Genomic DNA, 72,089 nt, shown 5'->3' with positions numbered 1-72,089 from the left:
CGCATCCTGGAAACAAATTGTTTCAACTCCTACCCTCAAAATGTCTCTACAGAGCACTGCGTCCTGGTTTATACGGAGGACGTAACCAGCGAATTTCACCTGGATTTTCTCTACCAGTCCATTCAATTCAGAGCTGGTATTCATCAGGTTGGGACTGATTCACCTGCAACAGTAGTAGTAGTAGTTGTTGTTGTTATTGCTAGGTTGGTCTCTTAGGTTGTGTAATTGTTTTCTTTTTATAAGGGTTTTAAATTGTTTTTAAACATTAGATTTGTACATGATGTATTGTTGTTGTGAGCCGCTCTGAGTCCTCGGAGAGGGACGGCATACAAATCTAAATAATAATAATTATTATTTTATTATTATTATTATTATTATTATTATTATTATTATTATTATTATTATTTAGATTTCTTTGCCGCCCTTCTCTGTTGACTCAGGGCGGCTCACAGGGTACAAAAGCAGCACAACAACAAATCTAATTAATTAAAAGTTACTGCTAAAATCCCATATATAATAAAAACAGTCAACCAATTCATTCACAACCACACATTACATCTCGTAAACAGAGGAAGAGGGCTTGATCTAATTGCCATAGGCCTGGCGACATAAATGAGTTTTGAGGCTCTTGCAAAAGGCGGGGAGGGTGGGGGCAGTGCGAATCTCAGGAGGGAGCTGATTCCAGAGGGCTGGGGCCACCAAAGAGAAGGCTCTTCCCCTGGGCCCCGCCAGACATTGTCTAGCCAACAGGACCCAGAGAAGGCCAACTCTGTGGGACCTAACCGGTCGCTGGGAGGTTCAATTCACGGGTGGTTGAAATCACGGGTGCGATTGCCTACCCATCCCGGCTCTTTGACATCTTATGTAGGGTTATTTTTGAGACTGGGCACATGTGTAGAAAGAGCATGCCTGCAAAAAGCACATGTGTGGAAGGCAGGCATGCACACGAACTTGGTGAGTGCATATACGGCAAACCAGCAGTGCCGAAAATGGGAAACCCACCCTGATTCAATAAAATACAATAATTTATTACAGATTTATTTTCAAAGGAGAAAACACTTTCAGAGAAATTCCCATGGATGAAATACATGTATTTCTTATGACAAGGTGTTCAAGGAGTGGCTTTTCCTCTGTGGTAGAAGCATTTCTCCCTCAAATCCATTCCTCCCTTAGATGACTATTAAATCAGACTTCTCCATGGGTTGTTTTTTTCCAGTAACCACACTACTATTGCTGTACTCTCCTAAAAAACTGAGGAAAATTGAAAACAATACACTGTTCTAACAGTGAGGACAATTACCAATAGCACTTAAACTTATATACCGCTTCACGGTGCTTTACAGCCCTCTCTAAGCGGTTTACGGAGTCAGCCCCCAACAATCTGGGTCCTCATTTTACCGACCTTGGATGGATGGAAGGTTGAGCCAACTTTGAACTGGGGGTAAGATTCCAGGCAGTTGGTGATCAACCGAAGCAGCTCATTGAGCAAGGGAACAGTTTGCCTTCAGACCTTGTGAGTGCTTCATCTAAAGTGAGCAGATTTTAAGATTGGGAAAGGGGGACACCATTGGTTCCTCCTTGTTTCTTTCTCTCTCCCTCCTTCTCTCCCTCTCAGTCTCTCTCTCTCTCTCTCTCTCTTCCTTCCTCTCCAGGTAGTGGTTGGCTAACCTTTTTTTCTTTGGTGACGAAAGTGTGCAGGTGCTATTGCGCAGACGTGAGTACCCATACCCATAATTCAATGCCCCCCTGCACCATGCCCCTGTGCTTGTTCACATGACCCCCTATGCTACCACCACCACCCACACACACATGTGTGTACAGCCTCCCCCCCCCCCCATTTTCTAACTTCCACTGGACCCGGTAGGCCTGTTTTTCACCCTACCCAAGTTCTAGAGGCTTCCCTGGAGCCTTGGGAGTCTGAAAATGGCTTCCCCCACCCTCTGCAAGCCTCCCAGAGGCTGAACACCCCCCCCCCCAGACCCACCATGTGAGCCAAAAATCAGCTGCAGATGAGCTGGGTCAATGACTCATGTGCTGGTAGATATGGCTCCATGTGCCACCTGTGACACATGTGCCATAGATCAGGGGTTTGCTCTAGAAGATCAATGGACTGTTTCTCTCCTTTCTGCAGAGATTTAGAGAAATTGTCTCCAGTTTTCTGTCCCACCTTCCAGGTCTTTTGAGCCAAGGTTGGGTACAATTTGATGCTGAGAGTCAGATACTATGGGAGAAAACATAATTGTAAGTAAAATGGGTTTTCTAAATCACAATAGCCTATGACCTTTACTATTACTATTACTATTACTATTTATTTATTTATTTACTCACTCACTCATTTATTTATTTATTTATTTATTTATTTATTTATTTATTTATTTATTTATTTGATTGGATTTGTAGGCTGCCCAACTCCTTATGGACTCTGGGGGTCTAACAGCAATATAAAAACTTTAATTTAAAAAAAATATTTTTAATATTTAATTTTCTTAGCTCTTAAGAGCCCCAATTTCTCCTCCAATTCATTGTTTTGTCTTTTAAGTTTTTAGTTAACATTTTAGTTTTGTGTTTGTTTACTTTAAATCCTGCTACTTTACCAAACTGATTTATGTCTTGTAATAGTGTAAAGCACAAAAGGTTTAATTCACAATTTCAACTCTTTCTTGCAGGTACTACGAAATCTCTGAATGCTTAAATGTCATGTAAGGCAATGATTCATGTTTGGCTTTCTTATTTTTGCAGAGCCTCAAGGTTAGAAGAATTGTCTACCACCTGTTTTGCTTCTTCAATTTCATGGTTTTCCTGACGGTCATTTTAACTCCCTTTTGGCTCAGGAATAATTTTAATGATGACGTTATCTTTATGGGGCTGTGGCACAAATGCGATAATTCTGGTTGTCACCGAACGACTTTGCCAAATGGTAAACACACCACTACTTTTATCAAGTTCACTAATCTGTCTGATAGAGGTGCAATGTAGAGGAAGAAATTAGTGCTTTCATTGTTTCTATATCATTTTGGCTCATGAAATCTCAAGATGTCTTGTCATGCAATATCTCTTCCTTTTCAGTCTTTCCAGAAATACTACAATCTGCCCAGTGGCTTGCACTATTCGCCTTAATCACCTCTTTAATTTCCCTGATTTTATCACTGGGGAACTTCACCCAGTCGCGTCAAATGGCACTCTGTATAAAGCTGATTTCTACCATGACTCATTTCTGTGCAGGTATTTGGGGGGTTGGGGAAATGCAATTAAAACAACTCGAATGATTATCCGTCCGGGTCTCGGGTAGAAGATAGGGATGGAGGGCAAGAGGCAGAAAAGTAAGCAGGGAGATAAAATCGTATTTAATTGTTCCCAACAATAGGCTACCACACTGGAGAGATTCCTGTATTCTAGACAGAACATAATAGAGCAGTGCATGTAGACCCGGTGATTCAGGCCTTTTAGTTGGTAGTGGAAGTCAGAAAGTTTCAAGTTTCAAGTTTCAAGTTTATTGGATTTATATGCCTGGAATTAAAGGGAAACCAAATACAGTGATACCTCGTATTACGAACTTAATTGGTTCTGGGACGAGGTTTGTACGGTGAAAAGTTTGTAAGACAAAACAATGTTTCCCATAGGAATCAATGGAAAAGCGATTAATGCGTGCAAGCCCAAAACTCACCCCTTTTGCCAGCCGAAGCGCCCGTTTTTGCACTGATGGGATTCCCCTGAGGCTCCCCTCCATGGGAATCCCCACCTCTATAATTAAATGCAAAAATTGCCTCCCCTGTCCCCCTGGAGGCCCTCTGGAGGGCAGAAACAGCCCATTTCTCAATTTCTGGTGGGCCCGGTTGGCCTGCTTTTCACCCACCCCAGGCTCCAGAGGCATCCCTGGAGCCTGAGGAGGCAACAACGTTCTCACCCCATCCCCCCCGGAGGCCCTCTGGAAGCCGAAAATGCCCTCCAGGGCCTCTGGTGCGAGCTGAAAATGAGCTAGCTGGAGTTGAGCTAGGACATGTGTGCTGGAGTTGAGCTAGGGCAATGGCTTGCATGCCGGCAGATAATTAATAATAATGATAATTTATTAGATTTGTATGCAGCCCCTTTCCAAAGACTCGGAGCAGAGGGCTCACAACAAACAATATAACAGTGTACAAATCCAGTTTTTAAAAACCGTTATAATAAAAAGCAATCATACAACCCATACATAAATCATAATAGCTGAGGGGTATATCAATTTCTCCATGCCTGGAGACATAGGTGGTTTTCAGGAGCTTACGAAAGGCAAGGAGGGTGAGGGCAATCCTAATCTCCAGGGGGAGTTGATTCCAGAGGGCCTGGGCCGCCACAGAGAAGGCTCTTCCCCTGGGTCCAGCCAGACGGCATTGCTTAGTCGACGGGACCAAGAGAAGGCCAACTCTGTGGGACCTAATTGGTCGCTGGGATTCGTGCGGCAGAAGGCGGTCCCAGAGGGAATCTGGTCCGATATGGCTCTGCGTGCCACCTGTGGCACCCGTGCCATAGGTTCACCATCACTGCTATAGATTGTCTGATCCCAACCAAGCAGAAGTAAAAGCTAAAATGGTGGGGTAGGAACATATGTGGACCAAACCTCTCTTTTTTTTTCTTTAGGCATCTTTCTGCTACTTTCTCTGATGATTTTCTGCCTTGGGATTACCCATAAGATAAATATAGAGGAAATCCATCCATCACCATCCTTTAATTTTTATATAGGTTGTTTTGCCTCCGCCCTGGACTTCTTGTTAGGTATTTATTGATTGATAACTTTATTTCTGTTTTGCTCTGCTTCCAATGATTAAAGGCAGGATCTAACAATATCGCGATGGTCAAAGTGAAATTGGACCATCACAAATCAAGAGAGAAAGGACCTCATGATAAAACCCCAACTAAAACGCTGTGGAATAAGATGTTCTAGAATGATGTACCAAAAATAAGTTAGATGGAAGATCCTTCCCTTTCACAGGACCTAAAGCAAGGGTGTCAACAGGGGTGGGCTGCTGCCTGGATGGGGGGAGAAATGGAGTTCCACCCCAGAGCACCCAATTTGCACTGAAAGTTGAAAGAAAATGCAGGGCCTCCTGTATAAGCCAGGCCCACAGAGTGGTAGTAAAAATTTGTCATGCTCAAGGCTTTGGGTCCGATTTGGCCCACGGGTCTGACCCTGGAAACAGCTAAATTGCCTGAGCTCTGTTTTCCCTGGATGGTGGGGAATGGAAGGATTTATATTACTTGTAGACAGCTGGCAATTTGCATTCTTTTTAGAGAGTCGTTGAGTAAAGTGACCATATTTTCCCATTGGTAAATAGGGACACCATTAACGGGCGTGTGTGTGTGTGTGTCTTGATTAAAAATTTGGTCTGTAAAAAAAAATTCTTTTTTTCTCTATCTCTCTTCCTCCTTCCCTTTCTTTCTCTTTCTATCTCTCTCTCCTTCCCTCTTTCTTTCTCTTCCTTCTTTCCTATCTTTCTTTCTCTCTCTCTCTGTCCCCCACTAGCCTTGATTAAAAATTTGGTCTATAAAATAATTATCTTCCTTTCTCTCTCTCTTCCTCCCTCCCTCCTTTTTTCTTTTTCTCTCTCTCTCCCTCCCTCTTTCTTTCTCTTCCTTCCTTCCTCTTTTTCTTTCTCTCTTTCTCTCTGTCCCCCACCGGCCTGGGTGAGCGTGAGCACTCTCCCGAGCTGCCATTTTACTAGCAGAGGGCTGCAGGAGGCCCAAAACAGAGCCCAGGCTGGTCATGTGTGGCCTCCCTGAGCTCTATTTTTGCTGGCACATGGCTGTAGGAGGTTGTTGTGGCCAAAAAACAGAGCCTGGGAGGGCCGGCAGAGCCTGGTAGCGCAACCTGAGCACCAGGGCTGGCGGCCCATCACTGGATCAGGGCTAGAATCAAGATTCTTTTAACCTACCCACCTTCCAATCCACAACCAAAATGCTTTTCAGAAGCCTAACAGTTGGGTAATTAAGAATGAGAAATCCTTGCTGATTGATTGCCAAATCATTTTTTTTTAAAAAAAATTGATTGTTAGATGCACAGATATTCTGCACAGGTTTTCATTCTCCACCCCTCTCTTCCATCCGTCCCCCACTCTTTTCCAGGTATAGTTTGTTTCATGCACCCTGTTGACTTGTTCGAAAGCAGCAAGGAGGAGAACGCTCCGAGACTTGTATTTAATACCGTTTGATCATTTCCTGAGGATCCAATTGACCAATTCACACAATCTTCTTTATGAATTTCGATTAAGTCCTGGAGCTTGGGTGGATATTGGCATTCTAACTGGTGATACATTATTTGGATTTTTCCCCCCCCCTTGTAATTGTTATATTTTTTTTCTCAGTAAGGGTTAGACATAATTTTAAATAACTGTTGGATGTAATAAGAAATTTTTGCTCTTTTTTGTTGTTTTAAAAGGTTATTTATTATAAGAAGGTTAAGAAATATACATGAAAATTGATATTGAGGATATATGGAGAAAATTGAAGCTCTATAGCCGAATTAATTAGATGTGATTAAGTTTAGGAATAGTCTTAAAAGTGTATTAGCTAATAGCTTTTTAAATATCATATAAGAAATCTGAGTAATTATTTTTGTCCAGATGTCAAATGTAAAGGAGATAGCACTGGATGGATTAAGTATACCGAAAATTTTAAAACTATTTATTGTAATACAAATTCAATATTGATGTTATTTTACTCTGTATATCTAATTGGTTGATGGCATTTTACTTTGTATATCTGATTGCAGTGAAAAATAAAAAAATTCTTTGCCATAAAAAAAGTTTTTTATTTTTCTCCACCTTCACATGCAAATTTTAGAAATTTAACATGTATATACATTTCAATATTACATACACATAATTCCAAATTATTCTTTGTTTCTTTAAGCCAATATCTTGATTAATTGATTCACCCCCTTTTGACCAACACCAGTCTGCCCCTCTAGCTATTCTTTCTTGTACACTCTCTCCTTTTTCAAACCCTTTTCTCCTCCAACCTGCTTTTCCTTCATTCCTCTTTGTCCTCTCTTTCTTTCTTTCTCTCTCTCTTACCGCTTCCTTCCTCAACTTCACTCCCCTTCTCTTCCTCCCTTTCTACTTCCTCTCCCACCTTCTAATACATTTCCTAGAGTATTTTCCAACCTAAAAAATACCTTAACAGACTGATGCTGTACTTTCAATTATAAAATCTAGAACTATTACTTTGGACTTAAGAAAGAAAGAAAGAAAGAAAGAAAGAAAGAAAGAAAGAAAGAAAGAAAGAAAGGAAAATACAATTTTATTGTAGGTATATATCCTCTAACTTCCACCCCTAAAAAGGCTAACTTTGTCATCTGGCTTCTCCCTCCAATTAATACTAAATTTCTATCAAAATTCCACATTTGGAATGTTGTGTCCAGTTCTGGAGACCTCACCTACAAAAAGAGATTGATAAAATTGAACGGGTCCAAAGACGGGCTACAAAAATGGTGTCTTAAGCATAAAACTTATCAGGAAAGACTTCATGAACTCAATCTGTATAGTCTGGAGGACAGAAGGGAAAGGAGGGACATGATTGAAGCATTTAAATATGTTGAAGGGTTAAATAAGGTTCAGGAGGGAAGTGTTTTTAATAGGAAAGTGAACACAAGAACAAGGGGACACAATCTGAGGTTAGTTGGGGGAAAGATCAGAAGCAACATGAGAAATACTATTTGACTGAAAGAGTAATAGGTAGTGTTGTATCCTGAAATGGCTACCTTGTAACGCTGTAAATAGTTTGTTCCTCTTTTCCAGCGCTGTCTGAGCCCAAGCAGGAAGTCGCTCCTGATTGGCTCAGACGCGGCCGGCTCTCGCTTTGGCGGGAACCGCAAAAGTATAAAAGAAGCGGCTTCTCCCTGCAGAGCCAGTCGGTACTCGCTGAATCGTCACTTTACCTTGCTGAGCTGTCACTTATTCTCTGAGCTGAATAAAAGTACCGATTGCTCAAACCCTGTCTCTGGGTCTACTTCACTGGCGACGAACGAACGGAAGAACTTCGCGTGCAACATGGACAAAATCCAGATCGGCCAGGCTCCAGAACTTTTCGATGCCGAGAAAATGACTTGGGACGAGTACATGGCCACCTTCGAGATATTCCTCGAGGCGGCGGGAATGCAGGACGCCGGAGCCGATCGCAGACGGGCTATTTTTCTAAACTACTGCGGCGCAGAGATCCGTAGACTTGCCCAAACTCTCACCGAACCAGAACAAGCAAGAGCCACTGCGTGGGACGTCCTTCAACAGAAACTAGCGAGCCATTTTAAACCAACCAGACCAGCCGTGGTTTACCGGCATCAATTTCACATGATGGCTCAGAGAGAAACCGAGTCAATAAGCCAATTCACAACGCGGCTTCGAACGGTACTCGCTCAATGCAAGTTTCAAGATCCGGAAGCTCGCCTCACCGACGCCTTGATTTTCGGCATGAAGAACCACACAGTGAGAAGTAAACTCCTCACCGAAGATGAGCCGACTCTACAAACCGTAATCAAATTAGCGCAAACCGCGGAAGCAGCCGACGCAGCGGCAAGAGAATTAAAAGAGCACGGAAGGCGAGAAACCATTGCCAAAATCGACGCCGAGTCTCCCAGCGCCATGGGAACAGACGTCCGCGGCCAGCTAACTAGCAACGGGGACGACTGCCTCCTCCTGCAAGACCAACCGAGACACCCTAGAGCTACTCATCCAGCCCCCTGCGCGGGCTGCCGGGGAAATCACCAGCGCCATCGATGCCCGTTCCGCGACACCACTTGCCGCCGTTGCAACCGGAGAGGCCACATCGCCATCGCGTGCAGGGCAACGGCACCAGAAGAAACTTTTGCCACACAACAATACCAGCGACCCCAAAACCACCCCCCCCAATCGCGAGAAAGGAGACCGTTCCGCAACTCGGGTCAAAGGAATTACCCCACCGCTAACCGAGACTACAATAGAGGTAACTCTCAATATTCCGTGAATAACACGGCAACCAAAAAGGGGGCTAAAATTGTTATCTCGTTGTTGCTAAATAACCAGCCTTGCTCAATGGAGCTAGATACGGGTTCGAGATATACCATCATGCCCTGGGAAAAATTTAAGCTATATATGCCTAATGTGTCTGAGGCTGACCTAATTCAAACCTCTTTGGTGATCAGAGACTTCCAAGGGGGGGTAATCTCGGTCCTGGGAACTGCAAATGTACCTATTGTATTTAAGAATGTCAAATGTACCCTTCCCATGCTTATTGTGACGGGGGCCAAACACTCCCTGCTAGGGCTAGCATGGATGGAACCGTTGGGGATTGAAATTTCGGGTGTGTGTAATGTAAACTGTGATATTATGCCTAACTTTGTGAAAGAGTTCCCTGAAGTGTTCAGCCCCACCTTAGGATTGTATAAGGGAACCCCCATATCTTTCTCTATTGACCCCAAGGTCCCACCAGTTAGACTGAAACCTCGCAGGGTTCCCCTCCCGCTTCTCCCCAAGCTAGACTTACAGCTGGACAAACTCATTAGTCAAGGTATCTTGGTCCCTGTGGAACAGGGGCCATGGGAAACTCCCATAGTAACACCCCTGAAGCCAGATGGCTCCTTAAGAGTTTGCGCTGATTACAAATCAACCCTGAATAAGGCACTCCAACACCACCCCTACCCCATTCCGGTTGTGCAACAACTCTTACACTCCCTGGGGGAGGGGAAAAGGTTCGCAAAGATCGACCTGGCGCAGGCTTACCAGCAACTTCCGGTCGATGAACAAACAGCAAACGCTCAAACAATTGTAACGCACAGGGGGGCTTTCAAATGCACGAGGTTACAGTTTGGGGTGAGCATAGCCCCAGGGATATTCCAGAGCATCATGGAACGCCTATTGTCAGGGGTAAATGGGGCCATCCCATATTTTGATGACATCTTAATTGCAGGGGAAAACCAGGAACAAGTGAACAAAAGAATAAGGGAAGTACTTAAGAGGCTACAGGACAAAGGGTTACGAATCAAGCCTGATAAATGTGTCTGGGGAACTAACAGTATTGAATTCCTAGGATATAAAATAGATAAGGAAGGTATCCACCCCACAACTGAGAAGCTGAGAGCAATTAGAGAAGCCCCAGAGCCACGAGATAAGAGTGAGTTGCAAGCATTTTTGGGCCTCCTTAATTTTTATTCCGTTTTTTTAAAGCAGAAGGCAACAGTAGCAGAGCCTCTCCATCGTTTACTCCAGAAGGAAGCCCGCTGGACATGGGGGAAAATTGAACGTGAAGCCTTTGCTCAAATAAAAAATTTACTAACTTCTAAAAGTGTAGTAGTCCAATATAGTGCCTCACTACCCATTAGGCTCACGTGCGACGCTTCGCCGTACGGCATAGGAGGAGTCCTAGCTCACGTTCTACCTAATCAGACAGAGGCCCCAATAGCATTTTTTTCAAGAACCATGACCAGCACGGAGAGAAATTATAGCCAGTTAGACAAGGAGGCTCTGGCATTAGTGGCAGGGGTAAAGAAGTTTCACAATTACATTTTTGGAAGAAATTTTGAGCTAGTCACTGACCACAAACCCCTACTAGGCCTGCTAGCCCCCAACAAGCCCACTCCACCTTTTATGTCTCCAAGACTAATCAGATGGGCCCTTTTCCTCTCTGGGTATCAGTATGAGCTCACCCACAAGGGGGGGAAGGAAATCAATCATGCAGACGGCCTCAGCAGATGCCCCATAGCAGACCTGGTAGAAGACCCTGTTCCAACCACAGACGTGCTAATGATAGAACTCGAGGAAAACCCACTAACCACAGCAAAAGAGGTAGCTGCACACACGCAGCAAGACCAAATCCTGAAACAAGTAGTGAACTGTGTTCTAAAGGGATGGCAAAATGATATTGTTAAACCTGAATTGTGTGATTTTAAGAACAAAAGGCTTGAATTGTCATATGTAAAAGGTTGTTTGCTGTGGGGGGATAGAGTGATCATCCCCAAACGCCTAAGGGAAAAGGTACTCAGAATGTTACACGTGGGCCATCCTGGGATTGTCAGGATGAAGAGCCTAGCAAGGGGGCATTTATGGTGGCCAGGGCTTGATGCTGATATTGAAAGTTGGGTTTCAAAGTGTGACCCGTGCCAAGAGTCTAGGCCCAATCCCCCCAAAACAACTCCGGCTGAGTGGGAACAGCCTGCTGGCCCTTGGTCTAGGATCCACATTGATTTTGCTGGCCCAGTGGGGTCTCAGTATTTCCTAATAGTGGTTGATGCTTTCTCCAAATGGTTGGAAATAATAGCAATGAACAACATAACCACAAGTGCCACTATCAAGGTATTGAGCAGACTGTTTGCATCCCATGGTTGCCCTGATCTATTGGTGTCTGACAATGGACCACAACTAACAGCCAGGCAATTCGAATTATTCCTAGATGGCCTGGGGGGTCAGACATGCCCTCATCTCGCCTTACTCGCCCTGGGCTAACGGGTTGGCAGAACGTTACGTAAGGGTGGCAAAAGAGGCATTGCACAGGTCAGGCCCTGGAGATGTGCAACAGAACTTGGACCAATTCTTATTAACCCAGCACATTACCCCTAACTCGCACACACATGTAAGCCCTGCAGAGTTATTGATGGGGAGAAAGTTGAGGTCACCACTAGACAGGTTAAACCCAAGGTTCTGTTTGAATAATAACCAAATGTGCATAAAACCAGAAAGAGAAATGTATTTGGGTCAAAATGTATATGTAAAATGCTTTGATGGAAATGTAAACTGGATGAAGGGAATTATCGTTAAGCAAAAGGCACCCAAGACTTATATTGTTAAACTGGAGGATGGTCGTTTCTGGAAACGACACATAGACCACATTCGGAAACGAACTGAAAACCAATTACAACAACCCGCTGACTCGGACTCTCCCCCCTCAACAGACTTTTATACATTGCCCAAACTAAGAAACACGCAGAGAGACTTATCGGGCCAGGGGGAACCATCCAGCGACGCCGAGCCATCCTCGTCCTCCGAGGCCTTCGTTGGGCCCGCCAGGCCTAGTCCGCCGCACCGGGAGAACAGCGGCGAGCCATCCTCCACAGTCAGTGGCGAAGGAGAAAATGGACTGCGCAGGTCAGCGCGAGAGTCTCGAAGGCCTCACCGATTGGACGACTTCGTCACGTGGCTTTCTTGATGGATGGGTCCAACTATGAGGGGAGGGGTGTTGTATCCTGAAATGGCTACCTTGTAACGCTGTAAATAGTTTGTTCCTCTTTTCCAGCGCTGTCTGAGCCCAAGCAGGAAGTCGCTCCTGATTGGCTCAGACGCGGCCGGCTCTCGCTTTGGCGGGAACCGCAAAAGTATAAAAGAAGCGGCTTCTCCCTGCAGAGCCAGTCGGTACTCGCTGAATCGTCACTTTACCTTGCTGAGCTGTCACTTATTCTCTGAGCTGAATAAAAGTACCGATTGCTCAAACCCTGTCTCTGGGTCTACTTCAGGTAGTTGGAACAAACTTTCAGCAGACGTGGTTGGTAAATCCACAGTAACTGAATGGAAACATGCCGGGGATAAACATATATCCATCCTAAGATAAAATACAGAAAATAGTATAAGGGCAGACTAGATGGACCATGAGGTCTTTTTCTGCCATCAGTCTTCTATGTTTCTATTTTTTTTTAATAACTTTCTTTTTCTTTCTTTATTATTTATTATTTATTATTTATTATTTATTATTTATTATTTATTATTTATTATTTATTATTTATTATTTATTATTTATTATTTATTATTTATTATTTATTATTTATTATTTATTATTTATTATTTATTATTTATTATTTATTATTTATTATTTATTATTTATTATTTATTATTTATTATTTATTATTTATTATTTATTATTTATTATTTATTATTTATTATTTATTATTTATTATTTATTATTTATTATTTATTATTTATTATTTATTACTTATTTTTACAAAGGTGTAAAAATCCTGAGCTGCGCCTTTCCAAAATGAGCTGAAAACTGCATTGGTGTGTTTATAATGTAGTGCGGTGAGCTATCTGACTTTAAACCTTGATTTATAGCCTTAGTAGAGCTACTACTGTGGATTAATACCTTTTACTTTGGCTTTCTTCTCTTCTTCTGGCCATGTGACTGGGGGTGGCTTAAAGGTCACGTGACTGGCTTAAAGGTGACCAACTTGACTTCACTCACATCAAGGGTTTGGGCTAAGGTTAGGGTGCCTGGCCTCTTTTTGCCTGAAAGAGATACAATTTCCCTCTCTATTTATTATTACTGAACATCCAAAATATACTATTTAATTCTAGGTATATATGCCGTATGTGTACATATATACTACACACAGGCACACAAAAGTATATACTGCTCAAAATAAATAAATAAAGGGAACACTTAAGCAACACAATATAACTCCAAGTAAATCAAATTTCTGTGAAATCAAACTGTCCACTTGGGAAGCAAGACTGTTCAACAATCAATTTCACATGCTGTTGTGCACATTCAACTTTGTACAGAATAAAGTATTTAATGAGAATATTTCATTCATTCTGATCTAGGATGTGCTCTTTGAGTGTTCCCTTTATTTTTTGAGCAGTGTACATTATCTACTATATAAACTGTATGCGTATGTACACACACACACACAAGCACACACAGCTCTTCTAAAATTATTCATTTACTGCTTAAAATTATTCATTTACTGCTATCGGGAAAACATGCCCAGAGCCCAGAAAGGGGGGAAAGAAAAAAAATCAATTTTTTTCTACCGGTTCTGCGTACTTGACCAATATATATATGAAGTTGAAGTCTTCAAAGAAATACACAGCAGCAGCAGGAGTTCTTGCAAAAATATATTTACTTCTTCATAGCAAATCTTTACTTCTTATTTACACTACTATCTGTATTCTCTCATACTATACATAATAAAATAGAATAGAATAGAATTTTATTGGCCAAGTGTGATTGGACACACAAGGAATTTGTCTTGGTGCATATGCTCTCAGCGTACATAAAAGAAAAAGATACATAAGCCACTACTACTATTACAACGATCTCAATTACAGCAACTCACAGAACCAACAGATCAACAACACAGCAGCAAGGCAACAGGAACAGGGAGCAATACAAAGGCTTCTTACAATTTATATATTTATCAACCAATAGGGTTGCAGCATACTAATTTACTCAGAATGATTCTGCATTCTCTCCATAGTCCTTCCTTCTGCATTGGAACATTACCTCAGGTTTACTCCTGACATTTCAAACCCAACTCTGAAATCTTCCTTGATTTTTGCTCTCATTCAAGCCAGGAAACCATAGCAGTGGTCGGATTCAAGGTTCTTTTACTACCAGTTTTGTGGCTGTGGCTTGGTGGGTGTGGCAGGATATTGTAAAATCTCCATTCCCTCCCTACTCCAGGGGAAGGTTACTGCAAAATCCCCATTTCCACCAGATCAGCTGGGACTAGGGAGGCAGAGAATAGATGGGGACAGGGATAGTCGGAGGTGCTATTTACCGGTTGTCCAAACTACACAAAATTTCCGCTACATGTTCTCCAGAACTGGTCAGAACCTGCTGAAACCCACCTCTGTACCCTGGACTCACCACTTCCTGCCTTCTTCTGCCTGGCAGTCATTAAAGCAAAGCTCAGGGCTTCCTGCTTGCAATGCGCAAGGCGTATTGCCGCTTACAAATGTGATTGTGCATCCTTTCATGTGCAACTGCCGTCTTCTCAGCAACATGTTCTTTCATCGGGATCGTTAATAACAAGACGTGAGTACAATAGCGCTGCCTGCCGCTTCCTGGGTCTGCCTACAAATTGGTGGCTCAGATAGGGAGATTGCTACTAGAGGCCTTCAACAATTTCCTCGTGTGTCTGGTTATATTTACTCAACCTGAGCTACCCTAAGCCAAACAAACATACTAAAAGAGCTCTCAGCAGGTTTGATTTCAACATGGCCAAGACAGGGATGGATACAGGCTAAAGAAGCACCCTGCGAGGGGGAGGGGATATAAATAAATAAAACATTGATTGGCAAAGCAAATACTTCCTAGCTTCACTGCAGGTAGGATTAACATTGGAAAGGAGTCTAAGAACTGGGCATGGCTAGTTTAATAAAAAGAAGGACCAGAGGAGACATGATAGCAGTGTTCCAATATCTCAGGTGTTGCCACAAAGAAGAAGGAGTCAAGCTATTCTCCGAAGCACCTGAGGGTAGAACAAGAAACAACGGTTGGAAGCTGAATAAGGAGAGAAGCAACTTAGAACTAAGGAGACATTTCTTGACAGTTAGAACCATTAATCAGTGGAACAGCTTGCCTCCAGAAGTTGTGAATGCCCCAACACTGGAAGTTTTTAAGAAGATGTTGGATAACTACTGGTCTGAAGTAGTGTAGGGTTTCCTGCCTAAGCAGGGGGTTGGACTAGAAGACCTCCAAGGTCCCTTCCAACTCTGTTGTTTTCATTATTATCATTGTTATCATCATTATTATCATTATTATCTATTATCCTTATTATCCTTATTATCCTTATTATCATCGTTATCAACATTATCAACATTATCAACATTATCAACATTATCATTATCATTATCATTATCATTATCATTATTATTATCATTATGACACCCATTGCATCTTCCCTGGGCTCTTCTTCCATTCAGGGTCTTGAGCCAACATTAAAATGATGTTGGAAGCTAAAAGAAGATTTCAAACTTTCAAGACAAAAAGGAGGGAATGGAGAAACAAGTCAGAAGGTAGGACATCATCTGAATAAAGATCTGTATAGGTTGATGTTCGTCTATCGTGTTCGAAGAAGACCTTGACATCTAGCCCCTTCCTCTTACTCTGGAGGTGAGCAGTGTGGTCCTAAAGAGGGCTGCTCAGTCACTCGCGTAGACGTCAAATTCAGCTGTTGCTTTGGTCAGCAAGAAGACGACCATTGGACAGGCAGGTCCGCATCTACAGCTCCCAGTGTATCCACACCTGCTGCTTCATCGCTCACCCACCGCCACAGGATTTTTCACAGGAATTGTGGGGATGTCAAGACTTATGTGTGAATTGGATTAAAGTCAGCCTCACTCTCTCTTCCTAGATTCCATCTTGCTCCAATAGCAGGACAAGGGTCGAGACAGTTAGAAATGGGCTGGGTGCAGTGGTTGACCAGGGCGTCTTTCATGTCCTGCTTTGCTCTTAGTGTACATCGCTTGCAGAGACCGCCTTCATGACCGTTGTCCTAATCTAGTAGATTTCATCTGCTCAGTCCACCGGAATCTATAATACATTTGTTTGTTTGTTTGTTTGTTTGTTTGTTTGTTTGTCTGTCTGTCTGTCTGTCTGTCTGTCTGTCTGTCTGACTGACTGATTGATTGATTGATTTTTATGCCGCCCTTCTCCTTAGACTCAGGGTGGCTTACAACATGTTAACAATAGAACTTTTTAACAGAGCCAGCCTTTTGCCCCCACAATCCGGGTTCTCATTTGACCCACCTTGGAAGGATGAAAAGCTGAGTCAACCTTGAACCAGTGATGAGATTTGAACCGCTGACCTACAGATCTACAGTCAGCTTCAGTGGTCTGCAGTACAGCACTCTACCTGCTGTGCCACCCCTGCTCTTTATTTATTTATTAGAGTTGAAAGGGACCTTGCAGGTCATCAAGTCCAACCCCCTGCTTAAGCAGGAAATCCTACAGTACCCCAGCCAAATGACAGTCCAATCTCCTCTTGAAAATGTCCAAAGTTGGGAAGTTCACAACTTCCACTGGCAGGCTGTTCCACTGGTTGATCGCTCTGACCATCAGGAAATAAGTTCTTCCTTATTTCTAGGTTGAATCTCTCCTTGGTCAGCTTCAAACTGTTGTTCCTCATCTGGTCCTGTGGTGCTCTGGAAAACAGCGTGACCCCCCTCTTCTCTGTGGCAACCCCTCAAGTACCTGTAGACGGCTATCATGTCCCCCCTGCCCCTTTCTTTCTCTAGGCTATCCATGCCCAGTTCCCGCAATCTCTCTTCATAAATCTTGGTTTCTAGTCCCCTAATCATTTTGGTTGCTCTTTTCTGCACCTTCTCCAGAGTGTATGCTCAGGATAGACAAGTCCTTATCTCACCGAAGGTCAATGACCCAACGGCTACTCTCAGCCTGTCGAAGCTGATGCCCGGGGTGTGGCTGCTGCACATGCTATAGCAACTGGGAGCCACGGGTGAGAGCTGAGTGACAGGTGAGAGCTGAGTAAAAGTTGGGGAGCTGCCCTAAAGGTTGTCCTAAAATGAGCTGCCATAAAAGGACACAACATGCCCCTACACCAGAGGTGCTACCCCTCCCTGAACACCCCATTACACCCCTCTGCAGTGATTGGCTCCTAGGGGTACAGTCAGTTATGCAGAACCAGTAGAAAAATTTGGTCAGGTACGCAGAACCGATTTTTAAAAAACTTGATTTTTTCCCCCCTTCTGGGCTCTGGGTATGTTTTTCCTATTACAGTAAATGAGGTTGAATGTGTATAATTTTAGAAGAGCTGTGTGTGTGTGTATACATACACATACAGTTTATATAATAAATGATTTTTTTTGTGTGCCTGTGTGTAATATGTATGTAGACATATGGCATATATACATAGAATTACATAGTGTATTTTGGATGTTCAGTAATAATGAATAGATAGGGAAATTGTATCTCTTTGAGGCGAGGAGAGGCCAGGCTCTCTAACCCTAACCCAAACCCTTGACATAAGTAACGTCAAGTTGGCCACCTTTAAGCCAGTCACATGACCTTTAAGCCACCCCCCCAGTCACATGATCATCAAGCCACTCCTACCAGGTGACATGGCCAGCAAGCCACACCCACAAAATAAGCCACACCCACAGTATGGTAGTAAAAAAATTTGCAGCCCTTCCCTGCCCCTCTGTAAAGGTAATCCTCAGCTTATGACCACAGTTAGCTCAACATTCCTGCTGGTAAGTGAGACAATTGCTCACTGAATTTTATAACCTTTCTTGCCACAGTTGTTAAGTGAATCACTGCAGTTGTTAAGTTAAGAACACGGTTGTTAAATCAATCTGGCTTCCCCATTGACTTTGCTTGTCAGAAGGTCCCAAAAGGGCATCACATGACCTCAGGACACTGCAACCGTCATAAATATGAATCCACTGCCAAGCATCTGAATTTTGAGAGTCACGTGACTATCAGAAGGCTGCAATGGATATAAGTGTAAAAAATTGTCATAAATCTTCTTTTCCACTGTTGTATTAACTTCAAATGGTCGCTAAAGAAACTGTTGTAAGTTGAGGACTAGCGGTAATGGAAAAGAAAATGCATGGGGAAATTCTGAAAGAATAATTTGAGAACATTGAACAGGACTGAGGAAGTTCAGCACTAATCCTCCTTTTCCAAAAAAATAAGCCAAGTTTTTAAAAAGGGCAATATGGATAGTAAATTGTATCAATTCAATTCAATTCAATTTATTAGATTTGTATGCCGCCCTTCTCCGAAGACTCGGGGCGGCTCACAACAACAATAAAAACAATATTCTAGCAAAAACAAATCTAATATTAAAAAGCACATAAAAACCATATCATATTTAAAAAGCAAACAACACATACATATCCAAACATAAATATAAAAAAGCCTGGGGGAAAGGTGTCTCGACTCCCCCATGCCTGGCGGTATAGATGGGTCTTGAGTAATTTACGAAAGACAAGAGGGTGGGAGCAGTTCTAATATCCGGGGGGAGTTGATTCCAGAGGGCCGGGGCCGCCACAGAGAAGGCTCTTCACCTGGGGCCTGCCAAACGACATTGTTTAGTCGACGGGACCCGGAGAAGGCCAACTCTGTGGGACCTTATTGGTCGCTGGGATTCGTGCAGTAGCAGGCGGTTCCGGAGGTACTCTGGTCCAATGCCATGTAGGGCTTTAAAGGTCATAACCAACACTTTGAATTGTGACCAGAAACTGATCGGCAGCCAATCAAAACTGAAGAGACATCCATTAGGCACAAAACACATGCTCCACACGTGAAGATTCAATTAAAATGATTTGTTGCTAAAATAATTCCTATGCACAGGAATCTTCTCAACTTGGCACTTGCTTAGAGTTTCATAGAGTCAGCAGCACTTGAAGGGGGTTGAATTTAGTTCTCTTGTGGCTACATAGGAATTCTAGGTTGCTCCTTCTTTTCACTCCGCCCTCGGTTCTGCCATCCCTTCTCCTAATGATCCTCAGTGGCACAGTGGTTAGAGCCTAGTAGTGAAGCCTAGTAGCCTAGTAAGTCTGCTGACTGCCAGCTGCCTGCAATTTGGCAGTTCAAATCCCACCAGGCTCAAGGTTGATTCAGCCTTCCATTCTTCCAAGGGGGGTAAAATGAGGACCTGGATTGTTGGGGGCAATAGGCTGATTCTGTAAACTGCTTAGAGAGGCCTCTGAAGTACTATAAAGTGGTGCATAAGTCTAAGTGCTCTGGTTATTGCTACATCAAAGGAAATTGGATGGCAGAGACACAGAGAAAACGAAGACGAATGTAGTGAGCGAAAGGTGCAATTCAAGACCTTAAAAAAGGCAAAGCGAAATAGCTAAAAAGATCTCTTCCTCAGATCTTTCTGCAGATCAAAGAGAGATGACATTGTGTTTCAGCCTGAGCCCGAAGATGCCAGCTTGATTTAGAAGTGATCTACTGCACTGTAATATTACAAAAGCAGCCAGCCCAGTTTAATACTATTTGAACTGATAAATAACAAGCAAATTTCATTTTAGAATGCATTTTATCCCAACTTCATTTTAAATCGCATTTTACTTCCATTTCATTTTCAATTGTATTTTATCAAATACCATTTTAAATTGCTTTTATCAAATTTCAGTAATAATTTGTTTTTGGAACTTTGCACTTTGATATGGCCCAGGGGCTAAATCAATCAAGCAACTGAGGCTGGATTTTATATGCGTATATATTTAATATGACATGTTTGAATGAATCAGGTTGAACAGTTTTTAAATTGTTCAGGTTTTAATCTTGGTTACTTGGTTTTTTTAAAATGTTGTACTTTGTATTGTTTTTACTATGTAAGCAACCCCAAGTCCCTCTGGAGAAGGGTGGCCTAAAAATAGATAGATAGATAGATAGATAGATAGATAGATAGATAGATAGATAGATAGATAGGTAGGTAGGTAGGTAGGTAGGTAGGTAGGTAGGTAGGCAGGCAGGCAGGCAGGCAGGCAGGCAGGCAGGCAGGCAGGCAGGCAGGCAGGCAGGCAAATAGGTAGTTTAGTAGGTAGGTAGGTAGGTAGGTAGGTAGGTAGAATGCCATTGAGCCCTAGGTTTTGATTGAAAGAGAAATGAAACCTCTTAATAAAACAATAGTAAGGATCAACCAGGGATTGCCAGAAATCAAGGTACATTTGAGTCACAAGTATGCAAGAAACGAAGAAGGAATGCTTCCTGAACCACAAATGGAGTACAGTGGTACCTCTACCTAAGAATGCTTCTACTTACAAACTATTCTAGATAAAAATCAGGTGTTCAATATTTTTTTGCCTCTTCTCAAGAACTATTTTCCACTTACAAACCTGAGCCTCCAAAACTGTAACTGGAAAAGGCAGGGAGAAGCCTCCGTGGGGCCTCTCTAGGAATCTCCTGGGAGGAAACAAGGCTGGAAAAGGTAGAGAGAAGCCTCTGTGGGGCCCCTCTAGGAATCTCCTGGGAGGAAACAGGGCCTCCACCCTCCCTGTGGTTTCCCCAATTGCATGCATTATTTGCTTTTACATTGATTCCTATGGGGAAAATTGCTTCTTCTTACAAACTTTTCTAATTAAGAACCTGGTCACGGAACGAATTAAGTTCATAAGTGTTCTGTCTGGGTCCCCCCAGCTGTTACCAATTCAGGGATGGAAATACCTTGCTAATTGGCCGCTTCTTTGGGCTGCCCGTCTCTGCCTCATATCTATGATAGCCTAGGCGTCTTCATCTAATGAATCCAGGCTACTCGCTGGGGAGAGCCCCCCCCCCGGCGGTCTCAGGCTGCTCTCCCTCCTCCTCTTCCTCTTCTGCCTGGTCCTCCCCTTCCTGTTCATCGTCCTCCCCCTCTGAGCATGGATCCGGCAGAGTTCCAGCCGTTCCCTGAGGAGCCTCAGGCTGAATCACAACAATAAGTAGAGGAACCACTGTATATCAAACAAGAATCAATAAGTTGCTTGTAGGTTCTTGAAGCTCTCGCGTGCTTTGCTGTGATTCAATGCAATGGGGAAATGTTTCATTCAGGTGAGTAGGGAAACAGCATGTTGAAAGATGCAAGAAGCAGAGAAAGGAGGTGCATATAATACCCTGGTTCACCTGCACAAAAACACACACACCCCATAAAAATGATTCACCCACAAACCACAGAAGGCTAAATGGTATTATTCTTAATTATTATCAATGTCAGGAAAAATCATTATAAATTTGGCAAAAAGAAAGAGGGAATGAAAATCTGTTTATTAAAGGGGAGGGAGAGTTAGGCAGTTTCAGCTTGATTTTCATTCCAAGAGTGCCATCTAGTGGTTAGTGTGAAACAGGGGATATTGGTTGAGGAAGAAAGGGATTTGCAAAGCTTTTGATAAAAATAACCTGGAAGCATGGGGTTGCTTGGAAAGATGGTTTAATGGTGGACAGCAGGACCACGTTGTGTGAGATCCTGGGGAAAGGGGGAATCCAGGGGTTGGCAGCAGGCAGGATGGGGTGGAACACAGTTCCACCGACAGAAATGAACCTGTGTGCCCAGCTTTAGCTGACCATTCACCCCTCCTAAAAAGTCGGAGGACCCCATGTTCAGAAGAAAACTTTATTGAGGAGCAAAACCAACAGGAAGACAGCTACACAAGAAGGTGACAGTTTGTTTACATGGAACCTTAAATAGGCCTCGCTGGCTGAGGGAACAACCAATCAACGATATAAACGTTTCCCGCTGAAATTGTAACTCAACTGGGTGGTAACAACCAATAAGGGCTTCTATAATTAAACCCACCAATACAAACTATCTCCAGGCAAAACCTACAGGGCTGGTTGCTGTGCAGGGACATAACACCCCCCATCCTCCTACTCAGAAAACGGCAGGGAGACCAGCACCAACAGGTGTTGCAGGGGGCCCATTTCCTCCCCCCTCTTTTCTCAACAGCTGATTGGCACCCATTCATCTAGCTACCCAGCCTGAGGCAGGGGGCGACCTAGGAAGGGGAGCGAGGGAAATGCCAAGCAAATTGTCACCCCAGAGAGCGACACCGGTGAGGTTTTAAGTCGAGGACTTAACAGTTCACTTGAACGATGATGATCGTCCAAGCCACTCCCACCTCGTCACATGGCTGGCAAGCCACTCCTACCCAGTCACATGACCATCAAGCCACAGCCACCAAATAAGCCACAGGGTGGCAGTACAAATTTTGGCTGCCCATTACTGGGGGAATCACATGCTTCAAAGATGTTGAAGAAGAGAAAAAGGGCTAAGATCAGTACGGTCGACATCATCATACTGGTAGCAAAAATGGAGCTGCGTGCGAAGCTCGGTGTCTCCACCAGGTGCATGCTCGCACCTGAGCAAGATTTTCCTTCTGTGTATGCGCAGAAAGCAAAATCTCATGAGGGAACATGCACACGCGAGAGATTTCGGCAATTATTTGTGCATGCATTGAAGGGGGGGGAAGCCAAAATCTTTCGCATACATATGTCCCCTTGTGAGATTTTGTTTCCTGTGTACGCGCAGAAGCAAAATCTTGCTCAGATATGGGCGTGAGCACCAGAGACACAGAGCTGCATGCACAGCACACCAATAGTGGCAGGAGTGGCATTCCTCGCCTGGCTGAGATGCTGAGAGTGCCCAAGTTCAGTGATGGCAAACCTGTTTTCCCCTCAGGTGCCAGAAGTGCATGCACACACACTATCGTGCCTGCACAAGTGCGCACACCCATAATCCAATACCTGGAGAGGGCAAAAATTGCCTCCCCTGTGCTCCCAGCAGCCCTCTGGAGGTCAAAAACAGCCCGTTTCCCGACTTGTGGTAGGCCTGTTTTTCACCTCCCCAGGCTCCAAAGGCTTTCCTGGAGCCGGGGAGGGCAAAATGGCCTCCCCCATCCCCCTGGAAGCCCCCTGGAAGCCGAAAATGCCCTCCCAGAGCCTCCATGTGAGCCGAAAATCAGCTGGCCTGTGTGCACATACATGCTGAAGCTGAGTTAAGGGAACGGCTCGCGTGCCGGCAGATATGGCTCCGCATGCCACCTGTGGCACCCATGGCACGGTTTCACCACCACTGCCCTAGTTTATACCCTCTGTTGCCCCCCCCCCTTGAGAGTTTCCTGTTCCTGCATAAGAAATGTATCCCATTGGCTTCCAGATTCTTAGCAGGCAGGGGGCAATCTTCCCAGGTGCCATGTGGTGAGATGGGTAGAGGTTTAATCCTATCATGTCCTAAGAGTGAAGGTGGAGTGGGGGCAGGGAGCTGCTTTGTATTTAAATAAGGTGCCCAGACGTCCCGCTTTTGGTGGGACAGTCCCACTTTTTACCAATTTGTCCCGTGTCCCGCAGCGTTTTTAAAAAGTCCTGATTTTTTTGAAAGACATACATTGATTGCGTGAAAGACATAAGTTGGATTTGATTTTTAATAGGAAAGTGTACACAAGAACAAGGGGACACAATCTGAAGTTAGTTGGGGGAAAGATCAAAAGCAACATGAGAAAATATTATTTTACTGAAAGAGTAGTAGATCCTTGGAACAAACTTCCAGCAGACGTGGTAGATAAATCCACAGTAACTGAATTTAAACATGCCTGGGATAAACATATATCCATCCTAAGATAAAATACAGAAAATAGTATAAGGGCAGACTAGATCAGTGTTTTTCAACCAGTGTGCCGGGGCACACTAGTGTGCCGCCAGACATGGTCAGGTGTGCCGTGAAGCTCAGCAAGAGAGAGAGAGAAAGAAAGCAAGCGAGAGAGAGAGAGAGAAAGAAAGAAAGAGAGAGAGAAAGAAAGGCAGGGAAGGAGGGAGAGATAGAAAGAGCAAAAAAGAGAGGAAGGAAGGGAGAAAGAAAGAGGGATGGAGAGAGGAAGGAAGAGAGAGAAAGAGGGAGATAAATAGAGCGAAAGAGAGGAAGAGAGAGAGAGAGAGAATTTTTTTGTCCAAACTTTTTTTAGCCCCCCCACTCCCGCCCCGCTCAATGTGCCCCATGATTTTGCAAATGTAAAAAATGTGCCGCAGCTCAAAAAAGGTTGAAAATCACTGGACTAGATGGACCAGGAGGTCTTTTTCTGCTGTCAGTCTTCTATGTTGCTATGATTGCTTTGGAACCGCAATGCTCCTTTGATGCTATGCGATCACGTGGCATCACCATGGGTCCCTTTGCGCATGCCCAACAGAGAGAGAGAGCATGAGAGACCGGACATGTTCCTCTCCAGTGTTCCAGTATAAGAAGGAACCATGAAAGCAGAACAGGCAAGCTATTTTGCTCTCTCCCCTTCTCTTAGTACAGTTCCTACTGCAATAAAAGGGCCGGAAAAGTCTGTAGAGATTTTCCAGTCGTCGCTCCCCTTCCACACCCAGTCAAGTGGTGTTGCACTTCACCGAACTTATAATCTGGTCACCTTATATTTAATACATGTTTCTGCTTTCCTCATCCAGGCAAACATATTCTTCCTTTCCAATATTTCCTAGGTTATTTCATTTTTCTAGGAGAGGGGCAGGTGCTAACTTCCTTCAGCATCGAGTAGCCATCTAGTAATTGGTGCAGTAATCAGTCACATTCTGGATCAGCTGTACCTTCCAGGTAGTTTCAAGAACACCCTCATGCAGGTATATTTGATTTGTCTTCCATTTCCTTAGGAAATAAAAACTGGTGCAGTCCCAAAAATTTACACTATTTCTTCAGAAACCACCAGACTGTTTATTGGTTATCTTTCAATCTTCAAGTTTTACATTATGGAGGGGTCATTTGTTAACTTAGAAAATGCCACATGCAGGGTAAGGGTTGCCCATGCCATACGTATTTTAAATCCATATCTTTTAGGAATGCAGTCATTTCTAAATCACAGGCTGCCCATCAGCAGCGTATGGTTAAATGCAACATTGAGTCTTTTATTACGCCACCTTTATTTCTACGTAATTAATGCGGATCGTGTAATTAAATGATTAAGAGTGTGTCTGTAATGAAGGGCGTACCTCTCTGCAGTTGGCATCAGAAGCTGGTTTGAATCTTTTCAGAAAGTCTAATTACGCTGCCAAACATTGTTGCCTATCTAATAATGTCTAATTAACATTGGAGCCAAGAATGCAACTTTTTTATTATTTTAAACTGGTACAAGAAGAGAAGAGAGTTAATTAATGTTTCTGTCTATTCAATTGACCCAAAACAAAGCAGAAAGTAGCTTTCTGGCTGTTAATATATTCTAGCTACTTGGGCTGTTATGTACCAAAATAGCTGGAGTATCCATATATTGACACTGAATTTAGCTCACAAAATTATCATGATGTATTGTGTTTGGGTCCTTAAAGGCTGTAAATATGTCTTGCTCTATATAGTAGAAGCTGACCAGATATTCATATCCATGATCCTGAAGAAACATCTCAATTCTAAGCTGAAAGACACAAACATAAATCATGTCTGGTCCAATATCTTTGCCACCCATTTCAAATCCCAGATTCATCAGCTGGCAATTACGTCTTATTCCAATTGGCATATGGACCCAGCATTTTCTTGAAGGCAACAAGGAGCTTTGAGGAGCTTAACTCCATTCCATGTTGCCATTACCCAAGTTTATAAGCTAATGGGAATGCTGAGATAAGGGTGGTGTAATAATAATATAAGGATAATCAATAAACCAAGAAAGAGATTACGGGCCCTGCCTATGAAGATTAAGTCTTTATTGGGGCTATTAGACTCCAGCCCCCTGGCCAACGAATTCTGTGTATGTTTGTTGTCTGAGTGGGAATGTCAGACTTTTAATGTAACTGGGGATTTTAGATTAGATTAGTTAATTGAAATTAATTGGATTTAGGACACTGGTATTGTATTGTTGTTTCTTTTATATGCAGTAAGCAGCCCCGAATCCTAGGAGAGGGGCGGCATATAAATCAAATAAGTAAGTAAGTACGTCACTCGGCTTAATAATTTGTCCATGAATATAGCAATAACATCTAGACTTACATACAGCCCCAATGGTATATTTAGATTCTAGAAAGGGTGCAGAGAAGAATAACAAAGATGATTAGAGGACTGGAGGCTAAAACATGTGAAGAAGGGTTGCAGGAACTGTGTATGTCTAGTTTAATGAAAAAAAGGACTAAGGGTAACATGATAGCAGTGTTCCAATATCTCAGGAAGAGGGGGTCAACCTATTCTCCAAAGGACCTGAGGGTAGGACAAGAAGCAATGGGTGGAAACTAATCAAGGACAGAAGCATCTTAGAACTAAGGAGAACAATAATCAGTAGAACAACTTGCCTCCAGAAATTGTAAATGTTCCACCACTGGAAGTTTTGAAGAAGAGATTACCATTTGTGTTGGATGCGGAATGAATACATGGACATAGAAGCTGGGTAATAAGGGTCTTTTATTAACATATATACAAAGATACCTGTTGAGGTTACTAAATGGGGCAGAAATTCCTAGATACAACATACCTGAGCAACTCTGGGCGTAACTTCTTGCCTGGGCAGAGCGAGGCTATCACCAGCCTTTGCCCAGCCATGGAGATCACCTCACTCCCAGGGGCTCCATAACAGTGCTATCATCTTCCTCTTCCTTGGTGCCATCCAGGAGGAAAGGGGGGTGGCTCCTTGTGCTTCCTTCACTGCTAGCTCGTCGGTCCTGTCTGCTTCTGGAGGCAGCCAGGCCGAAAAGGGAGGTGCGAGCGGCGTGCCTGCTCTTAAATAGGGTGATAGCTCCGACCCATGCCTCCTCTGACCCTGCGCAGCCACATAAGGGCTGCTGGGCATTCTTGCATGGCCATGCGCCCAGCCCTAGAAACCAGGAAGTCGGGTGCTGTGTTTCTCCGGCCCCGACGCAAATGTCGGCCCGGCACTAAGGGCGCCCAGCCTTTCAATTGTCTGAAATGGTGTAGGGTTTCCTGTTAGAAGACCTCCAAGGTCCCTTCCAACTATTCTATTCTATTTTCTATTCTATTCTATTCTCTGTAGCACTCTCTGAATAGGTTTTACAATGTCAGCATTATTCTCATATTTTCCCCAACAATCTGGATTCTCATTTTACCAGAGGATGGAAAGTTGAATCAACCTTGAGCCCCATCAAGATCAAACTCTAGGCATTGGGCAGAGTTTGCCTGTAATAGCACACTTAACTACCGCATATGCTGCAACGTCCTGCCTGTCGGCGACTACTTCACCTTTAACCACAACAACACAAGAGCACACAACAGATTTAAACTTAATATTAACTGCTCCAAACTTGACTGTAAAAATTATGACTTCAGTAACCAAGTTGTCGAAGCGTGGAACTCATTACCCCAAACCCCCAACACTTTACCCTTAGATTATCTATGGTTGACCTATCCAGATTCCTAAGAGGTCAGTAAGGGGCGAGTACAAGTGCACTAGAGTGCCTTCCATCCTCTGTCCTATTGCTCTCCTATATCTCCTATACCTTTCTTCTATTCCTATATCTCTTCTTCTATTCTTTCATTGATATGTTCTATTAATATACCTTCTTTTCTATTATTTCTTAGATATATTTTACTATGAGTATCTCCTCTATAACCTTCATCATGTATTTTACTATGTGTATATAGATATATACCCACTAAAATCTTCATTGTGTATTGGACAAAATAAATAAATAAAATAAAATAAATAAATCACCATTTGGGGAATGCAGAAAAGCTGACAATTTCCTGAAGATTTTCACCCAATCGAGCCTGACCTTTTATCTTTATGACATTCCTTTACTTGGGAATACTTTTAATTTTCTAATCAGAAAAATAAGATTAAGATATGAAGAAGAGAGAGACTATCAGCATAAGCTGCAAAAATCTCCATTGATTTTTATTTTTATTTATTTTCCGCACAAAACAACATTCATTTAGCATGATATTTCTGCAAAGTCCATTTATGTATCTTCAAGTATAAATATTTTGGTACAAAAGCTTTGAAAGAAAAAAAAAACTCAACTGAAGTTCAACCATGTGGTCATGGAAAGGGTACAGTGGTGATAAACAGATGCAAGATAGTTTTTATTATTGATGTTATTGTTGCTGTTATTATTGTTATTGTTAGATATCAAAACTCACATTTTTTCATGTATGTAGCAGATACATTGTATTCTAACATATCTGAGCAAGTTTGATATAATTATTTCATCTACTTGCAGATAATTCATAGATATTTACCATTTTAAAAGAAAAAAACCCCACAATATTTAAAATCACATAAATCAAATTATGTTAAAAACACACACACACACACACACAATGGATTCCCGCCCCACCCCAAAAAATACAGAAAATCCCAATTAGTATCCACAAGATAATGCATTAAAATGTAAGAAATGTATATATTAAGGTTTGGTTAAAACAATTCTCCGGGTAATTAATGCATGCATATTCTCTGAAGTAAGGAAAGTTTAGTGACATTCAACAAACAAGAACATAAGCTTTTGTTATCATTTAAATGCTAAAGATTCAACTTTTTCATTTCCACAAAACGCTTCCAATAGTTGACCTTTGGGTACCATCAGAAAGACATCTCCATCCACAAGAGACTTCTGGTACATTCATCTTAAATTGGGAAGGAGCCACCGTATCCAACTTTTTAAACAGTAATCTTGTTTTCTAGAATGGCAAGCTTTTTTGATACAGCTTCCAGTGAGCAAGACTTAAGGAATAACATACATAGAAAGTTGAACGTATTTTCAGTGGTTTCAGTTCAAAGAGATGGACTGGAAATTATAGAAATACTGTACAAAAATCAAAAATTAGTAAAAAAAACAAAAAACAAAACCCTCCTCTAAGTTGAAGTCCACATATCTTAAAATTGCTGAGGTTGATTGGATACAGATATGAATCAACCTCAGCAATCTTAAATTCATCAGCCAGCATGGGAGTTGAAATCCACTCATCTTTAAAAATCGCTCAGTTTGGGAAACACCATTCTAAGCAAAATAGAAATACAGTATCAGCTCTCCAGAAAAGGTTTTGCTCAGTTGTATCCCCATCACCACCAAGTTTCTGCTGGTGATCCCAGAGATTTTAAATATCCCTGAATAAAATCCAGGGATGAATATTCAATTTCTGCTTAAAGTCACATTCTTTTTTAAATGATTTGTTCAAGGTTCTAATAGCTGTCAAAAATAGAAATTACTTAAGCAAAAAAATGGAAAGGGTTAAGTACATAATCTGTCTGCCTTTCTGACACCCCCACCACCCCACTCTACTCCGTATATCTACTGTACCTCTACCTACCTACGCACCCACCCACCCATCATCTATCTATCTGTCTGTCTGTCTGTCTGTCTGTCTATCTATCTATCTATCTATCTATCTATCTATCTATCTATCAATTTATCAACAATCCTCTATCTTCTATCTATCTCTCATCTGTCTGTTTGTTTGTTTGTCTGTCTATCTATTTACTGTCTATATTCTATCTATATCTCTATCTATCTATGTCTGTCTATCTGTCTATCTGCCTATCTATCCATCCATCCATCCATTCACCTATCTATCTATCTATCTATCTATCTATCTATCTATCATCAACCTATCTACCTATCTACCTATCCATCCATCCATCTTTCTTCTATTGCTACATCACAGCATATGATACATCACAATATTGTATGTACTGTGGGTAGAGCTGGTTTTGAAATAAGATCAGTGCTACATAAATAATTCTAAACAACACATCACCTCATTTCATTGCTTTGGAAAAACCATAAATATCCTCCTCATCAAATCTCACACAGTGGACAAGGGCATCACCTGGTATAAATCAGGTTTATGATTTCCATAATCACCTCAAGCTCCAAAGATGCCCTAATGCCCTCCATTCCAAGTGGCCCCCAAAGGATATGTTTTTGTGTCAATGCCTTTATGAGATTGTCTACCTTTCTCTGGAATTGGACAATAGCTTGACATTCACATGGATCTTCCTCTGAAGAGACAAGACAAAATGGTCCAGTAAATAAAATATCGGAAGAAGGTCTTGAGTATTATGAAATGATGAAAGCTTATGAAATGTATTTTGTCTAGTCCACAGACAGGAAAACAGTTTTAGAGCACTCTATTTTTGGCCCTGAGATTGCAATGTTGCATCATTGAAATTCAGCAATAACTAATTCTCAGTAGCACCATTTGTGTGTTTTATTTCTTCAAAAGTAAAAGTGCAATAGGACCAAAAAGCCTATTCAAACCCATTTTCTTTCAAAGAGCCCCAAATTGTACTGTTGAAATACCATCATTTGAAAGTGATCATTTAAATTTCGGAACGATTTTGGATCATTTGGAATAAGTGTCTCTCTCTCTCTTTTTTCTTTCTTTCTCTCTCTCTCTCTCTCTCTCTCTCTCTCTCTCTCTCTCTTTCTGTCTGACTTCCAGAGATATCTCATACTAACTTCTACTCCTAACCCCTTTTTAAAACAATGAAAAGTATGTTTAGTTTAATGAAAAGAAGGGTGACATGATACCAGTGATAGCAATATTAAAGATCTGCCACAAAAAAGAGGGGGTCAACCTGTTGTGGTTAGCTCTGGCCCAGCTCCTGCCCCAAGGACTGTGGATGTGGGGGAGACATCCACATGCTGCAGGCCTGTTTTGCCCCTGGTGGAATCTGCTGATGAAGGCTCCTCTGACCAAGAAGACATGAGTGACAGGGAGGAGGAGAGTGTGGCAGACAGCTCAGAAGGAGATCAATTATCTAGCTCCTCCTTGGATTCAGAACAAGAGTTAATGATACAGCCACGCATGCGGAGAGCGATGCATAGGCAGCAACAACTGAGAGATTATTATCAAAGAAAATGAGGCCACCTGTGGTTGGGTGGAGCTGTAGTAATTGGTGAGGCTGCTATAAATAGCAGCCTGTGGGTTTGGCCATTGTGGAGGATTATCTGATCGTTGTGTTTCGTGACTGCTTTACTGACTTGGACCTTTTGTATGCTGATTTTCCCCCGCTTTGAAACTAAACCAGGGCAAAGTGTGTTTCACTTTGTGGAAAAAGAAGGACTGTGAATTGCCTCACAGCTGCAAGCTAAGTATCACAGAACTGATAAGGGACTTGTACAAATTACCAGTTTGTTTGGAGACGAGTGCTCTTTGCTATCCCAAAAGAGGGCTTGGTTTAAGTGAATTTTCATTATAAAGAACATTGTTTTGAATTTTCAAACATGTGTGTGTCTGCAATTGTATCTGTGCATTTTTGGGAGGAGTCTATCAGAGAGCTCGACAGAATACAACCTATTCTCCCAAACACCCCAAAGCAGCACAAGAAACAATGAGTGATCCAACCTAGAACTAAGGAGTAATTTCCTGACAGTTAGGACAATTAATTAGTGGAACGATTTGCCTCCAAGTTGTAGGTGCTCCATCACTAGAAGCTTTGACCCTATAGTATTTGTCTGAAATGGTATAGGGTCTTCTGCTTGAGCATTGGGTTGGACTAGATTATCTCAAAAGTCCCTTCCAACTTTGTCATTCTGATATTTTGCTTAAAAGTTCCCAACCCCTTTCTTTGACACATTGATTCATCTGGTATCTTTACAGATGGATCTGCAATGGGTTGAGAAACCCTATCGTAGCCCTCACTTTTGGCAATGTGTTTGTCATGGTCTAGCCCCCTACTTAGACCAACCCCCCCCCCCCCCAAAAAAAAACATTGTTTCACAGAAAGAGAGCGATCATAAGCGTTGGGTATATTCTAATTCAAGATGCATGAACAAGCTAATCCTTGCTGTGAAAATGAATTGAGCTCTTTGAGCATTCAACTGATCGCTGGACCATCCTCAAGAAGGTTAATTGAGCATTTCACATAATAGCTTTCAAGTAACTCTTGAAGAGATTGATTTCTACCATCTGTTCAGGGTCAGACTGAAGCACTTTGAAATGCGAGACCCCACAAGGGACGAGACTCTCCACCAACATCACTTTCATGGAGAGGTTCACCAGTTTAGCAATTTAAACTTACTTCAACGTTGATCATGACAGTGTTCTCTGCCTTCCTTGAGGGAAATAGGCTTGAAAAGAAAAACCCTCCACACGGTATGACATGAGTTGCTATGTCCTCTAACAGATTGTCTGGAAATCAGTGCTTAATTTTACATAACAGTAGGGCCAGCTTTGTGTCTCCTTGATAGTCGTCATCTTTAAGAAACTCATCTGGATGGCAGAATGGGATGATCAGCAGTGAAGGCTGCTTCTTCAAACAGAGATCAAGTCTCTGGGTTTCTAACTCCTTCCTTCCAGTTGTTGATGGGGCAAATGTATTGGCACAGTTTTCCCATACAGGCATCATGAGATATTAGAGCCGGGGTGGCGCAGTGGGTAGAGTGCTGTACTCAGGCCACTTAAGCTGACTGTAGATCTGTAGGTCAGCGGTTCAAATCTCATCACCGGCTCAAGGTTGACTCAGCCTTCCATCATTCCAAGGTGGGTAAAAGGAGGACCTGGATTGTGTGGGCAATAGGCTGGCTCTGTTAAAAAAAGTGCTATTGCTAACATGTTGTGAGCTGCCCCGAGTCTAAGGAGAAGGGTGGTATAAAAATTGAATAACTAAATAAATAAATATTATACACATATTGTTGGGGTTGGCTCTGGCCCAGCTCCTGCCCCAGGGAATGGGGAGGTGGATGCAGGGGAAAATTTAACATGTCACAGGCCTGTGTTATTGCCGACAGAATCAGTTGAGAAGAAGAAGGTGGGAGAGACTCGGCAGAGAGGGGCTTGGCACACAGCCCAGGCAGTCGATCTCCTTTATTTTCCTTTGATTCAGATGATGATGTTTTAGACCCACGCAAGCGCAGAATTATGCGTAGGAGAGACCAAGTAAGAACATATTACAGGAAATAAGGGAGGCCACCTGTGTTTGGGTGGGGCTCCAGTAATTAGGGCTGCTGCTATAAATAGCAGCATGTGGGTTTGGCCATTGTGGAAGAATATCTGATCGGAGTTCATCAGGAATCTTGTGTTGCTGGACTTTGTTGCTTTTTCATGCCTTTGAAACCAAAGCAGAGCAACGTGTGTGTGTGTGTGTGTCTCACTTCATTGGAAGAAGAAGGGGTGTGAAGTTTCTTCACAGCTGCTAGCTAAGTACTTAATGACTGCTTAAGGGAAATTGTACAGACTATCTGATTGTTTTGGGAAGAGTGCTCTTTGCAATACAAAAAGAGTGCTTTGTTTATTTTGAATTTTGTGATAAAGAACATTGTTTTGAATTTTCAAACATGTGTGTGTCTGAAATTTGTACCCTTGAATTTTCGGGAGGCTCCTATCAGAGAGCCCGGCAGAACACATATTATGTTCAGTAGGATATGGTGCTGCCAGTCCATTGAGGATTATATAATTGTGGAACCAGCAGGAAGCTTCTGCTTTGAAGATCTTAATGCATAGATGGGTCCTCAAGAAGTGAGAGTGATATAACAATACAATAAATATAAGGTTTATTGAATTGGGTATCCCACAATCCCACAATGAAGGCCCACCATTAAGAAACACTTAATGTCACAGATTCTGCGGAGAATGAACCAGGTCCATCTTGGTACCCTAGGCCAGTGTTCTTGACAACTGAGTCAGATAGTGAGAATGGGGGAGAATTGGAACCTGAGAAACCCAAGGATCCACAAGAGGCTGTAGAAACCCCAATGATGCTAATGTCTGAGTCAGAGGAGGAGGGAGAAATGGTAGATCAGGTAGAGCCCCTATTAGATACCTGGGTCAGAAGCAATATCTTTATGGGAAAAGGTTCAGAAGATGAGTCTATGAAAGAAAGTCTAGACAGTTATATCTTTAGGACACAGTTGATCACACCCAGACATTATATAAGGGAGGATTTCTGGATAAAGGGGTGTGGAGATCATAATGGTGGAAGTCCTAGATTTGGGGTTCCAGAAATGCTTTGCTGGCAACCAGTTTTTATCCTTCTAAATTCATCGAGCATAGATGCAGCTGTCTGAGGAAGACCTGGAGAGCCATGAGTGTGAATGTGTTCCTCAGATCTCACTGAGGAATGTTAATTAGCTTTGTCTCTCAGCTGCTGCCCAGACCTTTATCTCTTAGCCAATTTAACTGGGAAAGCTGCCAAGATGGACTGAAACACTTGAATTTGCTTGTATAAATCCTGCTTTTCATATAAAAGAATGTGATTTGAAATCTCAGTAGATGGATTCGCCCTTTGTTCCAATCCTAGTAGCCCCGAGTAGAACACTCATCAGGTGATAAAGGACGTACAGGAAACATGATCCCTGAATACTAACTGGGGGAGACAAGTATGATCAATAATGCCATAAGATACTATCACGATCATAATAATTCCTAGAAAAAATGAGACAAAGTAGCAGAAGAACCATTACCTTGGACATCCCAAAGGTTCCTTTTCAAGGTTGCTTTTCCTTGAAGATGTTCCATGTCTCATCCAAGAAGCTTCTTCAGAATGTGAATGAGAAGCAAAACAACTTCAAGGAAAAACAAAGTCCAGTTGCCTTTTGAAAAAGAACCTTTGGGACAATCATCACATGGATGACTGAGAATCTCCATAGACACTACTTTGGTTGTTCTATAAGTGAAACACAAAACGTCACAGTGTTGCACTATTAATATCCCACGCGCAACTTCACCTACCATCACAGATTTTAGCCTGCAGCTTCTTTCCGATTTGATTGATGGTTCGGAAATCAGCTGTATAGAAGTAGTGCTCTGCCACTGGTTCAGAGGCGATCGCCTTGAGTTCATCTTCAATGGCATTGCCCACTCCGACAGCAAACATCTTGTATCCTGAAACAAACAAGATCTAATCAATTTGCATCTTGCCCTGTTCATGAAAGCACAATAAAAGTATTATTAATCAAAAGGCATTGTGCAGGTGTGTGTGTAAAGGTTTTTTTTAAGCCTAGAAAAGTGGTGTGGTTGGCTCTGGCCCAGCTCTTGCCCCAGGGAATGGGGAGGTGGATGCAGGGGAAAATTCAACATGTCACAGGCCTGTGTTATTGCCAACAGAATCATTTCAGAGTTTAGTTTCCTCGGACGAAGAAGAAGGTGGTAGTGACTCGGCAGAGGAGGGCTTGGCACACAGCCCAGGCAGTCAATCTTCCTTATCTTCTATAGCTTCAGATAATGACATGTTGGACCCACACAAGCGCAGAATTAGGCTTAGAAGAGACGAAGTAAGAACATATTACAGGAAATAAGGGAGGCCACCTGTGTTTGGGTGGGGCTCCAGTAATTAGGCTGCTGCTATAAATAGCAGCAGCCGGGTTTGGCCATTGTGAAAGAATATCTGTTGCAGTTTCATCAGGAATCTTGTGTGCTGGACTTTGTTGCTTTTTCACACCTTTGAAACCAAAGCAGAGCAGCGTGTGTGTGTGTCTCCCTTCGTTGGAAGAAGAAGGGGTGTGAAGTTACTCCACAGCTGCTGGCTAAGTACTTAATGACTGCTTAAGGGAAATTGTACAGACTATCTGGTTGTTTTGGGAAGAGTGCTCTTTGCAATACAAAAAGAGTGCTTAGTTTATTTTGAATTTTGAGATAAAGAACATTGTTTTGAATTTATAAACGTGTGTGTGTCTGAAATTTGTATCCTTGAATTTTTGGGAGGCTTCTATCAGAGAGCCCGGCAGAACAAAAACATGGAGGCATTATAAATAAAAAGCTTCCATCTGGATTGTTCCTCTTCTGGGGCCATCACCTTATCTTTTGACAATGATTTTTCAGGCATTGCATCAGACAAATGACTTTGTTATGTATCTCCTGGCTCTGTCAGGTTCACATGTAGCTTTGTAAACATGATGAAATCGTGGTTGCATGAGTTGGATGCAACAGAAAAGAGTGGGTTGATAAACCCCAGAAGAGAAAAAGTGAAGGTACTACTGTAGGAATACAGGATTATTTATAAAGAATGAACAGATTTCATAATGCATCGCTTCCGTTCTCAAGCATCATTATGTAATGAGTCAGTGACATTTGAAAGAGGAGTTATCAAAGTTTTGGGTGGCTGTCACAGGGGCAATGTAGTTGTGTCATTCTTCTGGCAACTTACAGTTGTTTGTTTACTCTCAGGAAGCCACATGTCCTCAGGAAAAGGCATTCTGCATTCTTGAGTTCGCAAAAGCAAGTTTAGTTGTTGAGGTGTAGCGTGCTTTTCAAAGGCACCTAACCATGTCTGATTTTTTTTCTTCTGGGGAAATGTAAAAGATTTTTGTTCCTCTGCTACCCACTAATTTTGCTGACCTTAAACATTGAATAATAACAGCGATCAACTCAGTGGGTTGTGATCTGCTGCCTGGGAGGAATTCTCTTATTGCATTGATGTTGCCCTTGCTGCAGGTGGTGGCCACATTGAACACTTGCAAGACAGGAAATAAATGTTGATTGTGAGTAGAATACAGCGGTACGTCTACTTACGACCTTAATTCGTTCTGTGACCAGGTTCTTAAGTAGAAAAGTTTGAAAGAAGAAGCATTTTTTCCCATAGCAATCAATGTGAAAGCAAATAATGTGTGTGATTGGGGAAACCACAGGGAGAGTAGAGACCCTGTTTCCTCCCAGGAGATTCCTAGAGGGGCTCCACGGAGGCTTCTCCCCGCCTTTTCCAGCCCTGTTTTCTCCCAGGAGATTCCTAAAGAGGCCCCATGGAGACTTCTCGCCACCTTTTCCAACCCTGTTTCCTCCCAGGAGATTCCTAAAGAGGCCCCACGGAGGCTTCTCCTCGCCTTTTCCAGCCCTGTTTCCTCCCAGGAGATTCCTAAAGAGGCCCCACGGAGGCTTCTCCTCGCCTTTCCCAGCCCTGTTTCCTCCCAGGAGATTCCTAAAGAGGCCCCACGGAGGCTTCTCCCTGCCTTTTCCAGCCCTGTTTCCTCCCAGGAGATTCCTAGAGAGGCCTCACGGAAGCTTCTCCCTGCCTTTTCTGGTTACAGTTTTGAAGACTCAAGTTTGTAAGTGGAAAATGGTTCATGAGAAGAGGCAAAAAAATCTTGAACACCCGGTTCTTATCTAGAAAAGTTTGTAAGTAGAGGTACCACTGACATGGCTGGGGTTTTGTATTACTTTTCCTTAATAAAATATTGCATCATGAAATCGGTTCATTCTTTTTGAATAACCATGTATAATCCTCATTGATATAATCAGGCAAGGATTGCCACTCCCGCTGCTACTGGTGTGCTGTGTGCGCAGCTTTGGGTGACCGATGGGTGCATGCATGGACCCCAGAAAGATCTTCTGTGCATGTGCAGGACACAAAATCTTGTGTGCACAAGAGAGATTTTTTTTTGGGGGGGGGGGGTTGCTTCCGTGAAGAAGCAAAAAAAATCACCGGAATCCTGTGACACACCATTGTGAAATTTTGCTTCCTGCACATGTGCAAAAACAAGATCTTGCTGCAGCACCCATGCGTGCCCACTGGTCACCTGAAGCTGCATGCGCAGTTCAATTTTCGTTACCGGCGCAGCATCCTTATTCATACCAGTAGCAGCCCAATACTGGATATAATACTACGTACCAATAAAGGAGAATATTTGCCACTCAGGGTTGAAATGAGGGATCCTTGATGCTCTCCAAGCTTTATTGTTTTCTTGCAGAGATTTCATTCCCTTAACTAGGGAACTTCATCAGTGTCACAAACAACCAAGCTGAGAGAGTGCCAAGGACCCCTCATGCACCACCACTAGAGTGCCAAGGACCCCTCGTGCATCCCAGCATCCGGTTAGGTCCCACAGGGTGGGCCTTCTCCAGGTCCCATCAACTAGACAATGTAACTTGGCGGGGCCCAGGGGAAGAGCCTTTTCTGTGGGGGGCCCAGCCCTCTGAAATCAGCTCCCCCCAGAGATTTGTACTGCCCCCACCCTCCTTGCCTTTCATAAAAATTTGAAAACATATTTATGCCGCCAGGCTTGAGGTCATTAGATCCCAACATCTGGCCACTGAATGCCTAGTATGTTTGGTTTGTATTGAATAAATTATTTTGATATTCAGCTTTTGTAATGTTTTAAACTAACTACAGTAATCCCTCGCTACTTCGCGGTTCACCTTTCACGGATTCGCTACTTTACAGGTTTCCAAAGGGGGCTTAAATCCATTAAATCCATTTAAAAAATTTAAATCCATTAAAAATTCATAAAATTCTCCTACAATATTACTGTACTCTATTAAAGAAACTGGTAGGATATCACATGTAGTTCCAGCTGAGAAACATTATAGAATGACTGTTTAATGCAAAGGGTGGGTTTTAAAAGTCCAAATACTTGTTAAATACATTTAAAAAAATCTTTCCTCTACTTCACGGAAATTTGTTTTTCACGGGTGGTCTTGGAAAACATCCCTCGTGAAAAACAAGGGATCACTGTGTTTATATTAATTGGATCCAATTGTATTTTGTACACGGTTTTATTGTTGACATGTTGGGAGCCGCCCCGAGTCCACAGAGAGGGGTGGTGTACAAATCCAATAAATAGATAGATAGATACATAGATAGATAGATAGATAGACAGACAGACAGACAGACAGACAGACAGACAGACAGACAGACAGACAGACAGACAAACAAACAAAGAGTACAATGATATTGATTTGGGAGACTAAGCAGTCAACTTAACTGAGCTCTCATCAAACTGTGCTCCTAATTTCCCAATGCTTACCTAATTGTTTAGCTTTCTTGGCTGCATCATTGATGTAATCTTGGGAGCGTCCATCAGTAAATACAATGGCCACCTTTGGGATGCCAGGCCTTGCTCCACTAGAGATGGCGAAGGAATTGTCGACGAGGTATTTCAAAGCCTGGCCAGTCATGGTGCCCTTTTCCATATAGGTCATCTTTCTCACTGCTGTTTTGATATCCTTCTTGTTCTTGTATTGCCCCAGCGGGAACTCCTGCTTGACTGAACTAGAGTACTGGACCAGGCCCACCTGAGTGTTTTTATCTGACACCTCCAGGGAATCCACAATCTGGTTAATGAATCTCTTGACCAGCTCAAAGTTCTCAGGCCTAACGCTCTTCGACCCATCTATCAGAAAGATGAGGTCTGTGGCAGCTCCTCCATTACATGCTGTAGGGAAAGTGAAAAAACAGAAAACAGGAAGAAAGCCACTATTGGGGAAAAAATCCCACTTCTGTTGTGTGTGTTCCCTGTCAGCCTTTAGGATTCTCAGATTCTGAAGATGAAGATGACATAGAAGCTGTCAATTACCCAGATTTAAGAGATATGGAAGAAGCTAGCGAGGAAAGCGAAACAGAACGACCTTCTGAAAAAAACATACAGTCATGTTTGTTCTGATAATGGGAGTTTAGAAGGCAGCCCTTGGTTAAATCCAAAGTTCAGAAAGTTGCAGAAAAGAAAGAATGAAATTGGGGGTACGAGGTTTTAATATGCTGTTCAGAGTTAGTAAATTAATTAATTAATTACATCACTTCCAGAATTCAATGGAAGAGATGAACGCTTTCTTCAAAGTGCTAGAAAACAAAGATGGTGTTTTATGTAGTCTCTCTGAATAAGTGAGTGTTTATATTGCATGATAAACTGCTTTTTAAAAGCATGAAGCTGACTCAGACATAAGAAGATGTTTTCAAGTAGACAATTCGTTATTTAGAAAGAATTATAACTTCATAATTTAGTCTGCAATGCATTTTTCCATGTCAAAGCTGTAATAACAAGATCCAATGTGGAAGGAAAAATAAAATAAAAGTTATTTTGAAAATTACCAGCTTGTAAAGCTCTTATTGTTGGAATAGTCAGCCTGATCCCAGCCAGGTCCAGAACAACTTCTCCCATTTAGATAGCAACATTCTTTAAAAACTGATTTTAATAAGCATTTTGAGCCAAATTAGTGTGCTTAGAGTGATGTGTCCCGGGGTAGGTTCCACATACCTTCGCCACTAGTTCACATCACGACGTTTCTTCATGCAATTTGACTTCCGTGCACACTCAGTATTAGGAATCAGCCTTAAACACAGCTGAGGAGCTGATCAGCTGTGCTTCGGGTGAAGAAATAAAAGCTCAGTTTTAACCTAGGGCAGGCAGGAGGGCCCTTTTTCAAGCAGCAGAAGAGGAGAAGCCATCCACACAGGGGGGAAATTGCCAAAAAAAGTTTTTAGAAAAGATGGCAGCACCGACGGACTGACACCAACTGAACTGGATCTGTGACATCACCAGCAGGTCACTACCAATTCAGGCGATCTGATCCGAACCAGGATGCACTTAGATGTGAGTTAGATGATTGAAACATAGAAGATTGACGGCAGAAAAAGACCTCATGGTCCCTCTAGTCTACCCTTATACTATTTCCTGTATTTTATCTTAGGATGGATATATGTTTATCCCAGGCATGTATAAATTCACTTACTGTGGATTTACCAACCATGTCTGTCGGAAGTTTGTTCCAAGCATCTACTACTCTTTCAGTAAAATAATATTTGCTCACGTTGCTTCTGATCTTCCCCCCAAATAACCTCAGATTGTGCCCCCTTGTTCTTGTGTTCACTTTCCTATTAAAAACACTTCCCTCCTGAACCTTATTTAACCCTTTAACATATTTAAATGTTTCGATCATGTCCGCCCTTTCCCTTCTGTTCTCTAGACTATAGTAGTCTATATTGTAGTCTACAATATAGTCTATCCAGACTATATTGTAGTCTTCACTACAAGCAGTAAAATTAGTTGTTATATTTAAGCACTATAATTTCTGCTTTGGCCCTCTATTTTCAAGAATGAGTTATCCTACTATACACCATAGTATACAATAATAAACTACTGAACTATACACTAGACCTGTGTTTCCCTACCTTGGCAACTTGGAGATATCTGGACTAACTCCCACAATTCCCCAGCCAGCATTTGCTGGCTGGGGAATTCTGGGAGTTGAAGTCCAAATATCTTCAAGTTGCCAAGGCTGGGAAACACTGCACTAGACCAGTGGCTGCCAACCTTCTGGGCACCAAGGGCTGGTTCCATGGAGAGAGGTTTTTTCTATGGACCAGAGGGGGCATAGTTTTATGTACTGCCTGTGGATGGGGCTTTGCTTATTTGTGAGCCACGGCGACACAGTGGTTAGAGTGCAGTACTGCAGGCTGTTTCTGCTGGCTGCCTGCAATTTGGCAGTTCGAATCTCATCAGGCTGACTCAGTCTTCCGTCCTTCTGAGGTGGGTAAAATGAGGACCCAGATTGTTGGGGGCGATATGCTGACTTTGTAAACCACTTAGAGGGGGCTATAAAGTACTGTGGAGTGGTATATAAATCTAAGTGCTATTGTGTGGACCCATTTCTGGCATGCCACGGACTAGTGCCAGTCAACGGAGTGGGGCTGGGGAATCCCTGCATTAGACAAGAGAAAGTCAGAAGCTAAGATTCATGTCTGAAAGCATGTTCTTTGTTCTCTTTGGATGTTTTACAGAATGGCAGTTCATCCTCAAAAGAATGAGGTATTGTCCAGTCAGTGAAGCAGTGTAAGTGATGTGCCGGTGCCTGGAGGCTGTTAGGGTCTGGATGGGTGTCAATAGACTCAAACTCAACCCGGATAAGATGGAGTGGCTGTGGGTTTTGCCTCCCAAGGACAATTCTATCTGTCCGTCCATCACCCTGGGGGGGAATCATAGACCCCCTCAGAGAGGGTCCGCAACTTGGGTGTCCTCGTCGATCCACAGCTCACATTAGGGAAACATCTTTCGGCTGTGGCGAGGGGGGCGTTTGCCCAGGTTCGCCTGGTGCACCAGTTGCGGCCCTATTTGGACCAGGAGTCACTGCTCACAGTCACTCATGCCCTCACCACCTCGAGGCTCGACTACTGTAACGCTCTCTAAATGGGGCTACCTTTGAAGAGTGTTCAGAAACTTCAGGTCGTGCAGAATGCACCTGCGAGAGCAATCATGGGCTTTCCCAAATATGTCCATGTTACACCAACACTCCGCAGTCTGCATTGGTTGCCTATCAGTTTCCAGTCACAATTCGAAGTGTTGGTTATGACCTATAAAGCCCTTCATGGCACCGGACCAGATTATCTCAGGGACCGCCTTCTGCTGCACGAATCCCAGCGACCAGTTAGATCCCACAGAGTAGGTCTTCTCCAGGTCCCGTCAACTAAACAATGTCGCTTGGCGGGACCCAGGGGAAGAGCCTTCTCTGTGGCAGCCTTGGCCCTCTGGAACCAACTCCCCTCAGAGATTAGAATTGCCCCTGTTGAGTATCTGTAAACTCCATGTAAATAGTTGAAAAATAGAAGAAGCACCTGATTGGCTAAGACACTGACAGTTGGTTTTAGGCGGGAAGCCTAAGTGTATAAAAGGAGCGTCTGACACTGTAAAATCAGATGCGTTCCTTGCTGGAGTCACTTGTCAAAAAAGAGCTGAATAAAGGAACCGTTTTAGAAGCCCGAGCTGCCTCAGACTTTTCACTGGCGACGTCGGACGGTCGAACCTACACTCTCCACCATGGACAACTTGCCTGTCGGAAGAGCTCCTGACTTTTTCGACCTGGAGAAAGCCACATGGGACAACTACATCTCGAAATTCGACATCTTCCTCAAGGCTGCGGGCATGAAAGATGCCGACAGCGACAGGAAGAGAGCGATCTTCCTGAATTATTGCGGCTCGGAGATCTACGATCTCGCCCAGACTTTGACAGATCCGCTACCGGCAAACTCCGTGACTTGGGACGCCTTGAAGACCAAGCTCGCCGCCCACTTCAAGCCGACAAAACCAGCCATCGTTTTCCGGCATCAATTCTTGAGAATGAGCCAGCTCGACACGAATCTATCAACCAGTATGCCACCCGTCTCCGCACCGTGCTGTCAAAGTGCAAATTTGACAACCCAGAAGCCCGGGTCATCGATGCCTTGATTTTCGGCATGAAGAATGCAAATAAGCTCCTCACAGAAGATGAGCCTTCTCTACAAACCATAATCAAGACGGCCCAAACAGCTGAAATCTCCGAAGCTGCCGCCAAAGAACTCAAGCAAAATGACAAGGAGGTCGTCGCAAAGATCGACTCTCAACCTTCCCAAGCCGAGTCTCCAGACGACCACATTCTACCTGCCACCTCCAAGGACAACTGTTTCCTGCTCCAACATGACACCTCGAGGCCACCAAGACAGCCTCGCCCCATCTTCCCCTGCTCCGGCTGCCGAGGAAACCATCCGCGCTTGAAGTGCCCGTTCCGAGACTCCATCTGCCGCCGATGCAACCGACGGGGGCACATCACTGAAGCCTGCAGAGCCCCCATGCCAGAGGACTCCTTCTCTTCTCAACGTCCTCCTCATTTCCAGGGTCAACCAGCCCAGCCGCGTGACAACCGCAATCATCGCTTTCCTGGCCGCAGAAACAACGCAAACACCAACTGAGACTACGCACGAGATAACTTTGACAATTCAATTAATAGCATGGTAACAAAAAACGCGAGCAAAATTGTTATTTCCCTACTCCTTAACAAAAAAACGTGCCAGATGGAACTAGACACTGGATCTAGATATACTATAATGCCTTGGGAAAAACTAAAATTATATATGCCTCATCTTACCCAAGCTGCTCTGAAACCAACTGCTCTGGTTATTAAGGATTTTCAAGGGGGAATTATTCCTGTATTGGAGAAAATTGATGTACCAATCTTGTTCAAATCTGTAAAATGTATGCTACCTTTAATTGTGGTCTCGGGAGCTAGGCACTCCCTTTTGGGGTTACAATGGATGGCTCCCCTGGGGATTGAAATCTCTGGTATTTACAATGTCAGCGCACAAGGAATTTCTAACTTCCTACAGGAGTTTCCTGATGTCTTTAGCTCCACCTTGGGGTCTTACAATGGCCCACCTATATCTTTTTCCTTAGACCCTAAAGTTCCCCCTGTACGGCTTAAACCTCGTAGGGTTCCCCTACCTCTCCTTCCAAAACTAGATCAACAGCTGGACAAACTTATAAGTCAAGGCATTTTGGTCCCCGTTGACCAAGCACCTTGGGAAACTCCCATAGTGACTCCTTTGAAGCCTGATGGCTCACTGAGGGTTTGCGCTGACTACAAGTCAACGCTTAACAAGGCCCTACAACACCATCCGTATCCTATTCCAGTGGTTCAACAACTGCTTCATTCCCTGGGGGAAGGGAAAGTATTCACTAAAATTGATTTGACGCAGGCTTGTCAGCAGCTACCTGTCGATGGGCCAACCGCCCTCGCACAGACGATAGTCACACACAGAGGTGCATTTAAATGCACAAGGCTGCAGTTCGGGGTGAGTGTAGCCCCTGGAATCTTCCAGAGCCTTATGGAAAGACTGTTAGCAGGGATAAAAGGCGCAATCCCTTACTTTGACGACATCTTAATTTCAGGGGAAAGTCAGTCTCAGTTAAACCAAAGAATTAGAGAAGTCTTAAAAAGGCTACAGCAAAAGGGCTTTAGAATCAAACCAGATAAATGTGTTTGGGGAACCAGCAGTGTAGAGTTTTTAGGCTATAGGATTGATGGAGAGGACATCCATCCAACACCAGACAAGATAAAAGCCATTAGAGAAGCCCCTGAACCCCAAAACAAGACAGAATTACAGGCATTTTTGGGCCTTCTAAATTTCTATTCTGTTTTTTTTAAAACAGAAAGCAACAGCAGCTGAGCCTCTCCACAAATTGCTACAGAAGGGAACTCCTTGGACCTGGGGGAGAACTGAGCGCGAAGCTTTTTCACAAATAAAAAACCTTTTAACATCAAACAGTGTAGTGGTCCAATATAGCACCTTGCTACCCGTAAGACTAACATGTGATGCATCACCTTATGGGGTAGGCGCTGTTTTGGCACATGTATTGCCAAATGACACAGAAGCCCCGATAGCATATTTCTCTAGAACATTATCTAACGCCGAGCGGAATTACAGCCAATTAGACAAAGAGGCTTTAGCCCTAGTAGCCAGAGTTTAAAAATTCCACAATTATATTTTTGGATTAATATATTTTGGATTAATATTGGATTGTTATATGCTGTCTTTATTACTGTTGTTAGCCGCCCCGAGTCTACGGAGAGGGGTGGCATACAAATCCAATAAATAAATAAATAATAAATAAATTTCACACATTGTGAATTGGGCATGCATTTTCATGACTTCGAATCAACTTCCGCTCCCTTTACAAAGTTTTAAACAAAAATTATTTACCACTGCAGGTCTTCCCATCATTGTTAAGAGTGAAACCCACTTCACAAGCACAGGTGTATGAGGCTCCTTGACTGACACAAATCTGCTGGCAATCGTGGTCTCTGGTGGCACACAAATCTGACACAACTGTAAAGTAATAAAGTAATAAGCACAGTAAACAAGCAGGTTTGACTTCAGCTTACAGTATCATCCTTCTTTTTTGGTTTCACATTTTTATTGAGTTATAAGATAAAATAAGATACAAAATACGACAGTAAATAGGAAAATGGTGGGGAGGAAGAAGGGGAAGAGAAGTGAGGAAGGATAAGAAAAAAAGAAATATTGATTTCATTGATGAACTTATCAATTATTTTATGTACACTGAGAGCAAATGCACCAAGACAAATTCCTTGTGTGTCCAATCACACTTGGCCAATAAAGAATTCTATTCTATTCTATTTCCAGCTCTCTCTTTTGCAGTAAAATAAGGCATTAACATCAAATCACAACTTTTTGCTTTTTGATAATAATATGAATTAGCCATTTCTATAAAGATCTATCAATCTAATATGTAAAACCCAAAATAAAAGTTTCATTCTTTTCCACTTGGAGCACAACTCAGAAGCAGGCTCCATGTGGAAACAAAAATTCTTATATTCTTTTCTTTGATCAAAATGTACTGCTCAAAAAATAAAGGGAACACTCAAATAACACATCCTAGATCTGAATGATTGAAATATTCTCATTGAATATTTCATTTGCACAACAGCATGTGAAATTGACTGTCAATCAGTGTTGCTTCCTAAGCGGACAGTTTAATTTCACAGAAGTTTGATTTACTTGGAGTTATATTCTGTTGTTTAAGTGTTCCCTTTATTTTTTTGAGCAGTGTATTTTGACTACAGTATCATTCTGCTTGAGTAGATCTGTTCTGCCTCAGCCATGGACCACAAAAAACGCAGCACACACAAACTCTATACAAATCTTACTTTTTAAGTAGTTCTTAATTACTTACTAATTAAGAACTACTAATGAGTTTTGTTAGTAGTTGTCAAACACAAATACAATTTAAAGGTGATAACCAACACCTTGAATTGTGCTCGGAGACCGACTGGCAACCAATGCACTCACGTAGAGATGGAGTAGTACGGGCATACCGTATTTGGGCTTTCCCAAATATGCCCATGTTACTCCAACACTCTGCAGTCTGCATTGGTTGCCGATCAGTTTCCGGTCACAATTCAAAGTGTTGGTCATCACCTATAAAGCCCTTCATTGCACCGGACCAGGGTACCTATGAGACCGCCTTCTGCCGCACGAATCCCAGCGACCGGTTAGGTCCCACAGAGTTGGTCTCCTCCGGGTCCCGTCAACTAAACAATGTCATTTGGCGGGACCCAGGGGAAGAGCCTTCTCTTTGGCGGCTCCAACCCTCTGGAATCAGCTCCCTCCAGATTAGAACTGCCGCCACCCTCCTTGCCTTTCATAAACTCCTTAAAACCCACCTCTGTTGTCAAGCGTGGGGGAACTGAAACATCTCCCCTTGCCTATGTAGTTTTTTGTGTATGATATGACTGTATGTATGTTTTTATATATTGGGGTTTCTTGTTTTTTAGACTTTTTAAATGTATTATTGTTATATTAGATTCTAACTATTAGATTTGTCATTATATATTGTTTTTATCATTGCTGTAAGCCGCCCCGAGTCTACGGAGAGGGGCGGCATACAAATCTAAATAATAATAATAATAATAATAATAATAATAATAATAATAATAATAATACCCCCATTATTGCACATGCCGCTGCATTTTGCACCAGCGGAAGTCTCCGAACACTCTTCAAGGGTAGCCCCATGTAGAGCGCACTGCAATAACCAAGAGTTTAGCAGAGTGAAATACACTGGAACATCTGGTATTTGGGAAAGGACAATTTCTCACAGGTGTTTCCTTCAAGAAAGTTTCAGACTTACTGCAGAAAGCTTCCTGGAACTTCCTGGTCAGCTTCTTGATGACGCTATAACTTTCAACGTAATCCACATGGTCGTCCAAGGGCTGGCTGGCTATCTGTCGCAAGGTATGCATGTCGACGCGGCCTACACCAATGGCAAAGAGTTCTATCCCAAGAGCTCTTGCCCTTGTGGATACATCTTTCACCCCATCCTGGGGGTGACCGTCGGTCACTACGATAGCCACCTGGGAATGAGACAATGAAAACTTCATGGGTGTATTTTTCCCCAGCTGGGCCCAGCAATTGTTGGGATGGGGGAGGTAGCGTTTATCTTCCCCTGGTGGTGTTTATTATACCAAGTGAGATTAATAACTTGTCTTCAGCTATCTCAACCACAAATAGAAACAAAGGATCCTATTCCCTAGACATTGTAATAATCTCTTCCTCCTTTATTAAAAGGCACTTTGGCACAAGGAAGGGTCCCCAGAGTACATCGTATAAGGAGAGAACATATCTTGTCCTTAAAAATGATGAACAATAATACGAAGTAGTGTAGCATAATTGCCAGGAGGGAGAGCAAGATATTTGAATGAAATAAGTGGATGGATGAATGGATGGATGGAAGGCAGAAGGCAGAAGGAAGGAAGGAAGGAAGGAAGGAAGGTAAGAAGGAAAGAAAGAAAGAAGGAAAGAAGGAAGGAAGGTAAGAAGGAAAGAAAGAAAGAAGGAAAGAAGGAAGGAAGGAAGGTAAGAAGGAAAGAAAGAGAGAAAGAAAGAAGGAAGGAAGGAAGGTAAGAAGGAAAGAAAGAAAGAAAGAAGGAAGGAAGGAAGGTAAGAAGGAAAGAAAGAAAGAAAGAAGGAAGGAAGGAAGGTAAGAAGGAAAGAAAGAAAGAAGGAAGGAAGGAAGGAAGGAAAGAAGGAAAGAAAGAAAGAAAGAAAGAAGGAAGGAAGGAAGGAAGGAAGGAAGGAAGGAAGGAAGGAAGGAAGAACTTGAAGTGTAACAGAGTAGTTCTTTGGTTGTTTATTTTTTTTCCTCTAAGAGACTCATAATTTGAATTTTCTGGTCAGAATCAGGTACAATTATTCCTCATCTTAAAATTACTTTCTGTATTTTCATTGTACCATTTGCTTTGAAGATGTCTTCATTGCTTCTGCTGTACAAGTGTCAGGTGGCACAATGCATCTGATTCATAGACTCGGTGACATCCAGGTCTATTCTCAAGAGCTCAGTGGCAAAAATGCAAGAGCAGCAACGTGAACAGTTTTGAAAGTAGGACAACGGCCAGCATATTTTTGAATCACATTCAGCTGCTGAAGAAATAAGCTAGCAAAGGATATCTGTAGCAAAGGACATGGATCTCATTGTTAGGCCTTTGGGATAATCTGGACAAGAAGCATAACAAGGAATACCAACTCTGTTGTAAGGTTATATTAACAGAATCTCACAAGACTGAAAACATTACCAATAAAGGAGAATATCTGTAGCTCCTTGGTGCTCTGAGCTTTCTTGTTCTCTTGCAGACATTTCATAACCCTAACTAGGTAACATCATCAGTGCTGTTCGCTGTTAGTTTATATTATAGTGTTTGCCTGTTTATGGGCGGGTGGAAGTGGTCTTAAAGAGTCATTGGTTGAGCTTTTAAGGAAGGCTCTTTGGCAATTTCTTGAGTGGGATATTGCTTACTTGATTATGGTCTGATGTTAAGCAACATAAGTAGAGCCATGCTGAATTGAGCCAAAGGCCATCGAGTCCAGCATTTTGTGTCATGCACTGGCCCACCAATTGTCCCTGGGGATCTTGAGCAGAAAGAGAAGGCAAAACCCTCCCTTCCCCTTGACCCCCAACAAATGGTACCCAAGGGAATCCTGCCTGCCTCAACCAACATAGAGGCAGCACTTGGACATCTGTTTCAATAGCCACTGATACACTTGGCATCCATGAATCTGTCTAATCTTGCCTTGAAGCTATCCAGGATGACAGCTGTCACGACCTCTTCTGGAAGTGAATTCCATAAACCAATGACCCTCTGGGTAGAGAAATATTTCCCTTTATTTGTCCTCACTTTCTTACCTATGAGCTTTAGGGAGTGCCCCCTCGTCCTAGTATTGTGTGATAGAGAAAATAATTTTCCTCTATCCACTTTTTCTATCCCATGCATGATTTTATACACTTCAATCAAGTCAACCCTTAAACACCGTCTTTCAATGCTGTAGAGATAAACCTAGGCATTCATTTATGTTGATCTCAGCACTGATTACTGGTGGAGAGGTGCTGGAGTCTTTTTTCTCTTTTTCATAGTCCGGGGGTCAGCAACGCACAGCTCTGGAGCCACATGTGGCTCTTTCATCCCTCTGCTGCAGCTCCCTATTGCCAGTTGATAGGGATTTTGGTTAGGACCAGGGAAGGGCTGCTACCGGTGTGCCCACCGATGCCATTGCGGGCACATGTGCCCCTGGCGGGTGCATGCACACCAATCAGCACAAGATTTCACTTCTGTGCATGCACAGAAAGCAAAATCTCATGTAAAGACGCTTGCATGAGCAAGGTTTTGGTGATTTTTTTGCTTCCACATATGCGCAGAAGCAAAAAAATTGTGCGAATTCTTCACACAAAATTTTGCTTGCTGTGCATGCGCAGAAGTGAAATCTCACATGGGAATGCATGAGGGCATGTCGGGAGCACGCAGCTGCGCAGGCATACTGAAAATTGCTATCAGAATGGACCACTTTACAGTTCCAGTAGCAGCCCATCACTGGTTAGGACAGGTAGAGGAAAACGGATGCCGTGCTAGGAAGGGACTCTATGATGGGGGAAACAGACTTCTGGTCAGTAGAGGAAAAAGGACTCCACACTATGAGGAGACTCTATGGTGAGGGAAGTGGACTTCCGGTTGGCTCCAGAATTTAACAGGGAGCTTCTGGTTAGGACCTTTGTGACTCTGAGTGTTTAAGGTTGCTGAACTCTGGCATAGTCTATAGATGTCATTAGTGTCTATGTGCCTATTGATGGCTGATTTGTCAAAATGGTAAGCTTCTAGAAACATTTTTTCTGAACAGTAACTGAAAATATTTCTCCCTTGTTTCAAAGGTGGTTTTTTTCAAAAGGCAACTGGACTATGGTGGGGGGGGGTGTCTGGAGGAAGCAATGTTTTTTCTTTGAAGAAGATGATTGCTTCTCATCTAATAAGCTGATGAAAGTCAGAACTGATTCTTGGATAGGAAATGTAACATGGTCCATCTAGTCTGCCCTTATACTATTTTCTGTATTTTATCTTAGGATGGATCTATGTTTATCCCAGGCATGTTTAAATTCAGTTACTGTGGATTTATCTACCACGTCTGCTGGAAGTTTGTTCCAAGCAACTACTACTCTTTCAGTAAAATAATATTTCCTCACGTTGCTTTTGATCTTTCCCCCAACTAACTTCAGATTGTGTCCCCTTGTTCTTGTGTTCACTTTCCTATTAAAAACACTTCCCTCCTGGACCTTATTTAATCCTTTAATATATTTAAATGTTTTGATCATGTCCCCCCTTTTCCTTCTGTCCTCCAGACTATACAGATTGAGTTCATGAAGTCTTTCCTGATACGTTTTATGCTTAAGACCTTCCACCATTCTTGTAGCCCGTCTTTGGACCCGTTCAAATTTGTCAATATCTTTTTCTAGGTGAGGTCTCCAGAACTGAACACAGTATTCCAAATGTGGTCTCACCAGCGCTCTATATGGCGGGATCATAATCTCCCTCTTCCTGCTTGTTATACCTCTAGCTATGCAGCCAAGCATCCTACTTGCTTTCCCTACCGCCTGACCGCACTGTTCACCCATTTTGAGACTGTCAGAAATCACTACCCCTAAATCCTTTTCTTCTGAAGTATTTGCTAACACAGAAGTAAAGGATTTAGGAGTAGTGATTTCAGACAGTCTCAAAATGGGTGAACAGTGCAGTCTTTAAACTTTAAAAGCTCACACAGACTCCTCATTATGCATTAGTGTCAATGAGTTGAGTTTACTGAAATAAATTGAGAATCGAGAGGTCCACGTAGAACTCGAACTTAAACTGGATTGTTATGCAAATACCATTTAGACAAGCCAAATTAGACAGGTGTGTTCCAAACGGTGTAACATGCCAATCTCATCAGTAGGTGGAGCTGTAAAATCTCTTATGCCTCCTTCTTTTAAGAAATCAAGACTGTGTGATATTTGCAAACCTTGTAGCTTCATTAACAAATCCTTTGTGCCTCCAGCAATTTGTTTATATACTACAAGAAGTGTTGCAGGGAAAAATATCTCCATAGGAAGCAGCGTCCACTGCTGTGAATAAGCAGGAGATCAAAGAAGTGTGAACATATTTCTTGGTCATGTCATGTGTTGAGAAAAAAAAATGAAGATTTCTACCTATTTTTTTAAAAAAATGTAAGAATTTGAACCAGTCCAACCTGGATTGCTGAAGCAGACAATCAGGGTTTGAGTGATTTGCTCATTCTAAACAGACCTTGATCACAAATGGAAACAATCACTTTGTTGGGAATTCGAGATTTAAAATCCGGAACCTAAATAAACTGTGATTTTCCAAGCAAAGGAAAGTAGATAAATAAATATTTAGCCTTGATCTCCACACACAAAATGAAGACAGATGGGCAACTGTGATAATCAGCTTCCATCTTTAGGCGTTCCTAGTCAAACACTATAAAAAGACTTCACACATACAACTTTATGTACAAACGTTTCTTACAAGTGTGGATTGAACATCTGTAGTCATAAATCAGTGAGTGGCATCAAGTTCCCCGTGTACATTGACTTGACATGAATCAATATTTGGAAACAGAAAGCATGGATTATGTTGCACAAACTGTTCTTTTATGTGGAGGGGGGGAAAGAGAAGAAGCAGAATTGTTCTTTTCAGCTAGTGAAAGAAATCGAAACTTGGTTTAAAAACAATGAGATGCCAGCTAAATTGTGATCTACCATTTCTGTCCTTAATGACAGGTCCTCATGATCCATAAGGATCTTTTAACAAAGTTGGAAGGGCCTTCCATCTGAGGTAAATTTCCCCCCTCCACCAGAAATAGTCATCACAATAAAAACAATAGTAATAACAGGAAGTAATAACTAAGATTCTGTGCAGTTCAGAGAACCCTCAAATCCCACTCCTGGTTGGCCCCACTCTGCCCACCACACCACACCCCGCCCCACCCATCAAATCAAATTGTATTTGGCACTTTTGTCCTCCTATCAAGTCCTTCCCAAGGACCCGTGATAAGCAGAAGTCGACATTTAATGGTGTTCCAGAAATAGAACTTAGCAATAGCATTTAGACTTATATATTCATTTACAGTGCTTTACAGCCCTCTCTAAGTGGTTTATAGAGAGTAAGCCTATTGGCCCCAACAATCTGGGTCCTCATTGTACCCACCTTGGGAGGATGGAAGGCTGAGTCAACTTTGGACCAGTTGAGATTTGAACTGGTGAACTACAGCCAGAAATCAGCAGAAGCAGCTTGCAGTACTGCACTCTAACCACTATGCCACCAAGGCTCTTCCTAGGATGTAAGCTCTTCCGAGTAAAGCTGCTTTTTGCAATTGACTGATGGCAAATTTGTCAGCTCCAATGGTGTTCAAATGGTGCTATTCGAACTATTAGGTTTCCAACAACTATGCCAAATCTCATTAGAAGTTAATCTTTTTTTAAAAAAAAAATCATAAAATGTACTGAACTTTGAGGACCAACAGTGCTCCTGAAAACACAGGTTGCAAAACAAGAGAGGCAGGGAGAATTAAGTTCATGGAATGATTGCCCCAAAACAAAGCAAGAAGAAAATAAAATCAAGCTTCTTGACAATCTCACCTTGTTGATCTCTGGGGATCTCACCCTGGCTCCTTCCCCTTCACTGAACGCTCTGTTGATGGCGAACTGTATAGCCAGGCCTGTCATGGTCCCAGTGGAGAGAGGCTCAATTTTGCGCACTGCTTGTAACAGGCTGGTCTTCGTTTGATGTGTTCTTAGGGACAATTCATTCTTGACAGCACTGGCATAGTTGATGACTCCAATCCGTGTTGTATTAGGACCTACATCAAGTGCCTCAATGACCTGAGACATAAAGACCTTGACTTTGTCGAATTCATTGGGGCGCACGCTTCGGGAGCTGTCCACAATGAACACCAGATCGGTAGGTCGTGTCCTGCACTGGGCACCTATTTGGGAGAAGAGAACAGTTCTTTTTTCCCCTCCAAGAATTAGACATGTGACAACTCAGAAGTAGGTCCCAATGAATTCATTTGGACCTCCTGTCAATTAGATGGTTATAGAATTCCAACCTTATGATCATTCCTGGTTTGTCCATTCAATTTGAGATTATGGATAAAAGGATGAATTCGGTTAATGAAACTGATTTGCGACAACTGATGGGATGATTGGGCAGGGTAAGACGATATATGGTGAGTAGAATCGGAGACCAAGCTTCAAGGAATAAATTGGAATAACTCTATAATATGTAAGCAGGTACCTTGCTCATGAGTTAAAATGGTATATACAAGAAACACCCCCGATTTGGTGGTGGGATGTGAATGCTTGTCTGGTGGTGGGCACTAATCACAAAGCACCTGTTTTATGTTGTGTGTGTGTTTATATCTTTTTAAAAATCAATTAAAATATTATTTTTTTAAAAAAGACGGTCTGGTGCGCAGTTAGAAAAATGGAGTTGCAAACACATCTCTGTGCCCCCGATGCATTTATGCATGCACTAGCACAAGATTACCGCATTTGCTTCCCACATGTGCGGGAAGCAAAATCTTGCACCAGGATGCTCGTGCGCATGAGATTTCACAGATTTTCTGTGGTTTGCAAACAAATAACCAAAAATCGGAAAAATCTCATGCACACGAGTGTCTTTACAAGAGATTTGGCCTCTGTGCATGTGCAGAAAGCTAAATCTTGCACCGCCATGTGTGCATCCTGTTGGGGTAATGTTTTGCAGAAGCTAGCCCACCCAGAGAGACACAGCAGCTAACCAGCCTGCCTCAGACCAGGATATCAGGAACCTTTGTCTTTAAGATAATTGAAGACACAAAGTGCAGAGCTTCTTAGGAAAATATTTACAGTGGTACCTCTACTTAAGAACGCCTCTATTTAAGAACTTTTCTAGATAAGAACTGGGTGTTCAAGATTTTTTTGCCTCTTCTTCAGAACCATTTTCTACTTAAGAACCTGAGCCCGGAAAATGTTCCCAGGAAATTTGAGAGCGGCATGAAGGCCCGGCCAGTTTCCTGCCATTCCCCCTTTAATCCCGGCCATCTCAAGCTTTTCTGGGCTGCCAGAGGAGCCTTTCGGTGGCACTTAAGGAAGCTTTGTCAGCCCAGAGCGAACGGAGCATTTTCCTTTCCCTGGGCATTTGGAGAGCGAAAGGAGAGGGGAGCCCTTCCGCATGGGAAGGAAGAGGCAGCAGGTAGCAGCAGAAGCCACCTCTCGGTCAAAGGAGTGGGAGGTTCCCCTCTCTCGCCCCCCTGGGTTTCTCTCTCTCTGGCCCAGCCTTGTGCTGGGTGTATGGGAAGCGTGTGCTCCTCCTTGCCACCTCAGAGTCCCACCTTTTTTTTAAGCCTTAAAGTTTTGGATTCTTTTGATTCCCCTCACCTCACCTTCTTCCTTTGGCAGTGACTGTCCTCCTTCTCTTCTTCCTCCTCCTCCTCTCACCCAAATTCTGAGCATTTATTTTTTTCCTACTGTGTTTGCACACATTATTTGCTTTTACATTGATAGCTATGGAAAAAATTGCTTCCACCTAAGAATATTTCTACTTAAGAACCTGGTCACGGAACGAATTAAGTTCTTAAGTAGAAGTACCACTGTACTTCTTTAGTAGCAAACGTACACTAACTATTTACACTGTAGCTCTCCAGTAGTAAATATATAAAGTACTCACAATTCTTTTCCTACTATTCTCGGTTACACTATTTAGCTACAATTCTTCAGCCACCACAAGCCACCTAATTTACAACCCATTCTGGCTCTCTGAGCATGGCACAAAAGTAAAATTATCCCTCTACACATGCATAGAAGCAAAATCATGCTTTGGGATTTGTGGGTGAGCGCAGTGAGCATGCACATATGAAACGTCGCAATGCACGTACATCGTCCCGGTAGGAAAGGGGAAGAGGAACCTGCCCCTGGATCTACACTCATCATAATAAAGCCAAAAAGGAAATAATGACACATTTTTTCTCCTGGCGTCGTTAGCTTTTAGAGAAAAAGGAAAAAAAAGATTGTATTTTTGCTTCTTTCACACCATTCTCCAAAAATTCCAGAAATTCACACCCAGCTTGAACAGAAATGGATGGGCCGGCAGGTGGGGGCTATTTTGGCCCAGTAATTGCTTATTTATTTATCTATCAAACTTATATAGCCACCCATCTCACAAGAAATGAGCCTTTACAAAAACCATATAGCAAAAAGAGGTATTAAAATAAATATATCCAATGCAGTTCTATTACATAAATCATACACACACAAATTGTATACATGTGTATGTATGTATGTATGTATGTATGTATGTATGCATGTATGTATGTATGTATATTAAGAGATACATTATATTAAATCCTCTTGCAAACCAGAAGAAATGTTGAAATATTGACAAATCCATCATGTTTTTACATTGCAGTAAAATATTTTTACTACCCATCACACGTACTTGCTCCAGTCTGTGATCCCTAGAGATTGTAAGCAAATACAGAAACTGCCTGAAATCTTCTGCCAAAGGAGCCCAGTAGAATAGCTAACTTCAAGGTCAAAAAAAAAAAAGATCTTAAGAAGCAACAAAAGTGTGAGAGTCAAAGTAATTCCATTATGTCTTCTGAAAAACCGTCTCCCTTTGCTTTTCCTCCAACTGTCACTGCTGTTTTCAGTCCAGCAAGACAGAGCAAAAAACTATAATTTTAACCGTCAGTGTCTGAATTTTGCCTCGTTTCTTCTTTTCTTTCCGTCTCTTTTTCTTGTGGGTCCAGAATTTGACATGGCCAGCTCAAGAGTTGGAAAATATTCAGGGCTGTAACAGATGAATGCAGTAACCCTGAAAACATGCTAGAAAAGGGGTCGAGGGAGAAATAATTGCTTTGCAGGGGATGGATACTAACGTGCCTTGTTGCTGGTTTGCTTCCTCCCATGCCTATGCACAGTGCTGAATTTTTTAAAAAAAATTCTCCCCAAAGAAGCCAAAACCAAGATAGTGACACATGCACAGTGCCAGAAACTCGGCTTCTGTGCATGTTCAGAAAGAAAAAAACCTAGAAAAAATTGTCCCCGTCCCGTCCAATCCCATTATTTCTATTCTATTCTATTCTATTCTAGCCCAGCCCAGCCCAGCCCAGCCTATTATTCCTATTCCTAAATTTATTCCTATTCCTATTCCTATTCCTATTCCTATTCCTATTCCTATTCCTACTCTACTCTACTCTACTCTACTCTACTCTACACTACACTACTCTACTCTACTCCCCTCTATTCTACTCTACTCCACTCCCCCCTACTCTACTCCACTTCACTCTATTCTACTCTACTCTACTGTATTCCATTCCATTCTATTCTATTATCTTGGATCTCACCTTCTGGAATCAGCTACCTTCCAAAAAGAACCTAGTCATCAAGTTTGCACTAAAGGCTTTCTATTACAAGGAGTTCCACAGATTAAATAATAAAATAGTTTGTATTCCCCTGGCTATCTCTTTCTTAGATAAACCTTTTTCATTATATCTCCTTCAAGGCAACCTTTGAAAGTACTGTAGATTTTGTTTGAGAAGACAGGCGGCTGCCCCCTACTCACAGGAGCAAGAAGTTGGTTGAGAAGGCTAAATACGACATTGGAAGTTTGGGCAGAATCCTAGAAAATCCATTTCACTGAGCTCCACTGTAGCGTTATAGATTCTCTCCCAGTTGACTTATGTCTGAGAATATCAGGCTGCGACTTGCTCTTCAGAAGCCGAGTAAAGTTGCAATCCCCCTAAACAGAAAGGTCTCCAGGACCAAATGTCAAATCCCAGGGCTTCATGAAATTATTTCTTTCAAAAGGACGCCCTGCAGCCAAGATATTGGAGACTGGAGAGAGTTTAGTGCATGTTCAGTATCTATATATCCTGTCAGGGGTAGGTTTCCTCTACCCGCCCTAACGGTTCGCATCGCAATGGAAGTGCAGGTTCTTTGCCAGCTGCTTTCCAGAAGCGGCAACTGGAGAACCAGTTTGGGGGTGTGGACAGCTGGCCATTGCTGCCAGTTTGGCAAGCGGGGGCAAATTTCCACCACCAGTTCAGGTGAACCAGTCTGAACCACCAGCAACCCACTACTGCTACCTAGGCATCCAGCTATATTTAGACGAGAAAAACAAAATGCACAGGTACAGTATATGTGGTACATTGCTCAATAGTAGTAACTGTGAGGGGTATCTTGGAGTCCTAGTGGACAACCATTTAAATATGAACCAGCAGTGTGCAACAGCTGCCAAAAAAGCCAACACAGTTCTGGGCTGCATTAACAGAGGGATAGATCATGTGAAGTGTTAATACCATTTTATAAGGCCTTGGTAAGGCCACACTTGGAATATGGTATCCAGTTTTGATCACCACCATGCAAAAAGGATTTTGAGATTCTAGAAAGAGTGCAGAGAACAGCGACAAAGATGATTAGGGGACTGGAGGCTAAAACATATGAAGAACGGGTGCAGGAACTGGGTAAGTCTAGTTTAATGAAAAGAAGGACCAGGGGAGGCATGATAGCAGTATTCCAATATCTCAGGGGTTGCCACAAAGAAGAAGGAGCTAACCTATTCTCCCAAGCACCTGAGGGTAGAACAAGAAGCAATGGGTGGAAGATGAACAAGGAGAGAAGCAACTTAGAACTAAGGAGAAATTTCCTGATAGTTAAAACAATTAATCAGTGGAACAGCTTGCCTCCAGAAGTTGTGATTGCTCCAACACTGGAAGTTTTTAAGAAGATGTTCGATAACCATCTGCCTGAAGTAGTGTAAAGTTTCCTGACTAAGCAGGGGCTGGACTAGAAGACCTCCAAGTTCCCTTCCAACTCTGTTGTTATTGTTATTATTGTTAACTGGTTCAGAACAGAAGCTCTTGGACTGGGATTATAAAGCTGGCATTCACAATAATGTTGCAGCACTAAATTAATCTTGATGCTAGGTTAATGGCGAAGGTGAGGAATCCAGTATTAAGCCCGAAGCATCAGCTGGGAAGAAAGTTTTCATAGTGTGATCTGAAAAGGGAAAGTATCCATCATATAAATATTTAAGCCACAAAAATTCAGAGGGCTGCCTCTTTCTGGGTTTCCTTTCTGCATGGCTGCTTTTAACCTGGCAAACTTTTGCAAAAGCTAACCAAGATATTCTATGACTCACCTCTCAGCTGAGGACGGACCCCATCAACAGAACCCTGGTTCTGGAAAAGAAGCAGCAGCAAAAATAAGGAGGCAGGGATGGTCGTCATTATGGCCGCTAGGATGGAAGCGAAGTGGGGTTGTCTCGGTGGTGGCTTTGAGGTATTAAGGGGCCTTTCCCCAGGAAGGCAGGGGGCCAACCTCTAAGATGCAGGAGTGATGGAGAGTGGGAGGGAGGAGATGGAAAAAAGATGTGTGGAAGGATGGCAATTGACAAGGAGAGGTCCCAAGGCCTTTTCCAGCACCTCAAATTGCCACAACAGCTTCATTGCTAAGTTAGGAAGTGGGAGGTTATAAAAGAGACCAACGACAGGCTCGGAATGCAGGGAATTTGAGCCCTGAACAGTGAAGGCAGTCAACTAAGGCTGAAGAAAAGAGTTTATCTGCCAATCACCAACTTTAATCTGGCCCAGGGTCCACCACAGTAAGTAAACTGCTTCTCTTGTCTTGGGCCAATGGCCTTTTCTAAGTTCTGGAACACTGAGGACCAAAGCAGGGCTCCATAAATAACTCCATAAGCGCATGGAACATTTCTCAAAAAGGGTATTAAGAAACAGCAACGCTCTTATTCATTTTTGCTAATACGCCTGCTGATTTTTTTGTTTTTTTTAGCATTGATTTGAAGGTAAGAGAACTGAAAGTCACAGATATAAAATTCAAAAAAAATTGAAAGATGAAATTTACATTTTTAATGCAGTTCTGAGTCGGAACATTCCTCCTGATGGTTAATGAAGAAATACAGCGATAGAAAAGTGAGAAAGAAAAATGCATTGGATAGAAATGTGCCTTTTTATTCCATAATAATATCAACCAATTTTTTTCTATGTTGATTACTTTCTAAGGTGAATCGACATAGGATGAGCAGCTGAGGTAAATACTTCCCAATAATTCTGATGATTTGGAAAAGTTTTGTGTGTGTGCACTTTTTAAAAATTGCTTTGGAGAAAACAAATTACCTGAGTCAAATTATGGTGATATCAAATTTAATGTTTCAAACCAAGTTAATTATTTGAAACTAAGTTGATCCTTTTTATTGCTAATATCAAAACTTTTTAGAGTTTAGGATATGACATCCTTCGCAATATGACGCATGGAAATATGTAAAATATATAACCCATGAAGTACAAGTGAAACTTTAAAAATTAGAATATAGTGCAAAAGTTCATTTGTTTCAGTAATGCAACTTAAAAAGTGAAATTTAACATATGAGAGAGATCCATTACATGAAAGACCAGATAGTTCAAGCTGTGATTTTTCATAATTGTGATGATGGCGTATAGCATACGAAAACCCCAAATCCACCATCTCAGAAAATTAGAATATTATATGCAATCAATAAAACAAGGATTGCACATAGAACAAAATCAGACCTCTGAAAAGTATAAGCATGCATATGTACTCAGTACTTGGTTTGGGCCCCTTTTGCAGCCAAAAAAAGGCATGGAAGCTATCAGCCTGTGGCACTGTTGAGATGTTATGGAAGACCAGGATGCTTCAATAGCAGCCTTCAGCTCTTCTGTATTGTTCGGTCTCATGTCTTTCATCTTTCTCTTGGCAATGCTCCATAGTTTCTCTATGTGGGCAGGTGCCAAGTCCTGCGGGAAAATGAAGTCAGCATCCCTATAAGCCTCATCTGTGGTATGAAGCATGAAATGCTCCAAAATCTCCTGGTAGATGGCTGCATTGACCCTGGGCTTAATGAAGACAGTGGACCAACACCAGCAGATGACATGGCTCCCCAAATCGATGCAAACCGTGGAAACTTTTGCATCTCATTTGGAAACCAAGGGCCCAGAATATGGAGGAAGAATGGAGAGGCACACACTGCAAGATGCTTGAAGTCCAGTGTGAAGTTTCTTTCCTTATGGTCCAACTTTCACAGCCATATATTGCGACTGGGAAAACCATAGTCTTGACTACATGCACTTTTGTTGGCAGGGTGATACCTCTGCTTTTTAGTATGCTGTCCAGATAATACGAATCTTATTCTAATTCATTTCAAATGCCCCTCATTCCTAGGTAAATATTACACAGTGACATTATTAGGGAACTGTTCTGCTTGGACCTACTTGGATCAGAACAAAGAAGCACCCACTCACAGAAATTCAAACCAAAAACAAAACTATATTTAAGAATGATTTGCACAAAACAAGATCAGGATATCAGTCTATGCTGGCTGCGTTCCTGGTCAAATTGGCTAATAGGTAACAAACAGCTGCGACCGGAAGCCAAATCCAATTTAGACATTCTTCAGTGCTCTAATGTCTTGGTAAACACACACTCATGAATTTTCAGGTTTTCCTCAGACAGCTGCCTCTCTGCATGATGAACTTAAAAGGATAACAGCAGTTTACCAGCAAAGCATTTCTGGAATCCCGGATCTAGGACCTCCACTATTACAAACATTGAAACTCCACACCTCTTTACCCATAAATCCTCACTTATATACTGTCTGGGTGTGGTCAACTGTTTCCTAGAGATATTAACTGTCTAGACTTTGTTCCATAAACTCACCTTATAGAACCTTTCCCATAAAGATATACCTGTCTGCTTCGTGAATTTCTGACCCTGGCATCTAATAGGGGCTCCTGATCTCCAATGCCTCCCTCCTCCAGTGAGTCACATATTATCATCATTGGGTACAGTGTCTGGTGGTTCCCCAAGTTTCTCAGATTCCAATTCTCCCTCACCCTCACTCTCTCTGACTCAGCTGTCAAGAACACTGACCCAGGGTACCAAGATGGACCCGGTTCATCCTCCTCAGAATCTGTAACTAACAGGGCTGGTTGTGGACCACTCACAACAGGAACAAAGCGGACTTTAAACATCCACGTGCCCCTCTCCCAAAACTTTATTTTTGTGCATTGCCCTGTACACAAAGCTCTTTTGGTATATAGACAAATCCATGTAGTCATGAAAGGGATTCATTCACAGCCTCCGGTAAATGAAGCCTCTATGGATGTCCTTACTGTGAAAGAAAAAAAGTCTGAATTTTCTCTCTGCCATTTTTCTGTTAATGACCATAAATAGGTTGCTGGGATTTTTTATTTTTTATTTTTTTAGAAACTGTGGTATGCAAGGAACATTAACGTTCTAAAAAACACAGCAAGGCGTCTTTAGATTTTGTACATCAGTATTTATAGATATATATTTATATTTATTATATTTATTGGATTTGTATGCCGCCCCTCTCCCCAGCAAGCATGTTTGGTATCAAAACATAAGTCGTTTCCCCCTGAGCTTCAAAGAGGAAGATCCTAGCATCTTATTTACCCAAAGGGGGGGAAATACATTTCCTGGATTCTTCTCATGTCCATTTATAACAAAATATATGAACTTTGAAGAGAGCATTAAAAAAAAGAACATGTCCCACCAGATGGTATAATTTCAAAGCAACCTCCTGTGCGTCAACTCAGCACCTGCATTTGCTGGAGTTTGTTGTTCTGCCAGCGAAATAAAGTTTGCTTTAGAGGCCTGGTTCCTTCTGTTCTTGACTTCTGAGCCCAACCAGCTGGCTTAGAAGACAGAAGGTCTCCTCTGCAGCGACATCAAATTGTGGAGCTACAAAAACGGTGTGGTTGTCCACAAGAAATGGATCGCCTACCCATCCCGGCTCTTTGACATCTTATGTAGGGTGATTTTGGAGACTGGGCACATGTGTAGAAGGAGCATGCCTGCAAAAAGCACATGTGTGTAAGGCAGGCATGCACATGAACTTGGTGAGTGCATATACGGCAAACCAGCAGTGCCGAAAATGGGAAATCCACCTTGATTCAATAAAATACAATAATTTGCAATAAGCTGCAATAATGGGCTTTGGGTCAGGGGTCTCCAACCTTGGCAACTTTAAGGCTTGTGGACGTCAACTCCCAGAGTTCCTCAGCCAGCAAAGCCAGACTCTGGCAAGGAGATAACGGGGCAAGGTGTACAACTCGGGGTGGGAGCGGGGGACCCCCACATTGGCTGCGGCAGGGCGGCTCGAGCAGGTGGGGTGGTGGGTGCATCTCCTCTCTGAGCAGCTCAGCAAGGTGGGCGATGTCACAGGTGGCCATGCGCCGCATGAGGAGTTTCTTGCTCTGGCTGGTGTTCTGCCTTCATTTTAGAAGTCAAGATATTGCCAAATAATGGTATTTCTTTACCTGGATGTATTGATTTCAAAGGGGCTCAATATATTTACCGGTATACTGTAATTGCATGTACACTCACAATTTGCCATAAAACAGAGTTGAGAGTCCTAAATATATTTGCTAGACCTACAAATCCACATCAGTTTAGATGGGATCTTTTCCCAAACTGTGGCCTGCATCCTGGTTTACACTGAGGACGTAACTAGCAAAATTCATCTGCATTTTCTCTACCAGTCCATTCAATTCAGAGCTGGTAGTCATCAGGTTGGGACCGATTCACCTGTTGTTGTTGCTGTTGTTTTTTGTTGTTATTATTATTAGGTTGGTCTGTTAGGTTGTGTGATAGTTTTCTTTTTATAAGAAGGGTTTTAAATTGTTTTTAACATTAGATTTGTACATGATGTATTGTTGTTGTGAGCCGCTCTGAGTCCCTGCAGAGGGGCGGCATACAAAGTTACTACTAAAACCCTATATATAATTAAACAACAGTCAACCAATTCATTCACAACCACACATTACATCTCGTAAACAGAGGAAGGGGGCTTGATCTAATTGCCCCAGGCCTGCAAAAAGTGAGGAGGGTGGGGGCAGTGCAAATCTCAGGAGAGAGCTGATTCCAGACGGCTGGGGCCACCACAGAGAAGGCTCTTCTCCTGGGCCCCAACAGACAATGTCTAGCCAAGAGTACCCAGAGAAGGTCAACTCTGTGGGACCTAACCGGTCGCTGGGAGGTTAAAATCCTCCCACCTAGGACTGTATGTTTTTGAATAAGTATTTTACAGACAAAGTAATTAATTAACATATAAAGTCAAATTTAATAAATATCTAATATAAATGTATGCTATTTTTTTATTGATCTGACCATAGTTAGGTTGTTTCTTCTGGGTAAATATAATGAAATGAAGTGACATTTCAATTTCCTGATGTTCAGAAAAAACAATTGCTGCCAACCTGCCTTCCATTGAGGACCTGTATACAGCACGAGTCAAAAAGAGGGCAGTGAAAATATTTACTGACCCCTCGCATCCTGGAAACAAATTGTTTCAACTCCTACCCTCAAAACGTCTCTACAGAGCACTGCGTCCTGGTTTATACGGAGGACGTAACCAGCGAATTTCACCTGGATTTTCTCTACCAGTCCATTCAATTCAGAGCTGGTATTCATCAGGCTGGGACTGATTCACCTGCAACAGTAGTAGTAGTTGTTGTTGTAGTTATTGCTAGGTTGGTCTCTTAGGTTGTGTAATTGTTTTCTTTTTATAAGGGTTTTAAATTGTTTTTAACATTAGATTTGTACATGATGTATTGTTGTTGTGAGCCGCTCTGAGTCCTCGGAGAGGGACGGCATACAAATCTAAATAATAATAATAATAATAATAATAATAATAATAATAATAATAATATTATTTAGATTTCTTTGCCGCCCTTCTCCGTTGACTCAGGGCAGCTCACAGGGTACAAAAGCAGCACAACAACAAATCTAATTAATTAAAAGTTACTACTAAAATCCCATATATAATAAAAAACAGTCAACCAATTCATTCACAACCACACATTATATCTCGTAAACAGAGGAAGGGGGCTTGATCTAATTGCCCCAGGCCTGGTGACATAAATGAGTTTTGAGGCTCTTGCAAAAGGTGAGGAGGGTGGGGGCCGTGCGAATCTCAGGAGGGAGCTGATTCCAGAGTGCTGGGGCCACCACAGAGAAGGCTCTTCCCCTGGGCCCCGCCAGACACTGTCTAGCCAAGAGGACCCAGAGAAAGTCAACTCTGTGGGACCTAACCGGTCGCTGTGAGGTTCAATTCACGGGTGGTTGAAATCACGGGTCGGATCGCCTACCCATCCCGCCTCTTTGACATCTTATGTAGGGTTATTTTTGAGACTGGGCACATGTGTAGAAGGAGCATGCCTGCAAAAAGCACACGTGTGGAAGGCAGGCATGCACACGAACTTGGGGAGTGCATATACGGCAAAAGAGCAGATCCGAAAATGGGAAACCCACACTGATTCAATAAAATACAATAATTTGTTACAGATTTATTTTCAAAGGAGAAAACACTTTCAGAGAAATTCCCATGGCTGAAATACATGTATTTCTTATGACAAGGTGTTCAAGGAGTGGCTTTTGTCTCTGTGGTAGAAGCATTTCTCCCTCAAATCCATTCCTCCCTTAGATGACTATTAAATCAGACTTCTCCAAGGGTTTTTTTTTCCAGTAACCACACTACTATTGCTGTACTCTCCTAAAAAACTGAGGACAATTGAAAACAATACACTCTTCTAACAGTGAAGACAATTAGAAATAGCACTTAAACTTATATACCGCTTCACAGTGCTTTACAGCCCTCTCTAAGTGGTTTGCGGAGTCAGCCCCCAACAATCTGGGCCCTCATTTTACCGACCTTGGATGGATGGAAGGTTGAGCCCACTTTGAACTGGGGGTAAGATTCCAGGCAGTTGGTGATCAACAGAAGCAGCTCATTGAGCAAGGGAACAGTTTGCCTTCAGACCTTGTGAGTGCTTCATCTGAAGTGAGCAGATTTTAAGATTGGGAAAGGGGGACACCATTGGTTCCTCCTTGTTTCTTTCTTTCTCTCTCCCTCCTTCTCTCCCTCTCAGTCTCTCTCTCTCTCTTCCTTCCTCTCCAGGTAGTGGTTGGCTAACCTTTTTTTCTTTGGTGACGAAAGTGTGCAGGTGCTATTGCGCAGACGTGAGTACCCATACCCATAATTCAATGCCCGCCTGCACCATGCCCCTGCGCTTGTTCACATGACCCCCTATGCTATCACCCCCCACACACACACGCATGTGTGTACAGCCTCCTCCCCATTTTCTAACTTCCACTGGGCCCGGTAGGCCTGTTTTTCACCCTACCCAAGTTCTAGAGGCTTCCCTGGAGACTTGGGAGTCTGAAAATGGCCTCCCCCACCCTCTGCAAGCCTCCCAGAGGCTGAACACCCCCCCCCCATAGCCTCCATGTGAGCCAAAAATCAGCTGGAGATGAGCTGGGTCAATGGCTCATGTGCTAGTAGATATGGCTCCATGTGCCACCTGTGACACATGTGCCATAGATCAGCGGTTTGCTCTAGAAGATCAATGGACTGTTTCTCTCCTTTCTGCAGAGATTTAGAGAAATTGTCTCCAGTTTTCTGTCCCACCGTCCAGGTCTTTTGAGCCAAGGTTGGGTACGATTTGATGCTGAGAGTCAGATATTATGGGAGGAAACATAATTGTAAGTAAAATGGGTTTTCTAAATCACAATAGCCTATGACCTTTACTATTACTATTTATTTATTTATATTTATTACTAACTATTTATTTGTTTGTTTATTTGTTTATTTGTTTACTTACTTACTTACTTACTTACTTACTTACTTACTTACTTACTTACTTACTTACTTACTTACTTACTTACTTACTTATTTATTTATGCGATTTGTAGGCTGCCCAACTCCTTATGGACTCTGGGGGTCTAACAGCAATATAAAAACTTTAATTTTTTAAAAATATTTTTAATATTTAATTTCCTTAGCTCTTAAGAGCCCCAATTTCTCCTCCAATTCTTTGTTTTGTCTTTTAAGTTTTTAGTTTACATTTTAGTTTTTTCTTTGTTTACTTTAAGTCCTGCTACTTTACCAAACTGATTTATGTCTTGTAATAGTGTAAAGCACAAAAGGTTTAATTCACAATTTCAACTCTTTCTTGCAGGTACTACGAAATCTCTGAATGCTTAAATGTCATGTAAGGAAATGGTTCATGTTTGGCTTTCTTATTTTTGCAGAGCCTCAAGGTTAGAAGAATGGTCTACCACATGTTTTGCGTCGTCAACTTCATGGTTTTCCTGACGGTCATTTTAACTCCCTTTTGGCTCAGAAATAATTATGATGATGACTTTATCTTTATGGGGCTGTGGCTCAAATGCGATAATTCTGGTTGTCACCAAGCGACTTTGCCAAATGGTAAACACACAACTACTTTGATCAAGTTCAGTAATCTGTCTGATAGAGGTGCAATGTAGAGGAAGAAATTAGTGCTTTCATTGTTTCTATATCATTTTGGCTCAAGAAATCTCAAGATGTCTTGTCATGCAATATCTCTTCCTTTTCAGTCTCTCCAAATATACAACAATCTGCCAAGTGGCTTGCACTATTCGCCTTAATCACCTCTTTAATTTCCCTGAATTTATCACTGGAGAACCTCACCCAATCGCGTCAAATGGCACTCTGCAGAAAGCTGATTTCCACCATGACTCATTTCTCCGCAGGTATTTGGGGGGTTGGGGAAATGCAATTAAAACAATTCAAATGATTATCCGCCCGGGTCTCGGATAGAAGATAGGGATGGAGGGTAAGAGGCAGAAAAGTAAGCAGGGAGATAAAATCTTATTTAATTGTTCCCAACAATAGGCTACCACACTGGAGAGATTCCTGTATTCTAGACAGAACATAATAGAGCAGTGCATGTAGATCTGGTGATTCAGGCCTTTTAGTTGGTAGTGGAAGTCAGAAAGGTGGAATTAAAGGGAAACCAAATACAGTGATACCTCGTCTTACGAACTTAATTGGTTCCGGGACAAGGTTTGTAAGGTGAAAAGTTTGTAAGACAAAACAATGTTTCTCATAGGAATCAATGGAAAAGCGATTAATGCGTGCAAGCCCAAAACTCACCCCTTTTGCCAGCCGAAGCGCCCGTTTTTGCGCTGATGGGATTTCCCTGAGGCTTCCCTCCATGGGAATCCCCACCTCTGGACTTCCGTGTTTTTGTGATGCAGCAGGGGAATCCCAGCAGGGGATTCCCAGCAGTGCAAAAACAGGTGCTTTGCTGGGAACGGAAGTCCAGATGTGGGGTTTCCCAGTAAGGAGAGCCTCAGCAAAATTGGAGCATCGCAAACACACGGAAGTCCTCAAAACCCCACCTCCGGACTTAATTAAACCCCCACCGCGTTTTTGTGATGCTGTGATTTTGCTGAGGCTCCTCTCGCTGGGAAACCCCACCTCCGGACTTCCATTGCTAACAAAGCACCCATTTTTATGCTGCTGGGATTCCCCTGCAGCATCGCAAAAACCTGGAAGACCGGATGTGGTGTTTTCCATGGAGGGGAGCCTCAGGGGAATCGCAGCAGTGCAAAAACTGGTGCTTTGCTGGCAACAGAAGTCTGGAGGCGGGGAATCCCAGTGGCGGTGGCTTGGGTTTGTAAGGTGAAAATAGTTTGGAAGAAGAGGCAAAAAAATCTTAAACCTCAGGTTTGTATCTCAAAAAGTTTGTATGACGAGGAGTTTGTAAGACGAGGTATCACTGTATATTGATGGGTTGAGAGTCAGAGATTCACATGGAGGGACAAAGCTCACAAGCTGGAACAAAACAATTGGGCTTGAACCACAGGCCAAAATTATACTCCTCCAAAAGGCTTGGATTTTTTTCTTATTCAGCATTTAGACTGGGCATTTATATGCTAGGTGAATCAGGTCATCATATTAAAGGATGCTCAGTGAGCTCTTGTTAACTATGCTTTAGGCTATAGATCAGTAACGGTGAACCTTTTGTCCCTCAGGTGCCAAAAGCGCATGCACGCACACAAATTGCGCATGCGTGAGTGCCCACAACCATAATTAAATGCAAAAATTGCCTCCCCTGCCTCCCTGGAGGCCCTCTGGAGGGCAGAAACAGCCCATTTCCCAATTTCTGGTGGGCCCGGTAGGCCTGCTTTTCATCCACCCCAGGCTCCAGAGGCATCCCTGGAGCCTGGGGAGGGCAACAACGTTCTCACCCCATCCCCCCCGGAGGCCCTCTGGAAGCCGAAAATGCCCTCCAGAGCCTCTGGTGCGAGCTGAAAATCAGCTAGCTGTAGTTGAGCTAGGACATGTGTGCTGAAGTTGAGCTAGGGCAATGGCTTGCATGCCGGCAGATAATTAATAATAATAATAATTTATTAGATTTGTATGCCGCCCCTCTCCAAAGACTCAGAGGGCTCACAACAAACAATATAACAGTGTACAAATCCAATGTGTAAAAGCAGTTTTTAAAAACCGTTATAATAAAAAGCAATCATACAACCCATACATAAACCATAATAGCTGAGGGGTATATCAATTTCTCCATGCCTGGAGACATAGGTGGTTTTCAGGAGCTTACAAAAGGCAAGGAGGGTGAGGGCAATCCTAATCTCCAGGGGGAATTGATTCCAGAGGGCCTGGGCCGCCACAGAGAAGGCTCTTCCCCTGGGTCCCGCCAGACGGCATTGCTTAGTCGAAGGGGCCCAGAGAAGGCCAACTCTGTGGGACCTAATCGGTCGCTGGGATTCGTGCGGCAGAAGGTGGTCCCGGAGGGAATCTGGTCCGATATGGCTCTGCGTGCCACCTGTGGCACCCATGTCATAGGTTCACCATCACTGCTATAGATTGTCTGATCCCACCCAAGCAGAAGTAAAAGCTAAAATGGTGGGGTAGGAACATATGTGGACCAAACCTCTCTTTTTTTTTCTTTAGGCATCTTTCTGCTACTTTCTCTGATTATTGTCTGCCTTGGGATTACCCATAAGAGGAATATGGAGGAATTCCATCTATTACCATCCTTTAATTTTTATATAGGTTGTTTTGCCTCTGCCCTGGACTTCTTGTTAGGTATTTATTGATTGATAACTTTATTTCTGGTTTGCTCTGCTTCCAATGATTAAAGGCAGGATCTAACAATATCACGATGGTCAAAGTGAAATTGGACCATCACAAATCAAGAGAAAAAGGACCTCATGATAAAACCCCAACTAAAACGCTGTGGAATAAGATGTTCTAGAATGATGTACCAAAAATAAGTTAGATGGAAGATCCTTGCCTCTCACAGGACCTAAAGCAAGGGTGTCAACAGGGGTGGGCTGCTGCCTGGATGGGGGGGAAATGGAGTTCCACCCCAGAGCACCCAATTTGCACTGAAAGTTGAAAGAAAATGCAGGGCCTCCTGTATAAGCCATGCCTACAGAGTGGTAGTAAAAATTTGTCATGCTCAAGGCTTTGGGTCCGATTTAGCCCACGGGTCTGACCCTGGAAACAGCTAAATTGCCTGAGCTCTGTTTTCCCTGGATGGTGGGGAATGGAAGGATTTATATTACTTGTAGACAGCAGGCAATTTGCATTCTTTTTAGAGAGTCGTTGAGTAAAGTGACTATATTTTCCCATTGGTAAATAGGAACACCATTAACGGACGGGTGTGTGTCTGTATCTTGATTAAAAATTTGGTCTGTTAAAAAAAAAATTTTTTTTCTCTCTATCTCTCTTCTTCCCTCCCTCCCTTTCTTTCTCTTTCTCTCTCTTTCTCTATCTCTCTCTCCTTCCCTCTTTCTTTCTCTTCCTTCCTTCCTATCTTTCTTTCTCTCTCTCTCTGTCCCCCACCAGCCTTGATTAAAAATTTGGTCTATAAAAAAATTATCTTCCTTTTTCTCTCTCTCTCTCTCTCTTCCTCCCTCCCTTTCTTTCTCTCTCTCTCTCTCTCCCTCCCTCCCTCTTTCTTTCTCTTCCTTCCCTCCTCTTTTTCTTTCTCTCTTTCTCTCTATCCCCCACCAGCCTGGGTGATCGTGAGCACCCTCCCAAGCTGCCATTTTACTAGCAGAGGGCTGCAGGGGGCCCAAAACAGAGCCCAGGCTGGTCATGTGTGGCCTCCCTGAGCTCTATTTTTGCTGGCACATGGCTGTAGGAGGTTGTCACAGCCAAAAAAACAGAGCCTGGGAGGGCCGTCAGAGCCTGGTAGTGCAACCGGAGCACCAGGACTGGCGGCCCATCACTGGATCAGGGCCAGAATCAAGATTCTTTTAACCTACCCACCTTCCAATCCACACCCAAAATGCTCACTTTTCAGAAGCCTAATGGTTGGGTAATTAAGAATGAGAAATCCTTGCTGATTGATTGCCAAATCATTTTTTTTTTAATTGATTGTTAGATGCACAGATATTCTGCACAAGTTTTCATTCTCCACCCCTCTCTTCCATCCGTCCCCCACTCTTTTCCAGGTATATTTTGTTTCATGCACCCTGTTGACTTGTTCGAAAGCAGCAAGAAGGAGAAGGCTCCGAGACTTGTAATAACTACCGTTTGATCATTTCCTGACCAATTGACCAATTCACACAATCTTCTTTATGAACTCAGATTAAGTCCTGGAGCTTGGGTGGATGTTGGCATTCTAACTGGTGATACATTATTTGGATTCCCCCTCCCCCTTGTAATTGTTATATATTTTTATCAGTAAGGGTTAGACATAATTTTAAAAAAATGTTGGATGTAATAAGAAATTTTTGCTCTTTTTTCTTGTTGTTTTAAAAGGGTATTTATTATAAGAAGGTTAAGAAATATACATTAAAATTGATATTGAGGATATATGGAGAAAATTGAAGCTCTATATCCGAATTAATTAGATGTGATTAAGTTTAGGAATAGTCTTAAAAGTGTATTAGCTAATAGCTTTTTAAATATCATATAAGAAATCTGAGTAATTATTTTTGTCCAGATGTCAAATGTAAAGGAGATAGCACTGGATGGATTAAGTATACCGAAAATTTTAAAACTATTTATTGTAATACAAATTCAATATTGATGTTATTTTACTTTGTATATCTAATTGGTTGATGGCATTTTACTTTGTATATCTGATTGCAGTGAAAAATAAAAAAATTCTTTGCCATAAAAAAGTTTTTTATTTTTCTCCACCTTCACATACAAATTTTAGAAATTTAACATGTACATACATTTCAATATTACATACACATAATTCCAAATTATTCTTTGTTTCGTTAAGCCAATATCTTGAGTAATTGATTCACCCCCTTTTGGCCAACACCAGTCTGCCCCTCTAGCTATTCTTTCTTGTACACTCTCTTCTTTTTCAAACCCTTTTCTCCTCCAACCTGCTTTTCCTTTATTCCTCTTTGTCCTCTCTTTCTTTCTCTCTCTCTTACCGCTTCCTTCCTCAACTTCACTCCCCTTCTCTTCCTCCCTTTCTACTTCCTCTCCCACCTTCTAATACATTTCCTAGAGTATTTTCAAACCTAAAAAATACCTTAACAGACTGATGCTGTACATTCGATTTTAAAATCTAGAACTATTACTTTGGACTTAAGAAAGAAAGAAAGAAAGAAAGAAAGAAAGGAAGAAAGGAAGGAAGAAAGAAAGAAAGAAAGAAAGAAAGGAAAATACAATTTTATTGTAGGTATATATCCTCTAACTTCCACCCCTAAAAAGACTAACTTTGTCATCTGGCTTCTCCCTCCAATTAATACTAAATTTCTATCAAAATTCCACATTTGGAATGTTGTGTCCAGTTCTGGAGACCTCGCCTACAAAAAGAGATTGATGAAATTGAACGGGTCCAAAGACG

At 42.5% G+C, this 72,089-nt stretch overlaps 1 protein-coding gene across 1 annotated transcript; it reads right to left on the bottom strand.

Annotated features, from left to right (window-relative positions):
• Window positions 1–27,969: 27,969 nt before the first annotated feature.
• Window positions 27,970–58,652, bottom strand: MATN1 (matrilin 1). Its single transcript, XM_070764646.1, has 8 exons — window positions 58,565–58,652; window positions 53,020–53,366; window positions 47,197–47,419; window positions 45,246–45,371; window positions 38,767–39,174; window positions 34,760–34,912; window positions 30,006–30,086; window positions 27,970–28,798 (listed from the first exon to the last, which is right to left on the bottom strand). Exons 1-8 carry the CDS (start codon window positions 58,650–58,652, stop codon window positions 28,746–28,748), a joined length of 1,479 nt encoding a protein of 492 aa, XP_070620747.1. The 3' UTR covers window positions 27,970–28,745.
• Window positions 58,653–72,089: the final 13,437 nt, after the last annotated feature.

This window comes from Erythrolamprus reginae, chromosome 11 (assembly GCF_031021105.1).
Source record: "Erythrolamprus reginae isolate rEryReg1 chromosome 11, rEryReg1.hap1, whole genome shotgun sequence".
Lineage (NCBI taxonomy): Eukaryota > Metazoa > Chordata > Lepidosauria > Squamata > Dipsadidae > Erythrolamprus > Erythrolamprus reginae.
The sequence above is the reverse complement of the archived record's forward strand: the minus strand, read 5'-3'. Positions and strand labels throughout refer to the sequence as shown.

Excerpts from the sequence above, each read along its gene's own strand:
- MATN1 (XM_070764646.1), bottom strand. The coding sequence starts at position 58,652 with ATGACGACCATCCCTGCCTCCTTATTTTTGCTGCTGCTTCTTTTCCAG. Across the intron at positions 53,367-58,564 it reads GGTCCGTCCTCAGCTGAGAG|GTGCCCAGTGCAGGACACGA; the intron begins GTGAGTCATAGA and ends TCTCCCAAATAG. Across the intron at positions 45,372-47,196 it reads GTTCCAGGAAGCTTTCTGCA|TTGTGTCAGATTTGTGTGCC; the intron begins GTAAGTCTGAAA and ends ATTACTTTACAG.